This window comes from Anguilla rostrata, chromosome 14, assembly GCF_018555375.3.
Source record: "Anguilla rostrata isolate EN2019 chromosome 14, ASM1855537v3, whole genome shotgun sequence".
Classification (NCBI taxonomy): domain Eukaryota; kingdom Metazoa; phylum Chordata; class Actinopteri; order Anguilliformes; family Anguillidae; genus Anguilla; species Anguilla rostrata.
In genome coordinates, this window is record NC_057946.1 from 36,679,393 (window position 1) to 36,742,112 (window position 62,720).

At 46.3% G+C, this 62,720-nt stretch overlaps 4 protein-coding genes across 4 annotated transcripts; 2 read left to right on the forward strand and 2 right to left on the reverse strand.

Annotated features, from left to right (window-relative positions):
- Positions 1–8,083: 8,083 nt before the first annotated feature.
- Positions 8,084–14,800, forward strand: nefma (neurofilament medium chain a). The gene is made up of 3 exons (XM_064308318.1): positions 8,084–9,380; positions 10,976–11,100; positions 12,345–14,800. Exons 1-3 carry the CDS (start codon positions 8,331–8,333, stop codon positions 13,768–13,770), a joined length of 2,601 nt encoding a protein of 866 aa, XP_064164388.1. The 5' UTR covers positions 8,084–8,330; the 3' UTR covers positions 13,771–14,800.
- A 6,850-nt stretch (positions 14,801–21,650) lies between these two features.
- LOC135239776 (neurofilament light polypeptide-like) lies at positions 21,651–25,404 on the reverse strand. Its single transcript, XM_064308727.1, has 4 exons — positions 24,246–25,404; positions 23,306–23,430; positions 22,761–23,077; positions 21,651–22,514 (listed from the first exon to the last, which is right to left on the reverse strand). The coding sequence occupies exons 1-4, from the start codon at positions 25,245–25,247 to the stop codon at positions 22,042–22,044; spliced, it is 1,917 nt and encodes a 638-aa protein (XP_064164797.1). The 5' UTR covers positions 25,248–25,404; the 3' UTR covers positions 21,651–22,041.
- A 6,008-nt stretch (positions 25,405–31,412) lies between these two features.
- pgam2 (phosphoglycerate mutase 2 (muscle)) lies at positions 31,413–35,661 on the forward strand. Its single transcript, XM_064308570.1, has 3 exons — positions 31,413–31,960; positions 32,507–32,687; positions 35,315–35,661. The coding sequence occupies exons 1-3, from the start codon at positions 31,544–31,546 to the stop codon at positions 35,482–35,484; spliced, it is 768 nt and encodes a 255-aa protein (XP_064164640.1). The 5' UTR covers positions 31,413–31,543; the 3' UTR covers positions 35,485–35,661.
- A 10,124-nt stretch (positions 35,662–45,785) lies between these two features.
- LOC135238968 (crk-like protein) lies at positions 45,786–59,990 on the reverse strand. Its single transcript, XM_064307216.1, has 3 exons — positions 58,186–59,990; positions 56,523–56,994; positions 45,786–47,941 (listed from the first exon to the last, which is right to left on the reverse strand). The coding sequence occupies exons 1-3, from the start codon at positions 58,494–58,496 to the stop codon at positions 47,807–47,809; spliced, it is 918 nt and encodes a 305-aa protein (XP_064163286.1). The 5' UTR covers positions 58,497–59,990; the 3' UTR covers positions 45,786–47,806.
- Between the last annotated feature and the right edge of the window lie 2,730 nt (positions 59,991–62,720).

Genomic DNA, 62,720 nt, shown 5'->3' on the forward strand with positions numbered 1-62,720 from the left:
GTCAAGGGATCAGCCCCAGCATACCTCCACAAGATCTTCAAACCCTACATGCCAGCCAGACCCCTCCGTTCCGCTACCTCAGGACGCCTAGAACCTCCCCCTCTTCGCACTTACGCTTCCCGGTCACGTCTCCTGTCTGTTCTGGCTCCACGATGGTAGAATGACCTTCCCGTGGAAGTCAGAACAGCTGAGACCTTGACCACCTTCAAACGATGACTGAAGACTCATCTCTTCAGGCTGCACCTCTCCCCATCCCTCCCCACCTCCCTGTAATCTCTAAATTGACTGTAAGCTTAGGGTTGTAACTAGGTAGCTGTTTCTTAGTTGACTTAGTTATTGCACTTGTGCCTACTTAATTATTGCTTGTTTTATTTGCATAGACTGATTTGTTGCTGTTTTTGTTGTATTAATCAGTTTAACCTACAGGGTCCAAGTTGAACTATGCGGTCGTTCCCTGCACTTGGACCAGTACTTCTCTCTAGGGTTTTCAACACACTTGTTCCTGGTTTTGGTTATACATTTTGTTGTACGCTGCTCTGGATAAGAGCGTCTGCCAAATGTCTGTAATGTAATGTAATGTAATGCATTATGTACACACACACACACGGACACTAGCATTAATGCTACACATGCTGTAGCCCTGTGGTCCGTGGCTGTGTGTCCCCGGGTGACCAGTCCCCGCATGTCACACACAGCTACTCCATTACTGCTGTGTGCAGGAGCTGCTCCCTGCATGCATGAGTGAGGCCTGACAGCTGAGAGCCTTTAGGGTGAGTTGCAGCAGGGAGACCGGACACAGAGTGTGCCAGACGTCTGCATGTGCAGCCTCCAAACAGCAAGACCTCAGGAAACCCCATGACCCCATAAAACACATTCATCTGTACCAGTAACACACACACACACACACACACGTACGCATGCATGTACACACACACACACACACACGTACGCATGCATGTACACACGCACACGCACACACACACGCAGGCACACACACATAAACACATACACACATACGCATACACACACATTCATGTACGCACATATACACACATATACACACACATGCACATATGCATGCATGCACACACACATACACACGTAAGTACTCACACGCATGCACGCACACATACACACGCACATACACATGCATGCACACACACGCACACACTAACACACATGCATGCACGCATGTACACACACAGGTACGTATACACACATGCATGTACACACACACATACTTGCACACACACACACGCATGCACACGTGCACGCACACAAATAAACACATACACACAAACATCTCACTTACGGAAACGCACACACACTGCATTATTCCAGAAAAGTATCACAATACTTCAGCCATAGTATTTTATAGTATAGTATATGAAAAGCATTTTGAAAAACTGATAGGATTTAAGAAAAAGTGTGAAAATAATATACTTCAAATTAACTTAAAATACAAGCATTTGGTTTCTCAAGAAAGCATTTAAATGCCTCAGTTATAAAGCATTTTTGGGTCAGTGTTTTTGGAAAAGCGGCAAATGCTCCCACTGGCCCTTCCACCAGATAGGCCTTCTTATTTCATTGATTCAAAAATACCTGTTATATATTTAATTACACTAACTGAATTAACTACAGTCATCCACTTTGCACCCACTCTGACAGTTAAAGTAAACAAAATAAAGGTTTCTTTCAATTCTGACAGTATACCAGTAACAAATAAAAGCAGTTTTTCTTTGTTGAAGGCGTGGTACTTTACAAAAGCCTCCCGTTCTTTAATCATGACTGAGCTCACTCTCTGCAGGAGTAATGGCGTGTGAGATTGAGAAAGGCCCACAGGTGTCCCCTGTGTCCACGGCAACACCCCACTACATTAAACACAGGTCCTGTGTCCACGGCAACACCCCACTACATTAAACACAGGTCCTGTGTCCACGGCAACACCCCACTACATTAAACACAGGTCCTGTGTCCACGGCAACACCCCACTACATTAAACACAGGTCCTGTGTCCACGGCAACACCCCACTACATTAAACATGGGTCCTGTGTCCACGGCAACACCCTGCTACATTAAACACAGGTCCTGTGTCCACGGCAACACCCCACTACATTAAACATGGGCCCTGTGTCCACGGCAACACCCCACTACATTAAAAACTGGCCTGGCAGCGGTTCTCCAGGTGCTTAATGCCATCCATTCATACAGACATTTTACCCTTCACATTCAACAAATCACAGCATGGTATAACGTTGCTCTCTCTCTTTTTGTATTTAATGTTGGTCTTTTGCAAAACAGTGTCTTCATTTCAGCTTGAAAAAACAAACAGACATTTTAACAGCCTCTCTGCAAAAAATATCACTACTTTGAAATGTGTCGGTGCCACTGTGTGGCTAGATTGAGTCATCCCCTTAAAATCCTTTTTTTTTTTTACACTTCACGCATTCTGAGAGCTGTTGCAAATGGTATTCTAGGAATCGTACCCTCAAAAACCCCATCAAAAAAATCTATCCCCCCCCCCGCCCGCCCCGCCCCCCCCCCCCCCCCCCGGAGCAGAGCGCAGTGTGTCTGCAGGCAGGAGGGGTCTGTGGCGTTTGCTGCAGCAGCAGTTGAAACGCATCCAGCAGTGCAGCAGTTAGAGCTCGTCACAGCCCAGCTGAGAGGGCTGAAGGCCCTCAGTGACAGAGCACCCCAGGCAACCCGTCTGTCAGCTTCATTATCTCACCCTTTCAGAACTCCAACTCCCATCAAGCAAAGGAAGCCTGAAAAAGTCGTAAATTATGCATCTGTATGTGTGTGTGTGTGTGTGTGTGTGTGTGTGTGTGTGTGTATGTGTGTGATTACATAATAATGGTGAATTCAAATATTGTGTAAAATATGTGAAATTTTTTAATTGAAATGTATCAATGTTAAATTATATAAAAAATAAAATATATAATACATGAAATTATGCATTACATAAAAATTATTTTCATAATTATATTACATATGACCAGCTTTCCTTCCTGTTGTCTTTACCTTCTCTCCTCTCTTTCTTTCTACAGTCTGTATTGTTTTCCTTGCCATGAAGGATTTATGAGATTTGTGATTTTTTAATCCCTTGGTAAATTAATTTAGTGATTGAAGGGAAACCGTAGACAGTCGCTCTTTCCCGGTGAGTGCTGTTGCCGGTAATGCCACTGCATTAGGACAGTCAGCCCCTTCAAGGTCATTAGCACGGCCGAACGCGGCCGTGGCCAGCTCCTCTCCGGAAGAGGCAGCTGACATTGTGGAGGACAACCTGGCAAAGCACAGATGCCTTTGCTCTAGCTTGTCTGTTGTGCACACGTCATCTTGTATATGAATCACCTCTGAAGTTTTCAGTGCTGATGTACAGCTGGGCAGGATTTCCACAGGTCACCGTTTATTTAAATTTATATAGCAGGATATTTATAGAATGACTGAATTGAGGTTTAGTACCTTTACCTGTGCTTGCCTGAAATACCTTTCTTTTGTTCAAGTCCATCTCCTACTATGCCTCCCTACCCTAATTTTGTTTAAGAAAAAAAGTCTCCCAAAAATATCTGGGTTTGGGTGTCCTGCCAGGGAAATCCATTTGGGAATCCCAAATTTAGATCCACCATAGGTACAGCACCCATCTGGGCTGAAGCCCCACCCCACTGACCCTCTTTGCCCACTACCTCACTCTCTGTCTCCCCTTGAATTAACTCTTTAATCAAGCTGACAGAACAGTCTGAAAATGAAAATGGTCTCTCACCAAACATTTATCTAGGAAACACAAGCCCATACTGTTTAAGATGCTATGTCAACATCTTAAACAGGATGTTGTGCTCAATTTTGTGTCAGAACTTGTGTCAGATCTTTGTGTGAGATATTGCATTAAATATTTATGTTAAATGTTGTGTTAGATATTTTGTTTGGTACTGTGTTACTGTTAGATATTGTGTTAAATGTTGCATTAGATATTTGTGTAAAGTGCTGTGCTATAGACGTATGATAGATATTGTGTAAAATATTGTTAAATGTTGCGTCAGATATTGTGCTCAATACTGGGCCAGAACTTCAGTGAGATGTTGTGTTAGATATTGTGTTAAATGTTGTGTTAAATATTGTATTAGATATTGTGTTAAATATTATGTTAAATGCTGTGTTAGATATTGTGTTAGGTGCTCTGCTAGATATTGTTAGATATTGTGTTTTTCCTCTACTTCTAGCAATTAGCTGAAACATACACATATATTACACCATTATTTCCATTTTCTTTTTTTTTTTGGTGTGTTGAAAGAGTGCAAAACTGCTGCTCTCCCCGGGTTTCTACTCTCCCATAGGATACACTGTGCTCTATGACTGAGCCTGAATTCATAGCGTCCCAGAATGACACACACAGCTGTCTGTGCCACCACGAGACCCCGAACACCACAGAGAGCCAAAAGACCGCTAGAACACATAACAGGTGAAAACTATCATTTAAAAACACGTCTTCACCGGTCCAGAAAAGCAGCTGAATGTGCCGGCAGTGTCTGTAGCTGCATTCAGACGGTGCGGCTCTGTGGAAAGGACTAGCATCGCCTGACTGCAAGGCTTTGCAGAAATTGCATAATCATCCATAATACATGAAGGCAGAGTCTTCGCATTCCACAGAAATATCCAGTATGAGGGCTGGCAATGAGAGAGAAACCGTAAGCAGGATTTTTCTAACCCCTGGAAAGCATGAAATGACTTAAAAGTGTTTCAGTAGTGTGAGGGAAATGTACATGGAATTTATCTGGAAATAACTCAAGAGAAAAAAAAACTTTATCAGCTGGACACATATATATATATTTGTGTGTGTGCTGATTTTACCTGAGAGATGTCATTGTTTTGTTGTTGTTGTTGTTGTTGTTGTTGTATTTGCATTATCAATTTTAACCCAGCTTGTATTAATGCTTAGGAGTGCAACTTCCACAGCTGGTTTGTTCATAGTTAGCAGCACTGTGAATCAGCAGTACTCTTTATAAGGGCCCCCTAAAAGGGTAAGGAATCCTGCAGAAATAGGCACCAATAAAAGGACCTGAGCTCAGCTGTATTCCTGTCCTGCCTTAATTTGCAAGGGTAAGAAATGGGCTTTGTTTCTTATTTTCTGTGGTCCTTTCGGTGTCTGATTACATATGACCTTACATGACTCATCGGAAAATAGAAGCCATGCTGCTCCGGCTCCACAGCGCCCCCTCATGGCCGCTTCTGTGCGGAGCTGGCCACAGGCATGGGAGGCACTGTCACGCAGCTAAACGGGCCTGTGGGCGCGTTCCCACGGCAAACACACCAGAAGCTCCGCCCCTAACAGAAATCCTAATCTCAGTTTCCGTATTCCAAAGAGGGTGCCGTTCCACAATGTATCCCCTAAAAAAACACGGCATCTCATTTTTAGACAGCGTTTTTCTTTTTTTAGAATTTCATCCGACGATACGCTGGCACCGGACCTGAAAATATTTGAATGACCTCCTCTCTGCGGACGAGCGAGGGCACCCAAACTTGGCCGTCGATCACAACCACTTTACCTGCAGTGGGCTGCAGTGACACACCTAACACGGCCGGTTTTTAAAAAAGAAGCATTCGTATGTAGCACCATTCCTGCCCCCTGCTAAGAGCAATTAAGTCTAACGAACTGATATGGAACGTTGACTTGAAAGAACTTAAATTAAAGACGCTCGCTGGTGAAACCCAGGCCTCTCTTCCCACCCAATTCCACATTAAGGAAAATTAGGTAACAAGCTGAGTCTGTGCACTTGTTTTATTCAGAAATTGCATTTACCTGATTGTTTTGATCTTGCTCTCTGGCATAATTACCACACCTTGGGTTTAAAGCATAGAGAAAAGACTGCCATCTGGCTTTGTTTTTTTTTTTTTTTGTTTTTTTTTTGAGAATAAACATCTTATTTACAGTGTGACATAAAGGTTAATGTAATGCAATTACAAAGAAGTTATGGGTTCAATTCACTGCTTTTGTATCTTTTTCCATGTCACGCAACCTGCGCTGCTTCAATAACAATATAGAAAGCACGTATAAGAGGGGGGGGAAGTCTAATCGCATCTCAATTAAACTGCGGTTAGGCCTATATCATAAACATGCAACGGTGTTAAAACCGCATAGCTGTATTTTATAAATAGCTGTACAACCCTTGCCTGACTCTACGTTCTGGCCCAAAGCATGGTCTTTCATCAACGATATCCCAACCATTCTCCTCTAAAGACAGAATCACTGAGAGAAGAGAACAAGATGACTGCAGAAAGTCCAGATTAAAATTAATTGTGGAGGACTAATTTAATGACATACTGTAGCAGTGCAACAGCACACCGAAAAGCGACGCGATTAAGGATGATGCAGCAAAAATGTAGTCGATATCAAGCACGCGACCCTGCCGCTCTCGCAAGCTTAACTCACAACATTTAATTTACGACTTGTAATAACAGAAACTATCATTCGGAAAATATGTGTTTGGTCAAAAGTAATATGAAAAAAAACTCTTTATTGCATAACACATTGCCGGACTGTAGTTCCAATCAGTAGACAAATTCGCTTCTTCCAACAAAGTTAACAGAGTTTCAGTTCATATTCTAATTTAGTTCTAGCACTCCGTCTACAATTTAACAACAATTAAGTAAAATGTGAAGTACCAAAATAAGTTTATACGAAAGGAACTCGCGCATTATTTTCTGTTGTTGTCAGAGAACATTTTAAATTATGTGCAGCGTGGGCCTCTTTAAATGGCTTATTGTCTTTCAAACTGCACATAAAACAGGCCACAGACCGTTACCACGCTCAGAGCACAGAGAAAAGAAAATGATCATTTGGGCCTTATTTTTAACTTCTGCCAAATGACTTTTTTTTAAAAACTGCACCATAACACAGAAACAATTGCTTGTTCTTTTGAACTACACTTCTCGCAGCCTTCGAAAACAAAAACGCTGAGAGGCGAAAAACGATCTATTTTCTATCAACAGCTACCTATATAAATAATAAATGCTACATAAAAATGTTATATACGTATTAGAATGGAAAACAAATGCATGCTATTCATTGCGTTGTGCACCGTAGCATGATGCAGTGTTCGGATAGAGAACTGTAACATTAGACCACTTTTAGTATTGTGGTAAGGGGTAATTACTGCTGATGGTCTCATACTCCTCTCCCGTTATTAGGCGTCATTTCAGTCGAGTCATTCAGAAAACTGTATTTATTTATTTGTTTGTTTATTTGTTTATTTATTTGGTTGTTTGCTCGCTTGTCCGTTTGTGGTCTTTTTCTTTACATTTTTTAAATTTATTTTCTCATGACTACGACAACAATAGCGCAGCAACCCTCTCCAAATCTGAACTCAGTCTCGACAAAACAAAAATCAACTTCTCTCGAAGATAACCTGGCTATCACATCTGAACTATAGACTTGTAGAGAGGTAGCCCGTGTTCCAGCGTACCCGCTGGTTCTAGTATATCGCTGTCCGTGGTACTGATATTGAAACGTCAGATTTCTGATCATTTCAAAGCGACATAAATGGCATATTTATGTATCTTTTCAGGACGCACGTACTTATACTGCAAATAAACCGACGTCAAAATGTGTTTATATATTACAACAATCAAAACGAAATAATATAAACAATAAAGCATACATTTATGCATTATTAGCCATTGTTTTTTCGACTGTAAACGTCCTTGAATAAGAACGTCCGGACGTACTGTCAACTGAATACCAATGCCATTTTTATTGCGCTTATAATCTACTGTCAAAATCAAACTTTTATTCTACAAATGCGACAATTCTAATTGTTGATCTGTATAATAAATTTCACTTATTAGTATATTAGTGAAGAGAATACGCATTCCAAGGTGGGCGAAGGGTGGATTTTTCTTAGTTTTCCTCAATAAAAATTTAACTTGGAGTGACTCAGCGAGTTCTCTGCATCGTGTGAATGAGCACGGGGTCCGCAGACATCCCAGTCTCTGTAAGATTTCCCCACCTGCTCAGTTACGCCTTTTAGTTTTTTTTTTTTTTTTTTTTTTGCGCACACGCGTTAATCCACGTGGCGTTGTCATCACAACCCCAGGGCCACTAAGGAAACTGTACGAAGAAACCGACCTGAAACCCCGCCACCTCACTGGATCAATCGCACGATAAGAGAAGTGAGTGTCATTCTTGCCCCGTTAGCGAATACGCCTCCGGTATATAAAGCTGGTCTGCAGAGTTGCCGGCGCTGTGACAGCCGCACACCAACACACGCGCGGTATACCAACACATCTCCACCACGCGCCGCTCCGACACCGAGAGACGCGTCTGAAGTCTCCCAGGATGAGTTATACGCTGGAAACTATAGGGAGCCCGTATAGGAGGGCGATGGATTCTCGGACCTCATACAGCCGCACCAGCGGAACCCCGTCAAGCGGATTCCGGTCCCAGTCGTGGTCGAGGTCTAGCCAAAACTCCGCTCTGTCATCCTCCTACAAGAGGACGGTGAATTTGCCCGTGTCCCGTGCCTACAGCGCTACCGTGCTTAGCTCCTGCGACAGCGCTGATTTCACCCAGTCCTCTATTTTCAATGGGGACTACAAGCGCTCAAACGAGAAGGAACAACTTCAGGGACTTAACGACCGCTTCGCAGGTTACATCGACAAGGTGCATTACCTGGAGCAGCAGAACAAGCAGCTGGAGACGGAAATCCAAGTGCTGCGACAGAAGCAGGTGTCGCAATCCCAGCTGGGTGATATGTACGACCAGGAGTTGGAGGAGCTGCGCTCTATGCTGCAGCAGATTAACCACGAAAAGGCGCAGATCCAACTCGACTCCGACCATGTCGAGGACGACATTCAGCGGCTGAAGGACCGCTTGGAGGAAGAGGCCCGCATCAGGGAGGAGACGGAAGCCATCATCCGCGCGCTGAAGAAAGACATGGGCGACTCTGTGCTGGCGAAGGACGAGTTGGACAAAAAAGTACAGTCCCTCCAGGACGAGATTGCCTTCATCCGCAACAACCACGAAGAAGAGGTGAGCGACTTGCTGGCTCAGGTGCAAGCGTCGCAAGTGACCGTGGAGATGAGGGATTTCCAAAAGACCGACCTCACCGAGGCGCTCCGAGAGATCCGCACGCAGCTCGAGGGCCACTCGTCCCAGAACCTGCAGCAGGTGGAGGACTGGTTCATGTGCCGCTTTGCCAAGCTGACGGAAGCCGCGGAGCAAAATAAGGACGCGATCAAGTCCGCCCGTGACGAGATCTCCGAGTACCGCCGCCAACTTCAGACCAAAACCATCGAGCTGGAGTCTGTCCGGGGTACCAAAGATTCTCTGGAGAGGCAACTAAACGAAATCGAGGACAGACACAACAATGACCTTGCCAGCTATCAGGTGAGAGGCGCCGGTTATGTTTCCCTCAATAAATAACATACTACTAATAATAATATGATTACGAATAATATGAATAATAAAATCAATTAAATAATTAAGTAGATAATAAAATTCACTCTATAAGAATATTTCAGCAAGGACATTCACCTTTTACTTCTGTTGATAAGTTTCCCTATTGCTTCTATGAGCGTATTTTATAATAACATATGTACTGAATAATTATGTATATAATATTTCATCCTTGGGGTTTAATATATGTATTACATGATTTCACTATGTTAAGCACTGTTAGATATTCCTCCGATTTTTAAAGTTCTTCCATGAGTGTCCTTTTTGTGCCGTGACGTTTTAGATTTAATTCAGATGGAATGTGGGTTGGTGGTGCTCGCATCTTTATTTTACTGCATGTTAGAATGCTGAACATATTGCTTTAAATAACCGAGGTAGCCTTTCATAAATACCCGGATAACCTTTTCCCCGCAGAGCCCGAATGCTGCGGAACTTCGCGCCCTCAGCATCAAATGTGTGAAATTAAGTGATCGTTTGTGGGCTCTGTATACTTTTTTATCGATGATTACAACTCATCTATCTGATTATGACATTTTAAATGGCTTTGTGCTTAGTTGCAAATAGCTGACGAACATACCGCAACAACAGAAACTTGCAGCCGACAATCACTTTTTTGAACGCCGGTTGCTAAATTTTACGGCGTAGTTTGTTGCCGCAGTCATGTCGGTTACTTCCAGGTCTTTCTATCCCCCTCCCCCCCTACCCCCCTCCCAAGGAAATCAAAACAATCCACTTCTCCATGTCTCTCTTTTCGTGCTGCGCAAATGCGGACAGTGCGTAATTTCTTCCGCAGTTCTATGGCGCAGGACGGTTCTGAACTATTCCTGCGCTTAAGGGGGGGCCATTACCCTCTCCGATGATGCAAGTTAGGTCATTAGGGGTTAAGGGGAGAAAGAAGAGCGTGGAATGGTCTCCCTTCATTTGTGCTGAGTCACTGAAGCAGGTCTTTCTTTGCCGTTATTTTTTGTCCTCGGAGAGAAACTTTTGGGAAACAAACCATAGTAAATGACATCTGAAACTCCCCACAAATTATAGCTGAAATCACATTGTGCACTCGTGTGCCGCAACGCTGGTCATCGTGTTGAGGCGTAACTTAATACAAGAGAAACATGCAATTCGCAAGTTATATTTGCGCAATATTTGGTGTCTGGAAGAGGAAAGTGCGGGATAATATGTCAGATGGTGTAACCGAAGGACGGCCGTGAAAGAAGGAACTATCTAATTGGCTTAATAGTTCAAACAGGATTCCCATGTCTTTGCATACCTAGCAGAGGTATTCTTCTGTGTGTGTCACTCAAGTACAAACGTCACCGTCCTCAGTCTAGTCAGCGGTGATGCATTGTTTTCCGAAGTACGTTCTTAACTACCGAAAACAACTCACGCACTACAATATTACGAAATATTACCAATTAATCGAATTACTAGAACAGCGGAGACATTGCTGATTACTCAGCCTACAATATTTGACGGCGCTTGTGTTTCTATAACCAGTATGCATTTTAACTTCTCCTCTATACTCTGAGCAGGAGACAATTCGCCAACTGGATAATGAGCTGAAGAGTACGAAGTGGGAAATGGCCCGTCATCTGCGCGAATACCAGGACCTGCTGAACGTTAAAATGGCCCTGGATATTGAAATCGCAGCTTACAGGTACTCCATATGCCGCAAGGTGCAGTGACGATTAGCGGTGGGTGGGGAGGGGGGGGGGGGGGCGGGGGGGCTCACCTGACGACAGGTTTATCCGTTTCCGTGTGGATTTATTTCCCATAAATGTTGTATAGACATGTTCATGATTAAACAGTAGCTGTTAGCACGGTAAATAGTACAACTTCGTAATGCATTAGGAGTAGAAACATGTAATATTCATTTTATAATCCTCAATACATGTAGGTTGACATTCAAACACCTGTTCTGCAGGTTTTAGTGTTTAAGCAATTTAAGCACAATTACAGTAACCTTGAAATGTACAGAATCAATTTCGCCCCTGTTGCCAGCAGCCATACCACCATGTGCCTTGCTCCTGCAGAATGGCTGAAGCTAAGCTAAGCAGAAGAAGGGGAGGCCTGGTTAGTACTTGTATGGGTAAAGCAGGGTAAAATTAAGTTGTTGCTGGAAGTGGTGTTAGTGGGCCAGTAGGGGGGTAATTTCCCCCCTGATCAAATAATGTGATGGGGACACTGTCCTTTAGGAGATGCTGTGTTTCTGATGCAGCATTAAAGTGAGCTCCTGCTTCACTCTGGTCATTAATGATCGTGTTGCAAAGAGCAGGCAGTTCCCTGGTAAAAGACCTAAACTGGCTCTCTCAAACTACCACCGAATCACCCCCAGTTTAATTTGGCAATAAAACTCGCTCTCTCCCTCTCCATCTCAGCTGATGTGCGATGAGTGTTCTGGCACAAAATGGCTGCCGTGCATCACCCAGGTTTGTGCTACATATTAGTGGCGGTTGAGATGAGATTTCCCCCTCATCACTGTAAAAAAGCGCTTCGAGTTTTGAGAAAAGCACTATTATTATTACTTTGCCATCTACACAAACTGTTAGTCTGAGAAACACAAAACATTATTGCAATTTTATTATTTTATATTGGTTAATTAATTTATTCACTCAACATATTTAACCTAATACACAAAAATGCACTCGTGAACTGACCCAGTCTCCTTATCTCTATCTAAGGTCATCTTTATTATCCTCGAGGGGCAATTTGTTGCACAGCCAGCAGTAAATACAAACATCATCAACAATCAACACACACCAATCAACACACACTGATTGGGGCCGTGTGTGCATACGGTGCAGTGGGAATGTCACTGTTGCATCCGTTGGAACACTGCAAACTCTAGAAAGGGGTCAGCTCTCCGTATTTGCTACTTCCTGTTTTGCTTTGTCCCTGCAGGAAGCTTCTGGAAGGAGAGGAGACCCACTTCAGCTCGTTCTCCGGCCCCACTTCCTACGCTTACCGCCAGCCCGTCAAAGTCAAGGAGACCACCAAGCTGAAGGTCCAGCACAAGTTTGTGGAGGAGATCATCGAGGAGACGAAAGTGGAGAACGAGAAGGCCGAGATGGAGGAAGCCCTGGCGGAGATGGCGGAAGAGCTGTCTGCAGTGCTGGCCAAGGGAGAGGAGGACGGAGAAGAAGAAGGAGAAGAGGAGGGAGAGGGAGAGGAAGCAGAAGGAGGGGAGGGGGAAGCTGAAGGAGGAGAAGAAGAAAAAGAAGAGGCAGAGGCAGAAGGAGAAGGAGAAAAGGAAGAGGGGGAGGGGGAGGTGGTGCCTTCCAAAGTAACCGCCAGCCCTCCCGGAGAAGAGGAGGAGGCTGGAGAGAAGGAAGGAGAAGCAGAGGGGGAGGGAGAAGGGGATGAAGGAGAGAAGGAGGGAGAAGGCGAAGCCGGAGAGGGGGAGGAGAAAGGAGACGAGGCTGAGGAAAAGGGTGAGGGGGCAGAGGATGAAGGGAAAGATGAGGAAGAGGAGAAGGCTGAAGCCACAGCGGAGGAGGCTGCCCAGAGCCCCAAGGCCTCTCCAGAGAAGGAGAAGAAGGGAGAGAAAGAGGAGGAGCCAGGAAAGGACGATAAGGGAGCAGGCAAAGCAGAAGAACCCAGCGACAAAGTGCCTAAAGAGGAAAAGAAGGACGAAAGTGCTAAGGCTGTGAAAGAGAAACAGGAGGAAGAGAAAGAACCAGAAAAACAGAAAGAGCCAGAGAAAGAGAAGGAGACAGTGAAAGAGAAAGAACCAGAAAAACAGAAAGAGCCGGAGAAAGAGAAGAAGACGGTGAAAGACAGAGCACCAGAGAGACCAAAAGAACAAGAGAAACCAAAAGAAGCAGAGAAAGAGAAAGAGCCAGAAAAACAGAAAGCAGAGAAGGAGGAGAAGAAAAAGGAGGAGAAAGCAGGAGGTGTTGCTCCCGCCAAAGAAGCCAAAGCAAAGGAGGAGCCGCCTAAACCCGCCGCCGCCAAAGAGGAGAAGAAGAGCGCTCCGGAACCGGCCGCAGAGAAGGAGGACGAGAAGAAGGACGAGAAGAAGGACGAGAAGAAGGACGGAGACGCGGATAAGGGAGGACCGGACGAGGAGGACAAGAAGCAGCAGGTGATCACCAACGGCGTGGACGAGAGCCCCACCAAGGATGAGCCCGCCCAGAAGGTGGTCATCACCAAGACCGTGGAGACCATCACCACCGGCGAGGACGGCGCCAAGCACGTCACCAAGCACGTGACCGTCACCCAGACCGTGGAGGAGACGGGCGCCACCGTGCAGGAGAAGGTGGTCTCCTCCAAAAAGGTGGAGAAGCAGGCCACCCAGGTGGTGAAGCAAATCACAGAAACCGAGTGAGCGAGCAGAGAGACGGAGAGAGCGAGGAAGGGAGGGCGGAGGAGTCTGAGGAACGCGACAAATTAATCAAATCAAGAAATAGCATAACAAAGAAACTCACCGAATAACTTCATCGAAATTAGAAAGATTTACTCAAGATATTCACTCAGAAACAAAACAAAACAAAACAAAAAAAAAACAACAAAAAAAAAAAACAAAGATTCAAGAAGCATAAAGGAAGCCATAAAGATGCGTCAAGCTAAAAATCAAAACTGCATGCCGAGCGACAGCTTTAAACGGGCTTTACTGCAGATGCGAAGAGTAGACGCGGAGTCAGACATTTATTTCCCTTCTTTTTGTTTCGTTTGTTTGTTTGTTTGTTTGTTTGTTTTGTGCAATACGTAGGAAGGGAGTTTGAGTCAAGGGCGTCTGCATGCGAGCTCAAAGAAGGAGACCCTCCGTAGAGCTGGGGAGAAGGAAACGTGTTGTGCGTCGGCACGAACCGTGGAGCGTGCTGAGAGAACACCGGGGAACAGTGGGAGAATGAGAGACGTGAGATTGTAATGAGATTATATTTGATATGGGGGGGGGGGGGGGGAGGGTTAAGGGTGATATGGGCTTGGGTGGGAGAGTCCAAAAACATGTTTGTAGAGAAATGTTATTTAAAAGAAGTTGCCTTATGAAAAGAACCCAACTGAGCCATATATATATATATATATACATATATATATATATATATATATATATATATACAATACATTACAAGAAGGGTGAGGTAAGATGATAAGTTGAGTACACAAACCTGAAGCAAATAACCATGGAAACCGGAAAAAAAAAACTCCTAGCCTTAAAATGCTGTCTGTCCTTGTTTATGTTTATCATATGAGTGCAATTAAAAGATTAACAGGAAAACACGCAAAAACACGTTCATGTATGCATAGAATGAACCGATCCACATAAATGAGGTGCTACTGTTTGCAACCCTTGTCTTTACTCGCCATGAACATTTCTCAGCTGCACCAACTCAATAAAGCGTGATACTGGAATCCTGGGATTGGCTGGCGTCTCTTTATTAACTTGTGTTTGATCGTCTTTTTTCTTCTCTCCGTTTCCACTGCATGGACGCTCGACTTCAACACTCTGCTTCAGCAGGATACCCCGGAAATATATTCGCAATGTATCCAGGTTCTAAAACCCGGCTCTATATGGTGAATTCTGTGAACAGGTGTTTTACTAATTTAGCACACACAGTGCACGGGCATCATAAAAGCCGCTTAACTTCACTCTCGGCGGCCTCACTATTTCCAAACAGGCAGGTGTCACGTATGCTCAAACACCCAATGGATGTCGGTATTTTTCGCGCACATGCAGATAAAATGCATGTTTCCTCCCTTAATTCCATAGGCGATATAATAATCAATTTATTAATCAATTACTGTTCGGCTAATTATTTTTGTAAACTCTGGGCACAAAAGAACCCATTTCAACACAATTTTAGAAGGCTGTTAATCGTATGTAATAGTTAGCTTTTGTAAATATTACTTGCTGCGTTTGTTCCAAGATTTCCCCTAGTTCACTTCGAAGCACTGTCTTCAGTCAATTCTGTGTAACTTGTCCTGTTCGTAAAAGCGCTTTGTTTTAATTTAAAAGCTCGTCCAGTGATGTTCGGGTCAGTGGCCCGATCGATAGTGAGCTGTGATCCTCACTTCACACCAGAAGCTGTCCTTCCGCGACCGGCGAAGATCCAGCGAGCCAAAACAATACGCAGCAGCTACTCGCTTACGTCACGTGCACAACAGGATTTAACATACAATAAAACACGAATCGGTTTTGTTTAAATTGTCAGGGTTTTAAAGGTATAATCTCTCTGTGTGTTTTACTATGTAGTCTAGCGTCACAAGATTGTTTTTCTTCGCCGTTTAGAGCTATGTAATTGCGTTGGTAATACAAATCGTACAAAAAAGGGTTACATTTTAACATACGACCGTTTCTTACAGGAGATCTAGAAAACTCACAAAAAGAAATTCCGGAGATGAAAAGAAGATTGTAGGCCTCTGTCTTAACGAATATAATCACAACAACTATAATCAGCTGTCAACAGCGACAAACAGGCACGACTTAATGTAATGTAATACACGCATACTATGTTTCTAACCCAGGGAATCCAGATCGTTCGTTAAATCGGTGGTACAATTCTAAAGCCGGAAAATGTCTGTCTATTTCTGATACTATTTCTGCTACTATCCTAAAAAACGCGGCCGATGCCCGTATGTTACTGTAACTCCAGTGCGCAATGCGCATAAAATAAAGTAGCTAATAATCAAAATAAAACAAGGAGTAGCATTAAAATTATTTAAATGCAGAAACGCACAGAAATATCCAGTAGCCTAAATTTTCTTATTTGGGAGGATTACCTCACCGTATCGCAGAACAGGACCGGTATTGATAAAGTCGTTGCGCTAAAGTTTGCAGTCTGATCGATGCAACCAAAATGTTATGACGTAGACGTATTCCTGAGAAGCCTAGCAACCGCTAACGTTTGAGAATACGGACGTAGGTAACAGTAGCGGTAGGACGTTGTCCTTGCCCAATCACAGTCATTCATTGGTCGGGCAGAAAGTTTGGGGTATCGCTCGAAGTCCCGAGGCAATGCGTACCTTCCCCCCTTCTACACTGCAATGCGGGGTTATTTTAGGTAATGCTGGGAAACCGCGCGGGACAGTTAGCCAGGAATCTGTCGGAATTCGAATGTCGGTTAGAGAGGTTTAAATGCAGATAGTCATACCAGAACAATCCATAACAGAAATTCAACACACACACGCGCGCGCGCGCGTATAGTGTCATTATATAACTATATGTTAAAAAAACGAGATCCAAAATGTGTAATTATAAATTCCAAGATGACTTGCATAAAGAAATAATTCGGCTTCATTGCAAGTATACACATGCATGCGCACTAAAATGCATGCAAAGCATTTTCACAGTGTTTATAAATGCACATATAGCTCAAATAAAAGCACGAGCAACTGCAAGGCTTTTTCCCCTCCAATCAGACTCGCGCAGATATTTTAGATATTTTATTACCTCTGTAAGCTCAGCGAGTATCCTGTCAGCTGCTTTTATTCGCTGCATCAGACCATTAACTGATTTAACTCAATAGAAAATATCGCTTCCCAAGCATTAGCTATTAAGAATGAAGGCAAAATTAAGAAATCATGTTCTTCTAATACACGCAGAAAAAAAAAATTAAGTAGCCTATTTTCATTATTTTTTACATAATACACGGATCTCGGATGGCAAAAATATGTTGCAGTGAAAATATTTTCAAAAATATTATTTCTATTATTTTTATTGAATGTCCCGTGTAGCATAATAAAATATGTGCTTCTTGGGTAAAACCAGGAACGAATGTCCTCTACAGGGGACAACAATTAATTGCTGGGTCTTAGGAGGTGATGGAGCCAGGGACTGGTGCTTTTCTGGTGGCTTTGTGGACCCCAGAGGGCGTGTGTGGCGTTGTTGAGGGACACGGCAGTGTAGATCCTGTGCAGTCTATACATTTCCTCCAGACTAAAGGTCCAGACTGTCCAGTGTCGTATAAGCTCAATGGACCCTCTATGACTTCAATCCCAAGCAGGCCAACGGCCAATGCCGTTCCCTCTTCGAGTCACATGACCCTCTCTCCTCCTCCAGCTGCCTGGCATGGTGACAGCTGGCCGGGAGATGGAGGGAGAAGGAGGGAGAGTAGCTGCTCTTAAATGACCCATCTGCATACACCGAGAGCATCCAATACAATCGCTGATTGGAAGGGAAGCCTGTTACATAACCACATACTGATTTACACTGAGGCTTTGTGCCAAGTACTTGAGTGCTTAATTCACTGGTGTGGTGGCTGAGTCTGACCGGCTTTGCACTGAATGGACCCCATTCATGAAACATGCGTATGATCGTAAACTGTGAGTAAGAACGTTTCCAAGAACATTTCGGCATTCGTCTTTTTTTTTCTTATCTGTTTTTGTTCATGGTTGTTTCCTTATGCTAATCACGAGTCAGCGTTCATCATCTCATACACCTGAGATACAGTCCCCTCCAAAAGTATTGGAACAGCAAGGTCAATTCCTTTGTTTTTGCTATACACTGAAGACAATTGAGTTTGAGGTCAAAAGATGTACATGAGATGACAGATCCGAATTTCAGCTTTTATTTCCTGGTATTTTTATCCAGATTTGTTAAACAACTTAGAACATATCACCTTTTGTATCAGACAACCCAATTTTTAGGTGAGCAAAAGTATTGGAATGTGACTGACAGGTGTTTCTTGTTGCCCAGATGTGTCCTGTTAGATTGATTGGTTAAACAATAAATAGTTCTGAATGTCTACTCTTGGTTTTAGCCTTGGGTTTTGCCTGTGAAAACTGCATTTGTGTTATAAAAGATAAACTAACATGAAGACCAGAGAGCTGTCTTTGGGAGAAAAGCAAGCTTAGAAAAGAGGGGAAATCGATCGGAGCCATTGCACAAGCATTGGGGATAGCTTGTACGACAACCTGGAATGTCCTGAAAAAGAAAGAAACCGCTGGCGTACTGAGCAACAGATATCAAACAGGTCAACCAAGGAAAACAACAGCAGTTGATGACAGAAACATTGTGAAAGCTGTGAAGAGAAACCTGAAAACATCAGTCAGTCACAAACAATCTCCACAGGACAGGGGTGAAGATATCTCAATCAACTGTTCGAAGAAGACTTAGAGAGCAGCAATACAGAGGCTATACCACAAGATGCAAACCACTCATCAGTAGTAAGAATCGGAAGACGAGATTACAATTTGCAAAGAAGTACAGAGATGAGCCACAAAAGTTCTGGAACAAAGTTTTATGGACTGATGAGACCAAGATTAACCTCTACCAAAGTGATGGAAAGGCCAAAGTGTGGAGAAAGAAGGGATCTGTTCATGATCCAAAACATATAAGCTCATCTGTGAAGCACGGTGGAGGAAGTGTCATTAAGTGTCACTAATCTTTACTGATGATGTAACTCATGATGGTAGCAGCAGAATGAATTCAGAAGTCTACAAAAACATTCTGTCTGCCAACTTACGGAGAAATGCGTCCAAACTAATTGGGAGGAACTTCATCATGCAGCAAGACAATGACCCAAAACACACTGCCAACACAACAAAGGATTTCATTAGGGAGAAAAAGTGGAAGGTTTTAGACTGGTCAAGTCAATCACCAGACCTTAACCCAATTGAGCATGCATTTCACCTCCTGAAGAGGAGATTGAAGGGGAAAAACCCCCCGAAACAAACAACTGAAAGAGGCTGCAGTAAAAGCCTGGAAAAGCATCACAAAAGAAGAATGCAACAGTTTGGTGATGTCAATGGGTCGCAGGCTTCATTATTATTTATTGCAAGCAAGAGATATGCTACCAAATATTAAGTGTTATTTGGTTTCATTTACTTAATAACTCTCGGTTCCAATACTTTTGCTCACCTAAAAATTGGGTGGTCTGATACCAAAGGTGCTATGTTCTAAGTAGTTTAACACATCTAGGTGTAAATACCAGGAAATAAAAGCTGAAATTCTGAACTCTTGTCTCATGTTCATCTTTTTATCTCAACCCCAAATGTATTCAGTGTATTGCAAAAACAAAGGAATTGGCCTTGCTGTTCCAATACTTTTGGAGGGGACTGTATGTACAAAAACAAGGGTCTGCACACGTGTCATAAATCCCATATTGGTTTTTCATTGGAACATTTTTAAGAACAAAAATAAGCATCATTTTAGAAAATTTTGTGAATGAGGCCCAATATCTGCAGCAGTGCTCTCAGTTACTGGAGGGCCCAAGTGTCTGCTAGCTTTGTAGCTGGGTCTGAGGAGGATGTGAGTCCAATAGGGACAGTACAGACTCCAGTACAGTTCAAACGTAAAGGGGTTGACTTCCCATTGAGAACTTTGCTGTGGAGTGACATTGTGTTGTGTGATCCGGTGTTACTGTTTGCCTGGTTAATGGAACTTTGTTTTGCCTGCCGTAATGGTCTTGTCCATTAATACTTTGAACAAAAGCCTCTGCTAAACAAATATATGTAAGTGTAACTGAATGTGACTTTACCTGTTGCTATGTTTCTTATCTGCTTGTGACAGGGCAGTAGCAGGGCAGTGCACAGTGAATGCATCATTCATTTAGCAGATGCTCTTATTCCGTGAGGCTTATGCAACTTTTTTCCATTTTGACGCAATAATACTTCACTGAAGGAATGCAGATTAAGTACCTCTCTCTGAAATGGGAATTGAACCTGAATCCTTCACCCGGCAAGCCCAGTTCCCTATTATACTACACTGCCACCTATGCAGTCTGTGTCTGAATCAACACACATGCCTACTATTGAGTATACAAGTGTTTCTATACAAATTGTATACTTAATAGCAGGCAAGCATGTTGATCTGGACACAGCCAGTGTGGTAAATGGTAAATGGACTGCATTTATATAGCGCTTTTATCCAAAGCGCTTTACAATTGATGCCTCTCATTCGCCAGAGCAGTTAGGGGTTAGGCGTCTTGCTCAAGGACATTTCGACACGCCCAGGGCGGGGTTTGAACCGGCAACCCTCCGACTGCCAGACAATCGGTCTTACCTCCTGAGCTATGTCGCAGTGTGCCACCACAGATTTTAACCTGTACTCTCCTACATGTTTGATGACAGATTTTAACCTGTTCTCTCCTACATGTTTGATGACAGATTTGAACCTGTTCTCTCCTCTATGTTTTATGACAGATTTTAACCTGTTCTCTCCTCCATGTTTGATGACAGATTTTAACCTGTTCTCTTCTCCATGTTTGATGACAGATTTTAACCTGTACTCTCCTACATGATTGATGACAGGTGTGTTTAGAGCAGTGGTTTCCAACCCTGGTCCTGGAGAGCTACAGGGTCTGCTGGTTTTCATAGTGACTCTGCACTTCATGAATCAATTATAGCAGTTGATTACAGTTAACTCAACTCACCTGGTGTCTTGGGTCTCAATTGGGTGCTGATTTTAAGGAGAAAACAAAAACCAGCAGACCCTGTAGCTCTCCGGGACCAATGTTAGAGACCACTGCTTTAGAGTAAATGAGGCTCAGTGATGTGGCCTGCCTTAGTCCAGCAGGTAGGAGCTCTTGTGAGGTGCAGAACTGTTACTAGTCGCCCTCTTGCCTTCTTGACCCCGATGCTCTATGATCATCCAGCTCCTTTTCTCCATTATCTCTTTGCCCCATTATCACCCCACTTTTTGGTCCTATGCCAGTGGTAACCAACCCTGTTCCTGGAGATCTAACGTCCTGTAGGTTTTTACTCCAGCCCTAACAAAGCACACCTCATTACATTACATTTAGCAGACGATTTTATCCAAAGCGATGTACAAAGTGCATATCATGGTCATTGGAGCAACTACAAAACACAGGTTTGATAAGGTACAATACTCATTATGTACAGCTATTTATAGCCAAGAACAATTATTGAACATTACTGAACATTATTCTGACCTAACTTATGCCAAGCCAAACTAGGGAGAAGAACAAGCTACAATAATGGGACAAATACAAATTACAAAACGTGCTGGAATTGGGGTACATGTAACCTTATCTAACAGATAGAGATCATGTTGAGCTGCTAATTAGAGTCTGGCGTGCCAAATTAGAAATGAAAACCGACAGGATGGTAGACCTCCAGGAGCAAGGTGGATCACCACTGCCTTATGTGATAACTGTTTACCTCTCACCAGTCTCTCTTGTGACAGTGAAGTAATGTGAGCTTTTGCAGGGCCATATATGCTCATATGAACATTATCGGCCAGTACTTTCCCCATAATAGTCTCATTGATTATTTTTTTCAAAGAAGAAAAACAATGAATCATGGAAATTTTGGGTGAGCATGTATATATTTTAATCTGAAAGAGTGGAGCAGCGTTGAGCTTTGAGCAGGAATCACAGCTTGTGTTTCAGACACAATCTTTTCTGAACATATGCAAAAATAATGATAAACTTTTTGCCGCTCCGACAGCTAACTGATGTGAAGTTCGATCGTGTGCAAGCGCTCATGCTCTCACACGCACACGTGCACACAGACCATGTGGCAATGCACACATCCCCCCTCTAGATCTTTGCGGCAGTTGAGGATCTTTGCAAGCGGTTACATTTTGCAGGTGTTTTGATATATAACGGTTTGTTACGTTTGGTTTTTGTTTTGCTCATTTAGCCTTGTTGGGGAGATGCTATGCTGGTCTGTGAGCTCACGCAGGGGAGATTTCAGTCTATTCCTTCTTCTTCTCCTTTGGTTTTTCTTTCTTGTCTTCTTTCTTCTTTTCCTCCTCCTCCTTTCCCTTTGGTGGCTCCACCTCTGTTTCCTTTCCCTTCTCCTCTCCTCCTTTAGTGTCTGCCTCACTGCTTTCCCCCTCCTTCTCCTCTTCCCCCTTTCCTTCCTCCTCTTCAACTTCTCCCTTCTTCACTTTCTCCTCCTCTCCTGCTTCTTCCTCCCCCACTTCTTCAGCTGCCTCTTCTCCTCCCTCATCTTTAGCGCCCTCTTCTTCCTCTCCTTCCTCTTTTCCCTCATCCTGTGCTTCTCCTTCTTTATCTCCCTCTTCCGCCACCTCCACTTCTCCTTCTTTCTCCCCTTCTTCCTCCCTTTCTCCTTCTTTCTCTCCCTCTGCCTCCTCTTCTCCTTTTTTATCCCCCTCTTCCTCTGCCTCAGCCTCCTTTTCTACTTCTTCTCCTTCTTCATCACCTCCTGTTAAATAAATGGAAAGCCATGCCATGTCATAACGTCAGCCATTTTGGGTATTCTAAGCTCCAGAGAAATTAAAACAGTGTATGTGGTGGGAATGGCAACATTTCAAGTAAAAAAATTAAAGGAATATTATTACTGTATGCAGGGATGACTGCAGTCGTAAACCTTCAGATTTACGTCTGTGTCTACTGAGCCTTGAACTTTTAATGATTTGGTGACAATTATTAGGCAAATAACAGAACAGACCTTCCTCCCCTTCCTGTGCCTCCTCTTCCTCTTTCTCCTCCTTTTCCTCTTTCTCCTCCTCCTCCTCCTCTTTCTCCTCCTCCTCCTGGGCGGGGCTGGCCTCAGCCTGCTGGGCGTGGCTGGCCGAGATGACCTCTTCAGTGGAGAAGGAGGAGCTGAGCAGTCTGGAGCTCAGCAGGTAGGGGGTGCCAGAGCCCAGGCCGGTGAAAGTGGAGCGGCTGAAGGAGGGGGCCACTGACATGCTGTGAGAGTAGACGCTGGACACGCCCCCTGCCATGCCCACACTGAAGCGAGTCTCCTCCCCCTCCAGCAGCTTCCTGGAAGGGCAATTATTGATGATGTCATAATGGGAAAAAGACACAAACGGCCTTGGATTGGAGGAGACACTATTTTCAGGTTCACTATTTTGACATAAAGCAAATCTGTAATGATTACATCTTCAGGCTCATTCGAATAGTATCCACATAAATTGTTTTATGTTCCCTTAATATGGATAATTTATCTTTTTTTTTTTTTTGCTGAAAAAATGAGAGCACATCTGAAACCTGTAAGCAGCGATCTCGATGTCCAAGGCCATCTTGACGTTGAGGAGGTCCTGGTACTCTCTCAGGTAGCGTGCCATTTCAGACTTGGTGGCTCTCAGCTCACTCTCCATCTCGCCAATAGTGTCCTGCAAAGAGAGGAGAGATGAGGACAGCCTCGGGATCCCTGACCTTTGACCCTGTCTGACCTCACCTGACCTTTCTCCACCCACCCTACTGGGACCAAAGAGCATTTACTCTAAGAGGAGAACAGTTCTGCGTCAGAGCTCTCTCTCTCTATCTTTCTTTCTCTTTTTTTCTCTCTCTGAAATCTACTCAGTGGTGCATTATTGGCAGAAAAAACAAAGCAGTCATTCCAAACTGAAACTTACAACACGAAAAATGAAGTAAGAGACCAGAGTGTGCCTGTGTTGCCATGTTGGGCAGTGAAATTAACAGAGGGTCACAAACACTGACTCTCTCTTTCTCTACCTCCTTAAGCTCTCTCTAATCCACTGCTAGTGAGATGGATTTAGGAGGGCTACTGTACATATTCCAGCAGTATGAATCTACAGTCAGGCTGTACTGAAAACCAAACACATTTTTATATTAAATTCAAAGTCAGCATGACACGCAGCTTCTCGGTCAATGGAAGGTCTGACTGTATTACCGCTGTTCAGCTGAGGACATGCAGGTGACCTGTTTGAGATGACTCAAAGTGCTGAGTCACACAACACTGTCAGACTAGGAGATGCTAAAACCTGTAAAAGTATTCATTCTAATCTGTATTTCTACATTTCTTTGCAAAAATATATATTTAACTGATTTAGTACACATTCAGAATTATGCGTCATTATTTGTACCTAATTCCTGCAGTGATATATATTTAACTGAATTAGTACACATTCAGAATTATGTGTCATTATTTGTATCTGGGGGAATGGCGTGCAGTACGGGCACTGACCTGCAGGGCGGCGATCTCCGCGCTCTGCTTGTCCTCGGTCTCCTGCAGCTGCTTCTCCAGGGCCTGGTTGAGGCCCCTGCAGGCGTCGATCTCCAGCACGCAGGCCTGCAGGTGGCGCCGGTGCTCCCCGGCCTCGTCCCGCGAGCTCCTCGCCGCGTCGTCGCGGTGGGCCGCCGCCTCCGCCAGCGCGCCCGCCTTGCTGCGGAACCAGTCCTCGGCCGACTGCAGGTTGCGGGCGGCCAGCCGCTCGTACTGGGCGCGGATGTCGCGCAGCGCTCCGGACAGGTCGGGCCGGGCCGCCTCCGTCTCCACGGCGACCTGGGCGCCGTAGTGGGCCTGGGCCTGCAGCTCGGTCACCTCGCCCTCGTGGAGCCTCTTCAGGAAGGCCAGCTCCTCCAGGAGGGCGTCGGCCCGCCCCTGGGCCTGGGCTCGGCCCAGCGCCGCCTCGCCCGCCTCCCTCCGCGCCTCCGCCAGCCTCCCCTCGGCGCCCTCCCGCCCCAGCACCTCCTCCTCGCAGCGGGACTGCAGGGCCCGCAGCGCCTCCTCCAGGTGGTCCCGCCGGCCAAGCGCCGCCTGCCTCTGGCCCCGCGCCTCCTCCACGGCGGCCCGGAGCCGGCGCGCCTCCTGCTCGTAGAGCGCCCGGAGGCGGGAGGGCTCGCCGTGCCTCCTCCGCAGCACCAGGAGCTCCGCCTCCAGCGCGCGGTTCTGCTGCTCCAGCTGCCGCACGCGGTCGATGAAGCAGGCGAAGCGGTCGTTCAGCTCCTGCAGCTGGGCCTTCTCCTGCGTCCGCACCGCCCGGAACTCCGAGCTGACCTGCGCCGCCTGGCTCAGCTCCAGCTCCACCGAGCCCGGGCGGGACGCCCCGAGGGGGGCGGCCGAGAAGAGGGCGGAGGAGCGGACCCCGTACGCGGACCGCGGGGCTGCCCGGGGGCCGGCATCCGCGTAGCGGCGCTTGTAGGAGGAGGAGGAGGAGAAGTAGGAGTCGCGGTGGAGGGAACTCATGGCTCCGGCTGCCCGCTGTTACCCGCGCGCTGCTGCCACTGCGGCTGCCGCCGCCGCTTTTATACGGGCCGAGGAGGGCTGTGACGCAGCGGAGGGGGCTGCGTCTGCGCTGGCAGAGCGGGGATCGATAGCCTGGCGAAGCTCTGGGGCTCCGCTCGCAACAGAGCACTGGCAGAAGGAGGGAGGGAGGGAGGGAGGGAGAGGAGGAGGAGTCCAGGAGAGAAAGGGGAGGAGACAGAGACGGAGGGGCGGGGGGTAAGCGGTGGAGAGATGGGCCGGTGGGCGGAGAGGACGGGGATGTGTTGGGTGAGGGGGGGGGAGAGTGGAACTTCAGCACTCTCCAGCTGAAGATGCTTTTTCTTGTCTTTGCCTTTCCTCACAGTTTTATCAGAGCAGGATAACATGCTGATTAAAGCCATTTAGTTTGTGACGAAGCTGCTTTTATGATTACAGCCCAACATGTATACATGTCCTGCAGGAGTACATATCAGTATTTCAGGAAAGAAAGGGGAATACCACTGTTACAGTTGCTTAGCACTGATGCTCATTAGCTGTGGTCCATAAGTGCAACTGTCGGATTTAGTTCCTCGCTTTTGTCCAAAAAACGCGGCATTAACAGTTTGGTAAAAGGCAGTCCCTGTCTTGGCAAGCAGGCGGTTTAATGGGACTTCGCATTGCGCACTGCAGAAACAAAATATAGAACCTGCAGCACAAACCCTGGAATTCAGTCTGAGAGTGACACACTACTGCCCCCGCTGGCCACTGACAGTTACTGCACCCGTCGCCCTTGGGGAAACTATAAAATATAGGACACTGGGTCAGACCATGACAAGCTTTAACCCTGCCTCAAGTAATTGGCCTATTAGTCTCAGTGTTATAATTTGCTATTAAAAATAAACAACTTGATCTTTGGGGAAAAAAGTGTATTCATGTTTTTTTTCGGGACTTTTGGGTATTTTGGGTTTTTTCTCATTTACTTCTTGTTAATATTGAAGAATAAGGGAAAGAAAGTTAACATGGCAAGAATGAGAGAGCAAGAGAGACAGAGAAGGGGAGAGAGAAATACAGAAACAGTGAGATGGAGAGAGACAGAGACAGTCAGAGAGAGGGAAATAGAAAGAGGGACAGAAAGACAAACAGCGAGAGGGGGGGCGGAGAGAGAGAGAAATAGAGTGAGAGAGACAGAGAGAGAGACAGGCAGATAGAGAAAGATAAATAGAAAAAGAGAGAGACAGAGAGAGAGACGGGTGGATGGAGAGAAATAGAGAGAGAGAGAGTGTGAGAGAGAGGGCGGCAGATAGAGAGAGAGATACAGAGAGAATGACACTGGCTGAGCAGTGTTTAACAGAAGCTCTCGCTGAGTCAGAGCTCAGCTTTGCTGCACACATGAGCACGGATTCAGCTCCCCTCCTCCCTGTAGGGTTAAAGGAGGTCTGGACACACACACACCTCCTCCCTGCAGGGTTAAAGGAGGTCTCAACACACACACACCTCCTCCCTGCAGGGTTAAAGGAGGTCTGGACACACACACACCTCCTCCCTGCAGGGTTAAAGGAGGCCTGGACACACACACACCTCCTCCCTGCAGGGTTAAAGGAGGTCTAGACACACACACCTCCTCCCTGCAGGGTTAAAGGAGGCCTGGACACACACACACCTCCTCCCTGCAGGGTTAAAGGAGGTCTGGACACACACACACACCTCCTCCCTGCAGGGTTAATGGAGGTCTGGACACACACACCTCCTCCCTGCAGGGTTAAAGGAGGTCTGGACACACACACCTCCTCCCTGCAGGGTTAAAGGAGGTCTCGACACACACACACCTCCTCCCTGCAGGGTTAAAGGAGGTCTGGACACACACACACCTCCTCCCTGCACGGTTAAAGGAGGTCTGGACACACACACACACCTCCTCCCTGCAGGGTTAAAGGAGGTCTGGACACACACACACACCTCCTCCCTGCAGGGTTAAAGGAGGTCTGGACACACACACACCTCCTCCCTGCAGGGTTAAAGGAGGTCTGGACACACACACACCTCCTCCCTGCAGGGTTAAAGGAGGTCTGGACACACACACACCTCCTCCCTGCAGGGTTAAAGGAGGTCTCAACACACACACCTCCTCCCTGCAGGGTTAAAGGAGGTCTCAACACACACACATCCTCCCTGCAGGGTTAAAGGAGGTCTGGACACACACCTCCTCCCTGCAGGGTTAAAGGAGGTCTGGACACACACACACCTCCTCCCTGCAGGGTTAAAGGAGGCCTGGACACACACACACCTCCTCCCTGCTGGGTTGAAGGAGGCCTGGACACACACACACCTCCTCCCTGCAGGGTTAAAGGAGGCCTGGACACACACACACCTCCTCCCTGCTGGGTTGAAGGAGGCCTGGACACACACACACCTCCTCCCTGCAGGGTTAAAGGAGGTCTGGACACACACACTCCTCTCCCTGCAGGGTTAAAGGAGGTCTGGACACACACACACCTCCCCTGCAGGGTTAAAGGAGGTCTGGACACACACACCTCCTCCCTGCAGGGTTAAAGGAGGTCTGGACACACACACACCTCCTCCCTGCAGGTTAAAGGAGGTCTGGACACACACACCTCCTCCCTGCAGGTTAAAGGAGGTCTGGACACACACACCTCCCTGCAGGGTTAAAGGAGGTCTGGACACACACACACTCCCCCTGCAGGGTTAAAGGAGGTCTGACACACACACCTCCTCCCTGCAGGGTTAAAGGAGGCTGGACACACACACACCTCCTCCCTGCAGGGTTAAAGGAGGTCTGGACACACACACCCCTCCTGCGGTTAAGGAGGCCTGGACCACACACACCCTCCTGCAGGGTTAAGGAGCCTGGACACACACACACCCCTCCTGCAGGGTTAAAGGAGGTCTGGACACACACACACCTCCTCCCTGCAGGGTTAAAGGAGGTCTGGACACACACACACACCTCCTCCCTGCAGGGTTAAAGGAGGTCTGGACACACAACACCTCCTCCTGCAGGTTAAGGAGGCTGACACACAACACACCTCCTCCCTGCAGGGTTAAAGGAGGCCTGGACACACACACACCTCCTCCCTGCAGGGTTACAGGAGGCCTGGACACACACACCTCCTCCCTGCAGGGTTAAAGGAGGTCTGAACACACACACACCTCCTCCCTGCAGGGTTAAAGGAGGCCTGGACACACACACACCTCCTCCCTGCAGGGTTAAAGGAGGTCTGGACACACACACACCTCCTCCCTGCAGGGTTACAGGAGGCCTGGACACACACACCTCCTCCCTGCAGGGTTAAAGGAGGTCTGAACACACACACACCTCCTCCCTGCAGGGTTAAAGGAGGCCTGGACACACACACACCTCCTCCCTGCAGGGTTAAAGGAGGTCTGGACACACACACACCTCCTCCCTGCAGGGTTACAGGAGGTCTGGACCACACACACCTCCTCCCTGCAGGGTTAAAGAGGTCTGGACACACACACACCTCCTCCCTGCAGGGTTAAAGGAGGTCTGGACACACACACCTCCTCCCTGCAGGGTTAAAGGAGGTCTGGACACACACACACCTCCTCCCTGCAGGGTTAAAGGAGGTCTGGACACACACACACCTCCTCCCTGCAGGGTTAAAGGAGGTCTGGACACACACACACCTCCTCCCTGCAGGGTTAAAGGAGGTCTGGACACACACACCTCCTCCCTGCAGGGTTAAAGGAGGTCTGGACACACACACACCTCCTCCCTGCAGGGTTAAAGGAGGCCTGGACACACACACACCGCCTCCCTGCAGGGTTAAAGGAGGTCTGGACACACACACCTCCTCCCTGCAGGGTTAAAGGAGGTCTGGACACACACACACCTCCTCCCTGCAGGGTTAAAGGAGGTCTGGACACACACACACCTCCTCCCTGCAGGGTTACAGGAGGTCTCGACACACACACCTCCTCCCTGCATGGTTAAAGGAGGTCTGGACACACACACACCTCCTCCCTGCAGGGTTACAGGAGGCCTGCTGGTGTCCCTCACCCCAAATGACCCCTTCCCAACGGTCCTACTTTAAGCCCTTATTTCACCTTTTTCCCCGGACGGTTACCGATTTCTTTTTCCTTTTTTTTTTTAGTGGATGGAACCAGGAGAGGTTTATTTGATTTGATTTGATTTAATTAAACTTCTCTGAAACTCATTTGCATCAATTCATTTTTATTAATGTCCTCTGTTTGCAGCCCTATATCTAAACACATAAGGACATAAATAGATTGATTTATGATATGTAATATAATTTATAAGCAAATTAATACACGATAACAGGTTGTGTGCATGCATACGTGTGTGTGTGCGTCTGCGCGTGTCTGTGTGTGTGTGTGTGTGTGTGTGTGTGTGTATGTGTAGATGGGGGTTATGAGTAAGCATGATTGTTGTGATGACTCAGGCTGCAGCAGTAACACTCCCCCCATCTGAAGTGCTGATAACAATCTGCCTCTCTCTACTGCTGCATGGATACACCAAACAGCAGCATAACCATACACACACATGCACACACACACACACACACACAGACTGACACACATACACACACACACACACACACACACACACAGACTCACACACCTACACACACACACACGCACACACACACATACACACATAGACTGACACCCACACACACACACACACACACATACACACATACATGCAGACAGACACCCACACACGCACATACACACACACACACATACACACTCACACATGCACACTCACACACACATACACACATACATGCAGACAGACACCCACACACACACACACACACACACACACACACATGCACACACACGCACACACGCACACACACTCTGTCCTCAGCCATTCCTTTACTGTACTCCGTGATGTCACTCTGCCTCTCTGGATGATATTCTGCTTCTGCAGGCATCTCCCCCATTGGCTGCAGCTCTCTCTCCCTGGCTTTCCCTTATTCCCTTATACCATCCATCCCTCTGGTTATCCACCAGCCTCTGCACCCCCTCAGTCAGTATAAACTATCACATATATCACATTACGTAATCTGAAGCAACATTAAACAGTATACAACGTAACATACATAACTGAACATCTGTGCTAAAATTAGTCCACTTCCTCACTCCTTCCTCCTGCAATCTCCTCCTCCTCTCTCTCTCTCTCTCTCTCTCTCTCTCTTTCTCTCATATTTCTCCTGGCCAAGGAGGGACTCAATCAGGGCCACTGTTCCATCCTTTGCCAGTTTGGACATGGCCCCATCCTCCCATTAAAGCAATCTCTGTCGTTCAATACCTTTGTAGCGGAACATATCCCATAATTCCTGACCTTCCTCTGTGAGCCGTCATTTTATGCTGCCTGTCAATCTATGCTTCCAAATTTGTTGCAACTTGCACAAGCTTCCACACGTTCTGATTCAGCTTGACGTTGTATGAGTGATATTTTAAGTGTTTGCCAATTGTAAAATATTTCTCTTGCTTTTACGTGTGTACATGCATTGGCAAAACATGATACTTTAGCAAAATTAAGTTTTCCAGTCATTGGAGGGAGGCAGGAGGCGTGATTTAAGCGAATCTTGACAACAGCAAATTATTGATTATTTCAAATAAATATTTAATAATAATAATAATAATAATCTCACTGTTTTATATGTATACAGTATATATGTCCATATAATACATGGAATTCACAGATTATCAGTAATACCGCATAGGCACGTGTTTCTTGCACATGTGAAAAGCACTAATGTAAATCATTCTTTTGAATGGGAATGATTTAGCGATACTTCAGTGGTTTTGCCATCACTCTTAGCACATGCATACAGGGTGAGTGCAGAGTGTGTTTCTCAGCCTGTCAGTGACACACACTCTCTCGGTCCTCCCTGTGACTCCCTGGAACACTCGAGCTGCCCACTCTGATCTTTACACCGTTACTCCACTGCTCTCAGTTTAAAAGTCATGTTGCTATTTTAGATCGGCCCGTGACCTCTGCCCTTCCATGCCAGGATCCGGCTCAGGCTACACGGAGGAGGAGACAGCCCGCCATTGGCCGACCTCCGCTGTCCGTCAACGCCCGGACTGCCGGGATTGGTCGGGCCAGCGAAGCAGGCGGGGCGTGCGGCCGGGCGGTATAAAAACAGCTCGCCTCCGTCCGCTCGGCGCTCACTGGCATTCGGGGAGTGTGTGAGAGAAGGGAGGCCGCGTGACGAGTCCGGACGGGCGAAACCGAAGACTTTAATTTCCGTTTCGTTTTTTTTTCGTGAGGAGAAGGCAACATGACGACCGCTCACCGCCTGGTGATCGTGCGGCACGGGGAGAGCTCCTGGAACCAGGAGAACCGCTTCTGCGGCTGGTTCGACGCCGACCTGAGCGAGAAGGGGCTGGAGGAGGCGCGGCGCGGCGCCCTGGCCATCAAGGAGGCGGGCATGAAGTTCGACGTCTGCTACACCTCCGTCCTCAAGCGCGCCATCAAGACGCTGTGGACCATCATGGAGGGCACGGACCAGATGTGGCTGCCCGTGGTGCGCAGCTGGCGGCTGAACGAGCGGCACTACGGCGGCCTGACGGGCCTCAACAAGGCCGAGACGGCCGCCAAGCACGGCGAGGAGCAGGTCAAGGTCTGGCGCCGCTCCTTCGACATCCCGCCGCCGCCCATGGAGCACGACCACCCCTACCACAAGATCATCAGCGAGGTAAGGGGGGGGGCGGGGGGCCGGGCTGGCGGGTGGGCGGGGCGGGGGGGCGGGGCGCGGGGGGGCTGGGGGGGGGGTGAACCGGGGGGGGCTTGGGTTTTCTGCACCCGGCAGCCTAACCTTCCCCACTGCGGGAGTTTCACCGCGCTGGTTTAGTGCGGTAGTTTTGCAGGGAAGCAGAGAGATGACATCATGCCATGCTGTGCAGTGTGTGTGTGTGTGTGGGGCGGTACAGCCGGGCATTTTTATTGCACACGGCGTGCCCTGACGCGAGCGATTCACATTTAAACGCGGAGTGCTCTTAAAAGAGCCTTAAGCCTTAATGCACCCTCAGAACTGAGTTTAGCTCCCTTTCTAAGCCTGAGTACCATCCCAGGGGGCTTGAGGCTCCTCAGAAAGGGCTTTGAAGTTCTGAGAAAGACGTGACTGCACTACGTGAGCTCAAATCCTCAGACAGAGAGGAAGCTTTGGCTGTGGGGCCTGCTTTTTACAGTCAGAGCAGGGACTCGCGCGGTGACTGAGGTTGCAATTCTGTCCTCCCGCCAGTCGAGGCGCTATAAGGGCCTGAAGCCCGGGGAGCTGCCCACCTGCGAGAGCCTGAAGGACACCATCGCCCGCGCCCTGCCCTTCTGGAACGACGTCGTCGTCCCCGAGATCAAGGCCGGCAAGAACGTCATCATCGCCGCCCACGGCAACAGCCTCCGCGGCATCGTCAAGCACTTAGAAAGTGGGTATTATGGGCTGTGGGAACGGTGTGTGGGTGGGGGGCTCTAGGGAAACGGCAGACTGTACAGTGGGGGGGGGGGGGGGCAGAGGACTGCAGAGGAAAAGCTGGGTGGGGGTTTGGATATCAGGGTGTTCTGGTTTAGGCAAACAACTTCACGCTGATATTCATGGATTTGAATGGTGGGTTGGGGCAGCACTGTTGCACCCCAGGCTGAGGCACTTGGAGTAATCTGCTTCCGTGAATACCCACCTGTATAAATAATCGACACATTAAAACATCCGCCCTGTCACCATAGACAAGGGCAGCTGTTAAGGAAGCAAATAATCGTTTGGGGACACTGAAGAGCAGGCAGGACATGGTGACCTGGGAGTGCTGGGGGTTACATTTTGGGGTTACAGCACAGTAATTTTGGGAGCAGGGAAGTGGCAGAGGAGAAGGTCAGAGGTCATGTTTTGTTGGCCATGCGCGCTTTTAGAATTAGAGCGCTGCACAGAACCCGAGCGAGACACCGGGCGCACGGAGATCGAGTTTTGGGCTGGCGGCTTTTGAGGTACACTGGAGGTGTGAAGCAAAGGGAGGTCAAAGTTCAGGTGGGGATGTCTGCGTCCGGGGGAGGGGGGTTGGCTAAGTCAAGTTCCGCAGCGTTTACTTTTCTATCAGAGGCTAATTTATACCCACCACACCCAGCAAGCAAGTACAGATACAAAAGAAGGAGAAAGAGATGTAGTCAAATCTAACTGCAGCAGACTTTAGACTCCTCGTCGCTCTAACTGCGACTTAGACTGTCTATAATATCTAACGCAGCAGACTTTAGACCTGTCTTATATCGCATATCTAACTGCAGCAGACTTAGACCTCTTAATGCATATCTAACTGCAGATTTACTGTCTTACATTAGCAATGATCTAACTGCAGCAGACTTTAGACCTCCCTTACGTCGCATATCTAACTGCAGCAGACTTTAGACCTGTCTTATATCGCATATCTAACTGCAGCAGACTTTAGACCTGTCTTACATCGCATATCTAACTGCAGCAGACTTTAGACCTCTCTTACATCGCATATCTAACTGCAGCAGACTTTAGACCTCTCTTACATCGCATATCTAACTGCAGCAGACTTTAGACCTCTCTTACATCGCATATCTAACTGCAGCAGACTTTAGACCTCTCTCCCACACATCGCATATCTAACTGCAGCAGACTTTATACCTGTCTTACATCGCATATCTAACTGCAGCAGACTTTAGACCTCTCTCCCACACATCGCATATCTAACTGCAGCAGACTTTAGACCTCTCTCCCACACATCGCATATCTAACTGCAGCAGACTTTAGACCTCTCTCCCACACATCGCATATCTAACTGCAGCAGACTTTAGACCTCTCTTACATCGCATATCTAACTGCAGCAGACTTTAGACCTCTCTTACATCGCATATCTAACTGCAGCAGACTTTAGACCTCGCTTCTCAGCATATCTAACTGCAGCAGACTTTGAGAGCTCTCACAGACTAACTGGCACAGACTTTCCAGATTATCGCGGCCCTATTAATAAACCCCGGGAGGGGGCGGGGGAGGCTCCAGTTGCGGGCGCGACCTTTTTCGTGGAAAGGTCCCGCATTCTGCCGGAGCGGCCGGAGGGGGGTGTGGGCGGGGGGGCTACGTGGGGCTCCGTATCAGTCGAGTGGAGTTTATAAAGCAGAAGGAAAAGGTCACCCCGGGCTGGGGAACCTGAACATGACTCCCCTTCTCCTCTGAAAAACTGCATCCAGGACCCGGTGCAGCTCTAAGTGAGATGCCACACTGAGCGAGCTCAACGAAGGAAAGGCTTTATTCCTTTATTTGGCCTTTAACCTGTTGATATTGAATGGCCTTGCCAAAATAACAGCAGCGCATACAGACAAGTTTTCAGAGCAAAACACAAGAATGAATGAAAAAAGGAATGTGTTCTGAGACATTAATACTGCAATGTGAAAGCTACAGTAACCCTTTGGCATTCTTTGTCCAAGGCATGGTCTCTCATAACTCACTTAGTATTTTTTTTATAATAAGATTTTGTTTGCCTCTAATTTTGACTGAAAAATGTGAGCGCTAGGCCAAAAAATCTACCTTTTCAAAATCTTATTTTACTTTACATTAGCAACACTTCACCGAAATCCATAGACACACTGTCGTTTCAAATTAGGGATTAGGGATACAATGTACTTATGTTTAGTTTTATAATTCACAAGCTGCACATTTTGTTTTTTATGGTACGTGCATGATTGGCTAGCACGCTGTGAGATTCCAACTGGACGGTGGACGACAGTGAAGTTGCAGATTGTGATTGAATGACCAAATGATTGACTGGCTGACTGACTTGCTAATTGATAACTGATAAATGAATGAATTGGCAGGTTGACTGACTGATTGATTAACCGATCGATACGTAGGGATGAAGAATAGATTTAATTGTTCAGTCGATTGATTGGTTGACCAGTCGGTTGACTGACCGATTGATTAACTGATCGATTTATTGGCTAGATGAAGAATAGATTGAATTGTTCAGTCGATTGATTGGTCGACCAGTAAGTTGAATGCTGTGCGCCTCCACCTCTCCCCCCCCCCCCTCCCCCCCCTCCCCAGGCATGTCGGACGCCGCCATCATGGAGCTGAACCTGCCGACGGGCATCCCCATCGTGTACGAGCTGGACAAGGACCTGAAGCCGGTGAAGCCCATGCAGTTCCTGGGCGACGAGGAGACGGTGCGGAAGGCCATGGAGGCGGTGGCCGCCCAGGGCAAGGTGAAGAAGTGAGCAGCGCCCCCTGCTGGAGCAGGAGAGACTGTACCCCCCTTCCACGCAGTTCTACCTGTTCTACTGTACCACCTGCCCCCAGCCCACTTCCACACACCTCCACCCTCACCTGTCTGCCCAGCATACTGCCAACAATATACATACACACATACGCACACACACACACACACACACACATGCATACACGCGTTTATAATTCCTTCAATTTAAACGTGCTGGTGATGTAGAAACTATATATTTTATATATATCTTTTTCCTTTGACCAAACTGCCAGTCTTTCCCATCACCAAGCATGCAAGCACACACACACACACACACAGATACAAAGACACACTCTCACACACACATGAACACACAGACACAGACACACACAGACACTCAAACACACATGCACACACATAATCAAACCAATAACCCAATCATGATTCATGAAACTTGTGTTGGGAGCACCACACTCCAGCTCAATGAATAAATGATCAGTATTTTCAGTACACAAGTTTCTGCGTCTTCCTCCTCCTCCTCCTCCTCCTCCTCTCCCCTCTACAGTACCTCTGGGTGTCAGTGATTCAGCGGTTCGTGGGTCAGATCAGCGAGTTTTTCTGGCAGTAGTCCCACATTGCAGTCAGCCTGTCTGCATCTCAGCATCCTTCCTTCCTCCCTCCCTCGCTCCTTCCCTCCGTCTCTCTAATTCCCCCCTCCCTCTGTTTCACCTCCAGACCACAATGAAGGACTGCTACGAAGACACAGTCAGTCGGGTAATATCAGGGTAAGAGATTGGCACAGTCAGACGGGTAGTATCAGGGTAAGAGAGTGGCACAGTCAGACGGGTAGTATCAGGGTAAGAGAGTGGCACAGTCAGATGGGTAGTATCAGGGTAAGAGAGTGGCACAGTCAGATGGGTAGTATCAGGGCTAAGAGAGTGGCACAGTCAGACGGGTAGTATCAGGGTAAGAGAGTTCACAGTCAGACGGGTAGTATCAGGGTAAGAGAGTTGCACAATCATATGGGTAGTATCAGGGTAAGAGAGTGGCACAGTCATACGGGTAGTATCAGGGCTGAGAGAGTGGCACAGTCAGACGTGTAGTTTCAGGGTAAGAGAGTGGCACAGTCAGATGGGTAGTATCAGGGTAAGAGAGTGACACAGTCAGATGGGTAGTATCAGGGTAAGAGAGTGACACAGTCAGATGGGTAGTATCAGGGTAAGAGAGTGGCACAGTCAGACGTGTAGTTTCAGGGTAAGAGAGTGGCACAGTCAGATGGGTAGTATCAGGGTAAGAGAGTGACACAGTCAGATGGGTAGTATCAGGGTAAGAGAGTGACACAGTCAGATGGGTAGTATCAGGGTAAGAGAGTGGCACAGTCATACGGGTAGTATCAGGGTAAGAGAGTGGCACAGTCAGACGGGTAGTATCAGGGTAAGAGAGTGGCACAGTCAGATGGGTAGTATCAGGGTAAGAGAGTGGCACAGTCAGACGTGTAGTATCAGGGTAAGAGAGTGGCACAGTCAGATGGGTAGTATCAGGGTAAGAGAGTGGCACAGTCATACGGGTAGTATCAGGGTAAGAGAGTGGCACAGTCAGACGGGTAATATCAGGGTAAGGGAGTGGCACAGTTAGATGGGTAGTATCAGGGTAAGAGAGTGGCACAGTCAGACGGGTAGTATCAGGGTAAGAGAGTGGCACAGTCAGACGGGTAGTATCAGGGTAAGAGAGTGGCACAGTCAGACGGGTAGTATCAGGGTAAGGGAGTGGCACAGTCACAGGGTCTGTCATGAGTTTCTTGTTACGCCTCCTTGTAAAGAGTTATTTTGGTTACATGTGTGGGCGTGTGTGTGTGTGTGTGTGTGTGAGAGAGAGAGAGACTGTATTCTATATATAAAGTGTTGTATGAAGAGATATTCTGGCAGAGAGCTCTTGAGGGACATTATATTTAGTTTGACTGAGCATTATATAGCATTAAATCTAATATCTCTATCACAAAGGTCACTGCAGAAGACAAAAAACAGACTGTCAAAAGGGAACAGAATCAAATTAAATCACCATTCCTGTGATATTCATAACTGAATGCTTTCATATATCATGCGTTATGCATGAAGAAATGGCTAAAACAATATGCAACTGCTGGTTGGGATACATCACAACACCCAGATATACGAGCTGTCGCCGTTGTTATGGCAGCAAAGCACTTGGACTCCCCCTTTTGACCAATATCTGTATGACATCCTACCGAGGGTTGCGCACAAGGCTGGTATAGTCTTTCCATTGCAGCTTCCATATTCCATATTTCCAACACATTTCTCTTTATATTAAATCACATTTTCACAGAGACACACTGACACACTGTCCTCAACAATATAAATGTATATGCACTCACTGGCCACCCGGTGTGGTCTTCTGCTGCTGTAGCCCATCTGCTTTAAGGTTTGACGTGGTGGGCATTCAGAGATGCTCTTCTGCATACGTCGGTTGTAACAAGTGGTTATTTGAGTTACTGTTGCCTTTTTATCAGCTCGAACCAGTCTGGGCATTCTCCTCTGACCTCTGCCATCAACAAGGCATTTTCACCCAGAGAACTGCCCTTCACTGGATATTTTCTCTTTTTTGGACCGTTCTCTGTAAACCCTAGAGATGGTTATGCATGAAAATCCCAGTAGATCATCAGTTTTTTAAAATATTCAAACCAGCCGGTTTGGCACCAACAACCATGCCATGTTCAAAGTCACTTAAATCACCTTTCTTTCCCATTCTGATGTTTGGTTTGAACTTCAGCAGATCGTCTTGACCATGTCTACATGCCTAAATGCATCGAGTTGCTGCCACGTGATTGGCTGATTAGATATTTGCGTTAACGGGTGTAGTTTGCAGTTGAACAGGCGTACCTAATAAAGTGGCCGGTGAGTGTATACTTGGTCAGGTGCTTGGTATTCGAGCCAGTGGGTCAAATTAATGCAAGTTATCAATACCAGAAAATGGACGCAGGTACATACAGACCTGATGGCCTACAGCGTCTAGTGAGCTCAAAACAACGAACCAGAAGTACATATTGTTTCACAAGAAGAAACTGAGAGAAAAGAATTGGCTTATTTTCCATGACCGTTTGGTGATGTTGCGATACTGGGTGTTAGTGATTTGTCCAAAACACAGGTCACCTGACCTCTCCGGCAGCCATATTAATCACGGGGATGGGTGAACACCTGGATGTCCTCTGTTCTTCTCTCTGACAGCCTTCGATCCCAAACGCCTAGCATTCAACCATGGCAACAGCCGCCAAAATGTGAGTCAGGGCCAGCTGATGGCCATCCAGAGGGGTTTGGGTGGATTACAGGACACAGGAAAATAAAGCAAAAAAAAAAATTCACAAAAAATGTTTCTTCGGATTCATGTTAGAGAGGCCTCGGGGTCTCCTGGACGTACGTAGTGATGCCCAGCAGGGGGCGCCCAAGCACTGCAGAACCTTCTAAGAATTTGCGACGTTTGAGTTCATCTGGCCATTAGGTGACACAACAGAATTTCCTAAATTATATATAAATATATAAACATTCCACGTTCACAGCCAAGGACATTTAATCAGTCAGAGGGGCTAATGCGTTCAACCTCTCTAACGTGCTGCATGAAAGAGGCTGCATTTTAAATGAATTCCCTTATGGGCTGACAGGTGAACTCACTGGAGACCGCACTGCTGAAAGTGGGGTCACCTGGTCACGCGAAACTAAGCTACCGGAGGAAAAGGAAGCACTCAGTGACAGAGCGAACGATAATGACACAGGCCTGCGTGTCACTGGATTAAGTCAGTGGTTCTCAGACGCAGTCTTGGGTCTCCACCCTGCATGCTGGTTTTTGGCACAGCTGATATCTTGGTCATTTAAGATTGTTGAAAACAATGTGGAATAATTTTGCACTTTGACTTATTCCAACATGTAGCAGATCTGAGTCATTGTTATCACTGGGGGCAGACACACTACATGGCCAAAAGTATGTGGACACCTGACATTCAACATCTCAGCCAAAATTATTATGGACATTAACATGGAGTTGGTCCACCCTTTGCTGCTATAACAACCTCCACTCTTCTGGGAAGGCTTTAGACCAGATGTTGGAGCTTTGCTGCAGGAATTTGCTTCCATTCAGCGAGAAAAGCATTAGTGAGGTTGGGCACTGATAGGGCGATAAGGCCTGGCTCACAGTTGGCTCTCCAATTGATCCCAAAGGTGTTGGAGGTGGTTGAGGTCTCATTTTTGCAGAAGTCAGACAGAATGCACAGTCTGCTGTAATGGCTCTTCAGTGTAAATGTTTTACTGAGCGTGGCAGGGTGGGGGCCAGGGTGGAGGCAGGGTGGGGGTCAGGGTGGAGGCCAGGCAGAACGTTGATCTGGTTTACATCGCATGTGAGGAAATTAGAATGGCTATGGGAAATGTAACCTCATATTTGACAGAACATTGATGGTTTGTCCTTCTGGCTATGATTATAATTATTACCATTATCATTAGCAGTAGTAGTAGTAATAATAATAATAATAATAATAATAATAATAATAATAATAATAATAATAATAATAATAATAATAGTTCCTCATCTGTAGAGATCAAGTTTCGCAAATGCATACTCAACCCATGACTGGAAGGATGTTCACTTATTTCTTGTGCATTTATCAAGACCTGACCTATTCATCAACAACTAACTCAATCAGTGCATGAAAATAATTGACAATAACTCTTCCCTTAGTGAAATATTCAATTTAATTCTAACATCTAATCTAACATCTAACTCCAACAAATTTAACATCCTCTCTAAGCAGTGTCATCAGCAAAGCTTTCTGGTACTATTCCAATGCTGAAATTAAATATAATTTAATTTTCTGATTGATTGGATGATGTCATTTGATCTGTATTTAGCAAAAGTACGTCGTTTGTCATCGTAAGATGATTGGCAATACATCTGCTGAGATCGCTAAGGACAGATTTCAAAATATTGTCATGATAGCTTGCCACTGGGTTGGCCGAAAAAATTTGTTCGGCAACCATAAATTACAATACTCTGAAAAACAGCGCCCTCTTGCAATATAATTTACACTCTTGATATCTTTCATATTTTTTTATTTATTAGTGGGTTTGGTTCGGCAAGCCCACTTTTGATATCTTTCATATTTTTTTGTCTGCACTTTCCGCCCAATTTTTCTAGCCTACAGTTTTTGTACAACATTCAACTTTTACACCAAAATTACCGGCTAGTTCCAGACATTGTTGCTTATATTCAGATTTTTTGAAATATTCAAAACTTTTTGAAATATTCAACTTTTTGTGAGCAATTTCTCCCCATAGGAAAGCATTGTACAATGTTCATTTAGGCGTCCTCGAGAGTCCACAAAACATAGTGCTCATACCCATCGGTAAGCAAGCCCACACAATTCCTTCAGGAATTGTAACCTTTCTAGTATGCAAACTAATACTCTGCAGGCATGAACTAAATATGGGGGGTGTCATTCGAACATTAACTGCACTTATTTTAAAGCTTAACAAAATGTTGACCGCAGTGAAATGAAAGCAGAATTTACCTCCAGAAAAAAATAATTGGTAATGACGAGAACTGGAAACAAGGTGTATATTTGTCATGAAAATTTTCGTTAGTTTGTCACTGCGCGGAAAATTCATGTTTAATGGCACTCAGAGTTTATGGGTGAGTGGAAGAGCTGAAGTATCTTTTTAAAGACGCGGTTTGCAAATAACATGCAAATAACTTCAAACTTCATGTTTCTTTTGATGTTTCCCCTCTTCATTTGATTACTTTGCAAATACATTACCCCATACATCGGTCTATATTGGTTTATTTTATTATTTAATTTAAAAACATACACAGATCTTGTGATCGGTGGATCATGCCCCGGCATTTTTATCACGGCGGCCAACCCGCCTGCGAGGCACCGGCAGCAGTCTCCGTGTCATGGGCTACACCGTCATGATCTGCTGCACCTGTTCACGCGCATCACCGCTTCAGCACCGTCTACGATCCGTGACCGTCCAGGGGCGACTGCTCGACTTCTCACGGGTTTGCCGGGGTTCGTGGGTTCCGGTACGCTCCAACGGGTCCCTAGCCAACAGCATTTACTTACTTGCACTGACAATTACGCATAAACAATAGTATGGAATTCTCGTCTGCGGTCCCGCTGTCCTCCCCCTTGTCTCTTTTCAGTGGGTGAGTAGGGTACTACACAATTCCAGCCAACGTTTATGCTCAAACTTGGCACTTTCTGGGGCGGCAGTACCCTACTTTGTTTACAAGGTCATGCTCTTCTGTCTTCTGTTTTACGCGAGAACGTTTAACAAAATGTCAGAGGCTACTTAAAGTAACACCAGGGTTCTACCGTAAACTCTATATTTAAACCGTAGGCTAATGAGGGTGACGGTTCATGCATTTGTGTAAACAAAGAAATCGCACCTGCAAGTATGTCATTATAAAATGGTGAGAAGCTTCGTCAGACTGTGCAGCCAGGCGTTTTCTGGAGTTTAATTTCCTGTATTCGTTAGCCTTGTGTTTCCCGTCGGTAGCCTATAGGCTACAACTAGTCTAGGTCTTTTTTTTTTTTTACATTTTTGTTTTTATTGGCAAACTCAAGCTTTGCATTTTATTCAAAGCTACATAATTCCACATTGAGAAAAGTATAGAGAAGAGAAAAACCAAATCCCGCAATTTCAATACAAGATGAAGATATGTAACATTCTTTTTATTTCCGCCCACCTGTCGCTGATTTCCATTGACTGACCGCCGACCTCAATCCCGCCACACCAAAAGTCCTCGAAACGGGGACTATAGCGCTGTTCAAACTATTTCCCCCACCTTTTTCCTTAAAAGAAAAAGAAGAACACAGAAAAGAATAAAACTATTTACAGAAAAGCCTGGGGGTGGTAACAGTGCACACGCACAGGATTCGTTTCTGTAATATAAAATCTCATTAAAAACACGTTTTCAACGTACAAAAATGGCAAGTTACTCACACATACAAGACATATACCGTCTATAACTCATTCATTCAGACTGCCAAAATCCAGGCCTGCCATTAAAAGTATTGATATCAAAATGACGCCAAGTTACGGTACTACAAACAATATAGGCTATCTTGCCTCACCGAAATTAACTAAGATGTATTCCAAAGCAATGCTACCCAATATTTCCTAAATTCTTTCAAGTCACTTGGCCCTGTGTTTTGTAATCTTACCATTTTACAATGTCATGCAAACTTTGTGTCAGATCAAAGTGTCAAATATTTTGAATTGCCTCATGGAACACATTGAAATTCATGTAGAAAACTGCTGGTGAGTAACTACAGGAAGCATTTTTCTCCAGAAAACATAAGTTTATACTTGCTTCCGAACTGAATTTGAGTAAATGTACAAGTTATTGTATATTTGCTACGTACAATAAATACTGCATGTAAAATACATATTGTACATACATACATAGAGAACTTCTTTATCCCCATGGGGACATTTCCCTCGCAGCATGTTACATTCACATTTACGAACAGACATTTATACCAAGAAACAAACAATCATTCACGCAACAAAAAGGCTAGGCAGCGAAATACATACATACCAATACAAATTGGACATATAGACGCCTATTCAATAAATCTTGACTGTGAGAAAGCCATCCACACATATGTTTGGCCTGTCCATGTACTGCATGCTTATACACACAGGGCCAAGTGACTTGAAAGAATTGAGGAAATATTGGGTAGCATTGCTTTGGAATACATCTTATTTAATTTCAGTGAGGCAAGACTTGGCGTCATTTTGATATCAATACTTTTAATGGCAGGTCTGGATTTTGGCAGTCTGAATAAATGAGTTATAGACGGTGTATGTCTTGTATGTGTGAGTAACTTGGCATTTTTGTACGTTGAAAACGTGTTTTTTATGAGATATCATTTCTTTTTGCAAAGCATTTTATTATGAGTGACAAATGCGAAATGACCCTGTAAGAAACGGTTGTGGATTATGGCTATCCTTGTGTGAATTTGTACAGTCTGATGAGCGTGTACCGTTTAGCAGTTTCGGTTTGCTATATATGTAAAAGAGTGGCTGTGACAAAGGGTGCAGTGGTGTAAGTGTAAACGCATCAGAAACGCAGGTGAAATATGGCCAGTGTATGTACTCACGGATTTGACGGCCATCTAACGAGCCTTAATTGACAAAAGAATCAGCAAGCCCGTAGAATTAGAGCTCCCTAGGTCGCAACTTGTGTACCCTTCTGTCCTGCCCCGTTGTCTGTTATTTCGTGGAGATGCACTTTGTGTTTGTAAGGTTTATAAGGCATTTTGATAGGCTTATCTGCAGGTAGGAATCCTCTTCGTTGTTTTGCTAAGCTAGAACTGGAAAACTTGATAGTGGAGAATAGGAGCAGACGCATATGTCCCAGCAGGCTTGGCATATGAGAAAATAACAGTGTGAGAGAAATTAGGAGAAATTATGAAATTGCATAGTTGAAACAATATGTTTTTAGCAGAATGGGCATGTACGTGAAGGTTGACATGATCACAGACTATAGTGCGAAGTAAATGAAGTGACCATGAGCGAGCTTAGTTTCCTTATCGAATGGTATATATAAGTCTGTATAAAGCATTAGTTGTTAAAGTGGAGGGTTAAGTAACATGTGAAATATATTGTACTGATGTGCTTTTGTCATGTTCAGTTATTATGAGTGAATCATGATTTTAAATGTAATGTTTTAATGGGGAGTTTCAGGACGTACATACGTAGTAATTGTTTGTATGTGGCTAGATAGAGAACAGGGCGAGGAAACATGAATGTAGAAACGTGGCGTTTGCTGATAAGGTTTTGTACGGTAGCCAAGTGAAGAAATATAGTTAGTAGAAATGGCACAGTGGTGAACTGGTGTAACTTTTTAATAAAAGGAATACATTTGCCGTCATGAAATGCATATGGGTGGCCGTGAGTGAGTTTTGGTGAAGCAAATATAAGCGTAATAAAACGTTAGTGTAAAAGAGGCAATTATCTGCCTGAGGGCGAGGCGGGATTCAATCCTTCAACCGGAGGTTTACCAGTCTGTGACTTTGTTAGTGCAGCACCATGTCATAGCTATGCAATGCGTGAAATATCATTAGCAAACCTGTCCGTGGTTTTAAAGAACACAGGCCAGTAAGCACAGAAGAGCTCCCGTTGAATCCATATGGCTTTGCAATATTGTAGCCGGTTAATAACTGAACGTGCAGACGGTACGTCATAATGCAGTATATACGTTCGGTGAACGGCGGGTAGATATGGTGCAAAAGCAATAATTGAGAAGTAGTGGACAATTATTAGTGAGGGTAAAAGCAGGTTAAAGAAACGTGTTCCTAGCTGGGCTTGAACCCAAGACCCTATATTCCCAAGACTGTAACCTTGCCCACTAGGCCACAGGCAGATTAACTGTTTAAACTGGAAATGTTTCAGAGTAAAAAGGTATGGGTATTTTGCGTGTGTATGCGAGTTTTTGATTGGGTCGTGTTGGTGAAGATTTGGCTGGTGTCGGTAAAATGTCCAATGGGGAGACATTTTGTTTGTGGGATAGGCGGCAGGAAAAATAAGAATGAGAAGGAGAAATTTTATTTTATTTATTGTGTGGACATGTGAAGTTGTTTATGAAATCTGTCTGTTGAAATGGGGTCAGGATGTACAGAATTGAATGTTTGTAAGGGCTGAGTGTCTGTGGCTGTTGTGGTTATTTCTGTGGGGAACCCTGAAAAGTGCCAAACTCTCTGTGCTGTATAGGTATGGGGCATGCCCCTGCCAAGGTGTAACTTGGCGGGATGGCATACCTGCCATCCCAATCTAGTCTCTTGGGTGTTATAAACTCGATCCATTTCCTCCAATTGCCCATTAATTTATCATGTTGGATCCTGTGGGTATATGTAAATGTATACATAACAAAAATGGGTTAATGGGTAGCCTAGGTCTATTCAATTAAATTTTATTTGAAAACACGCAGAGTAGCTTCGTGTCTTTCCGTGTCAGGTCTAATCTCCACATTCTAGAATTAGCTCATACTGCTCACGTGCAGTGAAACGTCATAAAGCCCTAACCTTGTTCTTCGTTAGTCTACTTATGGCATTTCATTAATCGCGGCTAATTGCGCCCTTCTCCCGGGGAAAGGGAAAAAGTGGCACAGCGGTAAAGTAGTATTATAACATTTTCCATGCTCCAGAATGTGCAGTCGCTGCTTTTCTCTATGATGGTAAGTAAACAGATAAAAATACAATTTAGCGCAATTATATGCTGTCTGGCTGAAAAAGAAGCAAGGATAAGCACGTACAAGAAATCGGACGTAAATTTTATTTACTCACACTGTACAGGTGTCCAACAGGAGTGTTACCCATGTGACGTATGAACACATTTAAATGGTGTAGGAAAATAAAAGGCACAATTTCCGTTTTATAAAGACAAATAGACATTCCATTTGCTTCCCTAAAGAAGAAAATAAGCACTGGTAATACTGTTAATGCCGTTTATTAAAAGGGATATAGTTCCGGGATGTTTTTTTTAACTGAATGATTAGCGTACTTTACTTTTTAAACCACAAAGACTGGGAACTGCTCTATTACTTTATGTAGATGTTAGAATGAAGTCTGTGTATGTCTCAGAATCCCGCTGGCATTGCGAGATTCTACAAATGAATGCTAGTTAACATGCCGGTGATGGGAAATGAAACTAGATCAACAAACTGCTATTAGCAGACCTGAAATGACTAACCAGAATTTTGACCTTGCGCTACAGCAAAAGGTCAGGACGTCGTGTAGGGAGACCACCGTATGCTCGAGGGTTCCCTTTTTTGAGTAGCCTCTCTTCATCGTGACATTCAGACGTCACAATATCACCACTGGGCAAACTAACGATTGAACTGACGACCGACTACAAGAAGGGGTAAAAAACGATCACACCAGGCGACAGATCGGTCGTACGCCGTTTGCCGCTTCACCTCATGAGGAGAAGTGAGGCAGGAGCCAGCTCTGGGAAAAGCAACAGCACGAACGCTCCTTCTCAAAACGCACATCACTCCGCGTGGACACTCCTTTTCTAAACGCACACCACTCCGCGGCTGTTCCGCTACGTTTACAGACCGCAGCAGAGCAGCTATATAACGCAAGAACGGGGAAACGTGCCGAAAATCCGTCGTTTTTAAACCCGTTTATTTCATACTGGGCATGAACACACAATGAAATGCTTTCACCCGCCAGCCTTTCCAACAATCTTAACAGCTGAACACTTGAAAAAGTGGGGGGGAAAAAGGGCTATCATATTGAGACGTTGACTTATGCAAATGTTCCTCTCCGTATAAAAAGGCATCGATGGAGACATTCGGCTCGCCAATACGCCCGCCGACCACGTCCCCGGCGGCTGCTAGCCATGCAAACACCCAAGTGCAGCTACAGTTTCAGCTCAAATGACTTTTATGGCACACAAGGCTACAATCGTCGACCGTTATTACATACAACTTCTTCAAATAAAAACAAACAGGCCTAACACACATAAATAATCGGCGAACGTCGCAGTCTGCTCTCCTGTCTCGCCGGTCTCATCGCAAGCGTAGGTCGGAAGAGTGCTGGAGCTGGCAGTGACGTTAGACGGGGTTGGCCATTCCACACCCATCACAGTTTGTGGCACTTCCGAGAATCAATTTCTTGAAGCCCGTCATTTGCGACCGACAGATCTTCAGAAGTCCACTCACTCCAGTCTATGTGGAGGCCAGGGCCATTCACTGTGTTTCCGTGTTTAAGGTAGAAAAGCGAATGATTCGTTTGGGAATTCGCAGACTGGTTCCCGTCTTCCCGAGTCTGTTCTCTCGGTCTGCGTTCCTCCCCGACTTTCCCCCCCTCTTCATGAACCCCTTCCGCTCCATGGCAAACAGCCTGGTTCGCACATTTGGCTCGCGAACAATTAAAGCGTCTTCAAAAGGCCAACGGCAAACGGGGGAAAAAAGGAATTGAAAGCACGGGACATCACATGGGAATAGCAACGCGCATTTCCCCTCGGCACAGTGACAGACGAGCAACGGCAAGCCACAAAGAAAAGAAAAAAAGGTGGCTGGGCAGAAACAGACAAAAAAAAAACGAAACACGGACACTCCTGTTAACAAGCGAGGCGTCGACAATCCGTTTGAATGTGGAGCTGGATCTTTGGCAGGCCAGGCACGCGTGAGCGAGCGCCGCGGGTGGAGAGGCTAGCGCGCGGCTCAGCTGGGCCAGCTAGCCGAAGCGGGTGCGGGCGTGAGCAAGTCGTTGCCAATGGCGACCGAGCCTGGGGGCGGGGCGGGGCGGAGGCTTGCCGTCGGCCTCATTCGCTCTCGTCCGGGTTCAGGGGGTCTATTATTTTGACGTGGGTGAAGGGGAAGAGCCCTCTCCGCCCGTTCACCTCCCCCTCCCACTGACCACTGATGTTCATTCTGGTCACTTTCACCATGTCGCCCACCTGAGAGAGAGAGAGAGAGAGAGAGAGGAGGCAGAGAGACAGGCAGAGAGAGAGAGAGAGAGAGACAAAGAATGAGTCATAAAATTAGGCACAACCTGTGAGGCACCATCTCCATTATTTAATCTGTATTGTTAGTAGTTTATGTTCATATGACTTTCCTTATTAGTGTTTGGATTTCAACTTGTATGTTGTCCATAGTTTTGGGTTTTTAAAATGATAAATTTATTCATTCTATTCTACTGTACTAATTACGTGTCTTGTGAGTCACTGTTAATTGTTCCATTGTGAATTCCTTTAGCAATATTGCCACAGCCATACCAATAAAGCATTACTGAATTTAACTGAAATGGGGGGGGGGGGGGTTAGTATGACCCCTACTTTCAGGCCTTCAGTCACGTCCACTTCCAGTCACTCAAAGCACATACCGTCTGACTTACATACTCTAAATAAATGCTAATGCTAACTGTAGAGTCAGATCATATACTCTATACACAACTACTCTATAAGTATCATCAGACAGACTCAGCCCTGCTCAGCTATGTCTTGATGAAAAACGGTCAATGAGGAAGTTACCCAGCTGAAACTCAGGGATACGCTATAGCTCCCATACACAGATCTCCCAAATCTGCCGACATTTTCATGCAATGTTTGTTCACGACCCAAGTCCTGACTTGTGTGAACACAGCTACTGGCAGTCAGCAAGCCGCGTTTCACCTTCACATTCTGACTCACACTATGCGTTCGCTTCATATACGAAGAAGCGTGCAATTAGTCATGTTTCCGCTAAGAGTACTATGTTAAGAATTGGCCTTGCACTGTGGTGTACCTGTGGTGTACCTATGGTTGCTTCATTTCTGAATTAGTTGCATGCCACAGTGTTTATGTGGCACATATAACCAGTGTTCATTATTATCCACAGCACCATGCAAGCACCTGCATTTCATATGGATTTAACTCAACTACCATTTTAAATGGAAAAGACTTCCAAAATTCACCCGTTTAAACATCTTCATTCTGTACAATTTTAACTTCCAAATAGTTAGGCCTATGATAAAAATGTGTAGCACGATCTAAACCAGTGGTAACCAGCCATGTTGCTGGAGATCTACCGTCCTGTAGGTTTTCATTTCCACCCTAAAGAGGCACACCAGACTCTACTAATTTGCGGCTCAATACAGATCTTTAGCTGTTGAATGAGGTGCGCTTTGTTAGGGTTGGAGTGAAAACCTACAGGACAGTAGATCTCTAGCTGTTGAATGAGGTGTGCCTTGTTAGGGTTGGAGTGAAAACATACAGGATGGTAGATCTCCAGGAACAGGGTTGGTTACCACTGATCTAGACGTTTTGTTGCCCTACTTGTTGAGCGAACCAGAACTATGTACAGCAGGAGCCAGCCTTGGTTGTAAACGGAGTACCAGTCTCTGTAGGATCACTCCTGGGTATGACACAGACCCATTCAGCTGGTAAAATCCACACCGTAGCTTTAGCTAACTCTTCTAGGGAAGTGCAGTTCAGTCTCTCAGCAGGAAACAGGAACAGGAAACTCAGCAGGACAGGAAAGAGCAGGCTCTCCACGAATACAGCTCATCCTCCGGAAGCGCCGCTGAGGTTATGCGACCCCGGCGGGGGTTTGCGCCTGCGTCGCGCTAACAGCGCTGGTGCGCGTCCCACCGTTCTCGCCGGCCTGGCGCGTCGCTGCCTAATCCTCCCCACTCCGTTCTCACCGGCCTGGCGCGTCGCTGCCTAATCCTCCCCACTCCGTTCTCACCGGCCTGGCGCGTCGCTGCCTAATCCTCCCCACGCCGTTCTCAATTAAACCAGTTATCCAATTGGCAAATGAGTCAACCCGATTGTTCAAATCCGACCGGCGTTCGCGAGCAAAAACTATTCCTTTTACAAGGCGTGCTACAACGGCTGGGTCAGCACCTTCTGGGGACTGAACAGTTATAGCGTGCACATGAGCATGCCGGAATGTAGAAGACGATGACGGACTTTACCGTGGTCAGTACCGACCGTACTGCCGGACCCATGTAGTGGTCATCTACCAGGCCGAAAGACAGATTACGGTCATATTGAATGTAGGACATTGCTCTATAGGAGTGACCTGATATAAAGTTCAATGCACTATATCATAATTCATGAATCCTATGAAAGGTTTTATTCACAAACTAACATTCTGCTTACTTTCTTGCGATCGTGCCTTCTAAAGCTGTGGAGATACTTGCTGCGGGAACTACCTTCGGCTACTTCTGTGTGCAAGTTCGTACGAACTAAAAGACGTAAAAAGACGCGTTTGTGGAGAAAACCCTGCGTTGACAGTCTGCCCATCCCTCCTGGCTGAACTAGCCGAGATGTTCACACGCTGCAGAGATTGCCTGCGATTGGTCTAAAGTATCACATGGGTGGCTGCGTCCCATCCGATTGGGTGGACAATCGTACCGCCTTCTCTTTCTCTGCAGCGATAAGAAAGCGGCCACCTGTCCGAGCTTCCGCTCCTTTACCGCAGCTGCTGTTGTTTTCAGCGTCAAACTTCGCCGCTTCCTCATTTCCCGTGGTTATCACGACCGCAGGATCTGAATCGGCGCCACCCACTGGCCGAGAACGATCACTGAACTGACACTTCAGCCAGGTTTCCCTTCTCATCAGGTACACTCCCCTCCCACCATAAGCAGACCGGCTGTGCATTCATTCACACATTCTGGAGTAGAACAGGAGACACTCCCAAACTCCTGGCTCGTGAGTCACTCTTCTCTGGTACATACTGCAATACGCTGAAACAAGTCATTGACAGCCACGTCTATGTCCTAATAAAGATTACGAATCCATGAGATCTTCGCTCGTCTAGCCAATGGTGTTGCCGATGCGTCTCTGAACATTTCTTGAATCATACGCTCGGGGGAGGGGAAAAAAAAAGAAAAGAAAAAAAGAGAACAACAATTTTCACAACCGCCGTACCGTTTCACCATCTTACGCCAGAGGCCCGGCCGCGGCGCCATGACGACACAGTCCATGCCCATTTAGCAACACAGAGTCTGGCCCTAGTCTCAGGGCTGGATACTGTATGCCCCTGTAACAGGTCTGTGGATTTACACACTGTATGTACATGTAGCATGTGTGTGAACTGAAATACTGTATGTGTGTGTAACAGGTCTGTGGATTTAAATACTGTATGTCTGTGTAACAGGTCTGTGGATTTACACACTGTATGTGTGTGTAACAGGTCTGTGGATTTAAACACTGTATGTGTGTGTAACAGGTGTGTGGATTTACACACTATGTCTGTAACCCCCCCATGCACAGCCCCACACGGACAGCATGCATTTTAAAAGAAGGAGAGCACACTGGATTGAGAGTTTAGAACTCTAATCTCAAATCCAAATGGAGTTGCACATGCTGAATTCGGAGTTCCCAGTTCCCTGGTGATGCGGCACCTTTCAAAACTCAGACTGCCCACACTAAACTCTGTAAAATCGCGGTTTCTGGGGTCTGAGTAAAAAGGAGATCAAAGGGACCGTGTGAATGATATCCAGTCAGGAATCAAAGGGCCAAAGGCCTTAAACCGCCCCCCTGTCTCCACCCCTGTATCAGGCTGACTGGAACATAAAACTCAGAGCACCCAGCTTCCCTTAAAACACCCGATCTGCCCTCCGTATGCGGTGCAGCCACCAAACTGAGAAATGAAATATTGAGCGTAGGGCGCTGCAGTTTGCGGCCCAGGCCAGGTTTCTCGCTCAGCGAGCTGCTTTGTTTGAATTTGTTTCCAAGGAGGGCGGCGTTCCCGTTTCGGGCGCTGGATTAAAAGCGAAGCGAAGATCACAGGAGTTTCAGAAGCAAATGAACGCGGCGAGGGGGGGGAAACATTCAAATGCTCTGCCTCCCGGCCTGTTCGGCAGAACGCGCCGTGCCGCTGGAAATTAGCATCCGCTACTCAGAGGCGTGCCCACAGAATCAGCCAGAGAGCATTCACAGCCACGGCTTCTGGATTCTAACGGTCCGAACCCATCGCACGCTTCTTGAAAACGTCCCCCGGTTTCTTCGAGAGAAACTCCCTCTTAAAACCTCCGGTTCTGTCATGTTGCCTCTCCCCTGTCGTTGGCAGGTCGAACGGAAAGCGGCGTGTTCAGACCCGCCGTTACCCATAATGCCCGTGGTGCTCAGCAAGGCAAATGGGCGAAAACAGGTTGCGCTAAATTAGAACCGGAGGCTACAGAATGCAAACTACGCTGGGAAAAAAAGTCACTTTAAACCATGGGGTAGAGGGGGAAGGGAAGAGCTGGCATGTTCCTGCAGAGCTGAACAGAGGCACCGAATGACAGGAACATCATGGCATGCTGCAGTCCGGTCAGAATGATCAGAATCACTCAGAGTGCCTTTACTGCACCACCTGACCAGCGTCATAAGGCGCGATGCTTAGCCTGAGGACGAGCCCACAGAACTGCGGTTAGGAGCAGCGGCTTCCACACCTGCACCGACCGGCTTGCACACCAACCAGCGATTCACACGGGGCTATGAAAGTATTCACAATAACAAAAAAAACAGCAACAGACCCGAACGTTCATTCTTCCACCTCTCCTCCCCTACACCTGCTCTCCACCCCTCCTCTGCTACACCTCCCCTCCACCTGCTCTCTACCTCTCCTCCCCTTCCACCTCTCCTCCCCTACACCTGCTCTCCACCCCTCCTCTGCTACACCTCCCCTCCACCTGCTCTCCGCCTCTCCTCCCCTACACCTGCCCTCCACCTGCACTCCACCTCTCCTCCCCAAGAACTCCCCTCCACCTGCACTCCACCCCTCCTGCCCTACACCTGCCCGCCACCTGCAGTCCACCACTGCTCCACCTACACCCCGCCCACACCCCTGTATGTATTACTCAGACCAACATTCCCCCACCCACAGCCCTGTATGTAAAAGTCAGTCTAGCATGTCCCCACCCACACCCCTGTTTGTAAAAATCAGACCAGCATGACCCCACCCACACCCCCGTTTGTAAAAGTCAGTCTAGCATGTCCCCACCCACACCCCTGTTTGTAAAAATCAGACCAGCATGACCCCACCCACACCCCCGTTTGTAAAAGTCAGTCTAGCATGTCCCCACCCACACCCCTGTTTGTAAATGCAAGATCAGAAAACCTCCTGTGGGTGAAATTGTGCAGATGAACCCATCCGCTACAGAAGCGGGCCAGTTTGGTTCTGCCATTTCTGGCCCATTGATTTCCAGGCCTTTTTCCTACGCCACTAAATCCTGTCCACTTTGAAGTTTCTCTGCAGAAAATCGACACCAGACTGAGTCTATACTACTTGCGAAACACACACACTCATTCCAAACCCACAGTGTTGATGCTGCATGCTACTTTCTCTTGATGGTAAATTCACAGTTCCAATGCACCACTTACACCGCTGAGAAGTGTGCAGCTGCTGACTCAAATTTGAAAGCAGGTGAACAGTTTGTTGATTGATTTATGAATAGTGGTTTGAACCAGTCCAGTTCTGACCAAAAACAGGTTAGAAACAGGAGAGTGCTAGTCTTATGATACACTCCTGGACTGGCTCAAAACGCCAAGCCCAGCACTAGAAATGAAAACGTTCTGTTGTGAGAGGATGTTTCCAGTTACTGTGTGAGGCAATGCCTAAAGAGGACCCTCCTCAATTCAGAGCCTCTCTCTCCCAGAGCATTCTGGGCATTCAGACTGGAGCTTAGGACAGCACGGTAACCCACTACCACTGCCATCAGTGCAGTATTCACACTACAACTCCCATCAGTGCAGTATTCACACTACAACTCCCATCAGTGCAGTATTCACACTACAACTCCCATCAGTGCAGTATTCAGTCTTGACCTCACTACAGCACAGTAACCCACTACAACACCCATCAGTGCTGTATTCACACTACAGCTGCCATCAGTGCAGTATTCAGACTTGATCTCAGTATAGCACAGTAACCCACTACAGCTCCCATCAGTGCAGTATTCAGACTTGAGCTCAGTATAGCACAGTAACCCATTACAGCTCCCATCACTGCAGTATTCAGACTGGAGCTCAGTATAGCACAGTAACCCACTACAACTCCCATCAGTGCAGTATTCACACTACATCTCCTATCAGTGCAGTATTCAGACTGGAGCTCAGTATAGCACAGTGACCCACTACAACTCCCATCAGTGCAGTATTCACAATACAACTCCCATCAGTGCAGTATTCAGACTGGAGCTCAGTATAGCACAGTAACCCACTACAGCTCCCATCAGTGCAGCATTCACACTACAACTCCCATCCAAGTGCAATATTCACACTATAACTCCCATCAGTGCAGTATTCACACTACAACTCCCATCAGTGTAGTATTCAGACTGGAGCTCAGTATAGCACAGTAACCCATTACAACTCCCCTCAGTGCAGTATCCACACTACAACTCCCATCAGTGCAGAATTCAGACTGGAGCTCAGTACAGCACAGTAACCCATTACAACTCCCCTCAGTGCAGTATTCACACTACAACTCCCATCAGTGCAGAATTCAGACTGGAGCTCAGTACAGCACAGTAACCCAATACAACTCCCATCAGTGCAGTATTCAGACTGGAGCTCATTATAGCACAGTAACCCACTACAGCTCCCATCAGTGCAGCATTCACACTACAACTCCCATCCAAGTGCAGTATTCACACTACAACTCCCATCAGTGAAGTATTCAGACTGGAGCTCAGTACAGCACAGTAACCCACTACAACTCCCATCAGTGCAGAATTCACACTGGAGCTCAGTATAGCACAGTAACCCACTACAGCTCCCATCAGTGCAGTATTCAGACTTGAGCTCAGTATAGCACAGTAACCCACTACAACTCCCATCAGTGCAGTATTCACACTGGAGCTCAGTACAGCACAGTAACCCACTACAGCTCCCATCAGTGCAGTATTCACACTACAACTCCCATCAGTGCAGTATTCACACTACAACTCCCATCAGTGCAGTATTCAGACTGAAGCTCAGTATAGCACAGTAACCCACTACAGCTCCCATCAGTGCAGTATTCAGACTGGAGCTCAGTATAGCACAGTAACCCATTACAACTCCCCTCAGTGCAGTATTCACACTACAACTCCCATCAGTGCAGAATTCAGACTGGAGCTCAGTACAGCACAGTAACCCAATACAACTCCCATCAGTGCAGTATTCAGACTGGAGCTCATTATAGCACAGTAACCCACTACAGCTCCCATCAGTGCAGCATTCACACTACAACTCCCATCCAAGTGCAGTATTCACACTACAACTCCCATCAGTGCAGAATTCACACTGGAGCTCAGTATAGCACAGTAACCCACTACAGCTCCCATCAGTGCAGTATTCAGACTTGAGCTCAGTATAGCACAGTAACCCACTACAACTCCCATCAGTGCAGTATTCACACTGGAGCTCAGTACAGCACAGTAACCCACTACAGCTCCCATCAGTGCAGTATTCACACTACAACTCCCATCAGTGCAGTATTCACACTACAACTCCCATCAGTGCAGTATTCAGACTGAAGCTCAGTATAGCACAGTAACCCACTACAGCTCCCATCAGTGCAGTATTCAGACTGGAGCTCAGTATAGCACAGTAACCCACTACAACTCCCATCAGTGCAGTATTCACACTACAACTCCCATCAGTGCAGTATTCAGATTGGAGCTCAGTATAGCACAGTAAGCCACTACAACTCCCATCAGTGCAGTATTCACACTACAACTCCCATCAGTGCAGTATTCAGACTGGAGCTCAGTATAGCACAGTAACCCACTACAGCTCCCATCAGTGCAGTATTCAGACTGGAGCTCAGTATAGCACAGGAACCCACTACAGCTCCCATCAGTGCAGTATTCACACTACAACTCCCATCAGTGAAGTATTCACACAACATCTCCGCTGCCTATGCCAACTATCTGGCTGGCCACTCATTTACCTAAAACAGACAACCTGACCTGAAAATAGATTAATTTTAAAAGGTTAAATGAATTTATCTACTGATTACATACGAGACTCCCATCCTGGAAAAACCCAACCCAAGTGAAGACACCACTTTGTTTTGTTTTTTGGTCACCAGGGCTGCTACACCCAATAAGTGTAGTACCGAAACACAGCTACATCAGTGGTGGGCCAGAGTCGTAGGCGCAGGACATGAAAAGTAAGACCTGCAGACAACCGCAGCTCAGTACAAGCACATTTTAAAAATCCTTCCAACAGTGGAGAGATGAATATAGTGATAGTGAATTAGGGCTTATAGTTTCCCTTTCATTTACTTCCTGTAGTCCACACAATCACCTGTCTTGTGGCAAGATAAGCCACCCTGAGACCCTGCGACTCTTCTGAATCACCCTGAGACCCTGCGACTCTTCTGAATCACCCTGAGACCCTGCGACTCTTCTGAATCACCCTGAGACCCTGCGACTCTTCTGAATCACCCTGAGACCCTGCGACCCTTCTGAATCGGTGTTGGGGGAATCTGACCCACACAAGGGACTGGCGGAGTGTGGCGCTCACGTGGCGGTTGGCAGAGTTGGTGGGGGGGGGGGGGTGTGGGGGGAGGGGGTCGTACCTCGAGCGCCAGCGCGGTCTTGTCATAGGCGCAGGGCACGCGTCTCTGGACGGCCCGGGCCATGACGGGTCCGTTCTGCGTGGAGGGCAGGGTGTTGACCACGGCACCGGGCGGGGCGGGCGCGCCGGGGGGCAGCGGGGACGGGGTCTGGGGCTGGGCGTAGGCGTGGGCCGGCTCGGGGATGCCGTAGCTGTTGGAGTTGCGGCTCCCGGGGTACTGCTGCCCCGGGTGGGGCGAGGGTCGGGTCAGCTTCTCCACGTAGGGCACCGGGATCATGCCCACCCGGCCCTCCTTGTTCTTGGCGCTCCACCACTGCTCCTCCGGCTTCTCCAGGATGGCCAGGATCTCGCCCTTCTTGAAGGGCAGGTCCTCGGTGTCGCTGCCCGTGAAGTCGTACAGGGTCCGCACGTACTCCAGGTTGTCGTCCATGGGGCCCAGCATCTGGCTGGGGATGCTCCCTTGGCTGGGGTACCTGGAGGCCGGAGGAGACATTAGCAGGTGGGAGACTGGAGCTTGGTACAGCGCTTATCGTGTTATGTTAGGTTGTGTTATGTAATGCTATGCTACGTGTGCAGTGGGAGCCTTAAGAAGAAAGCGATTTGCCACGTTCCCAAACACCACACAACATGAGGCCAAAATGAGAGTGGAAAATAGCCAGAAGAGCTACTAACCCACCACCAACTCACAAAGAGCCTTGACTTTTTTTTTTTTTTTTTTTTTTAAGAGAACCATTAATGACGCTTAATTTGCACCAAAACAAAATCATTAACACGCCAGACTCCATTCATCAGTACAAGTCATTTCCCGAGTCTGCAAATTCCTGTAGTAATTAATCTTCGGTTGAGAGATCTTATATCTGCGTTATCACCACGTTCGCCGCTATAGCAGGCTGTGGACTAAAGTAATTATTGCGTGTGCTACCGTGAGCAATAAATACAATCCCCGTTAGTCCTTAGCCAAGGACGAGGAACGCGGACCAGAGAGAAGCGCGCCTGGCACGTCTAGATTTCATTACCGATAACAGCTTTTCATGTAAAGGAGCTCATGCCTTCCGTGTACATTTTTACATTCAAAAGTGCGAGTGGCATATGTTAATTGAATTTGATCACGTATGCTTTAGGGACAGTAAAGCCATCCCACGCTGAATCAATCTTTATTACGGATTAACGCGCTTCCACATTCAATGACCCCTTTATATTGTTGGCTGGACCGCAACAGCGGGGCCAGCCCTATAAACGCTAATGTCTGTGACTGAGTGACCGACTGATGAAGTTACACCATTGGTCGCCCGGTTCGGTCCAGCCATATACTAGGTTTTGACCTTGCCTTGTTAATCTAGTGGTCAGCACAACCGCTTTTAAAACAATATCTTAGCTTAACCTTTTAATTTTATGAAGTGACCACACGCAAAGTTTATATCAGTCTACTTGCATTTCTGAATGGAAAGGGGGAAGTCGGGGATTAGCCTACAATACAGGAACTAAAGCGAGTTGACGCATAAACGAATAAAGCAATAACACCACATTCACAGCCCAGAAGTGAACATTTTTCACAAGATGAGCAGCTCAGAGACAGAGTAAGCTACAACACGGAAATACCGTACGTGCAGTTGCTTAAAATGGGGAAAATTCCATGGAAAAGGGTGCTCGGTGTCGGTTCTTACCTGGGGGCTGGCTCAATAAGGGTGGTGGTGTCCAGGTAGTGGATTTTGTAGAATTCCAAAAGTGCTGGAAGATGCTCGAACTCTTGATCGCCAATTTTAAACTTCTTGCTGGGCAGGGAGTTGATGATATAATGGGACACTTTTGAATTTTCCGACACCGACAGCACATAGTCGCCGGGACAGGTCGAGGAATCCCGGACGAGAAACATGCCATGCCTTTGCCCCTGCAATCGGTTCTGTGCCTCTTGTCGCGAAACCGGACCGAAATACCAACAGGACCGGTCCGAAGAATCAAACCGCGCCGAACACATGGTGACGCCGAATAAATTAACTAACTACGCGCAACAACAAAATATTCGCAGATATATTTACAAATAATACATTAAGTAGCAACTCGAGGATGTAACAGGTATGTGTTTCGGTTAGGTTCTTTATTTAGTTTAAATGTCGAGCCAATCTAACCGACGGGGCCGAGTGGGCGCTCACCCCAAAACCCTTCAAACTGATTTATAACCAAAGGCGTCAAGTCAGTGTAATGTTAGCATTCGCTGTAACCTGACGTCTCAGGGGCAAGCTCCAGCTAGCTTCGGCCAACTTTCAAGCATTATGCAGCTTCATGTGCAAAGACAAAACGTTGCTTTTCAAAAAAAAAAAAAAAACTACAGTTAATCAGAAAGAAGCATCTGCGAGGCACACAATTGCTAATGCAGGTTCCCCTTTTAGTTCTCTCTTCCGAAAAAAAGTAACCGTGTCGGTTGCAAGCTCATGAAACATATCTCCAGACACTGTCAGTCCAAGACAGAAATAGGTTACTTCAATGAGCCGATTTCCATATCGCTACAATGCAGCATCCGTGGTCGCACGCAGTGCAGCCTTTCTTGGTGTTCCTCCGATTGTAACAATTAAAGATTAGGCAAACCGAAACGTATTTTCAAGCCAATCTTGACTCCCGAAAGACTTTAGTAGCACTAACAAAAATGGCGGCCTTCAACACGTCTCCACACACAAAAAAATGAATTCAGCAATAATTCGCCGTCACCTTTCGCGTAGATCTTAAAGCACCGAGCCCTTTTAACAACGTTGCAGCTCTGCGAGCGTATTACACGTAAGGTCCCGGGAAACCAGAACTGTTCTCTTTTTATTTCCGTTTGCGCCGTGTTGATATTCGGCTGCGCTGCCCTGACCCGCAGTCACAATCTGAGAAATGGCGGAGCGAGGGCGGGTCCGCGCGCTCCCAGCCTCGCAGCACGTCAATGACGCCTCGAGCGGCTGTTGCACAAACGGCGTGAATAGGCCACTTCTGAATTTGAGTTCAGCGTTCGAATGCGCCAAAAAATCCTCAGCGGAAAAGATCGCGCAAAGGATGTAAATTAAGCAATTTAACAGCGATGTGAACCAAATCTGAAAATTCGCATGTAGCCTAAGCAGTATTCGACATAGGCTATGTAATAATTTCCTATTGCAGTGAAGGCCTCTGCTTTTCGTAACAGGATGTGCTGAAAGTCTGTAAGATTCCCAGGCAAGTCATACTACGCTTTTAATTAATTGAAATTATTTTTTAAACTTGGTTTTGATATTTATGCTTGTTATTACCAGTTGCTTTCAAATACAGTGAATGGGACCGTCGGATATTTAATAAAATAGCCTGCGATTGTTCTCAGAACTCTAAACAAAATCATTTTCAGTTTTCACTTTCTGGGGGAAGAGCAGCCTAAACAGAAATGAATGGGAGAACGTCACACACCAAATAAACCGACGATAAATAGGCGGTCTTAAAATTCCTGATTCGTTTTACCATGTCCTTCCCCTGCGGGTTTAATTTTCTCACAGAACCACCCACAGTGTATTATAACTGCATACGATTTAATTCCCCGGAAGTGGTGACTGGCCAGTTGACACTCCTCTATGCTACTGAAGTTAAGCATCCGTCGCCCCCGTGTTGTTCCTCCTCTGGAGCCGCTTGACACTGCGAGCTCGGTCTCCTGAAATCGCTATACGCATTTTAATGGGTCGAATGTGGATGCGGGTGCATGCCGGAGGACACCACGAGACCGGCGCGCAAATGTCTTATGACGGTGAACGCCATAGGACGTTTCTGAAATTCAGCGATGGCCAAATGTCCAGAAGTAATGAAAATGAAATGAAACAATTAGGGGTGGGGGTGATCTTGCCTCCCCCCATCCCGCTGTGGTAAAAGATAGCTTTGCGTTGTCAGACCGGATGGAGCAGCCGGATGCCTGCTTGGTTGCAGCAAGCGCTGTTTGGGACAAACGTAAACGGATTTGCACCCGCTGATTTCTAAATAGCCAGCATCTGCCAATTCCCACACACTCGGCCCAGCGCACTGGCGCAGCAAATCAGTTGGAGACAGTAAACTGAAAAAAACTGCAGTTCTTTTATTACTTCAGCTTTTTGATTGCCAGAATATTTGTTATGAAATTACGCGCGTGCACGCGATAGCGCATACCCGCACACAAACTTACAACGTAACAGTTTTTCAGACAGCACAGCTTTTTAAATTAATATAGAAATTATTCATTTCTAGCAAAGGCAGCAGCAGAACAGGGTGTGATGATGACATGAGAATTTTGTTTTTGTTTTTTATACATATGATGAACAGACTTTTTGGTGGGTATGAAAACTTAGCATAACTTCAAGCAAGGACTTAAAATATCCGATTTACATTTTTCTTAAAATAATGACATGGATGAGTGACAGTGTGCAATAGTGAAGTAGGTCAGAACGACCTACATTAGACATCCCAGAGGTGAAGATGTTAACTCTGTAAAATTCTGGGTGGTTAGGGACTTCAGATTAAAGATGCCTGCAAGTCTCTCTCATCTACAGTAAAACTCTCAGCTTCTGCCTTCTGTGAACAGTAGGGATCCTGCATCTGTCACTAAGTAGCGTGTCAGTGCTTAACTTGGCTTTCTCAATAGCACTGTGAGTGTGTGTTTGCTATGGAATACCAAGGCAGCATCAAGAAAGGCCTTCCTATGAGACCTGTCAGGGTCAATTATGTATTATGCGAGCATCACCTCTGTCTATCTCATCTTTCTGTGTGTGTATGTGTGTGTGTGTCTGTGTGCGTGCGTGTCTGTGTCTGTGTCTGTGTTTGTGTGTGTACGTGTTTATGTGTGTGTGCATGTACGTGTGTGGAGGTATAAAGACCAGTTAAAGAGAGAGAGCGAGCAAGAGAGATGTTCATAAATATTTTCATAAATGTTGCGCTCCAAAGAAGCATAAAAGAAATATAAAATGTTATCGTTTTCATATATCAATTTATTTAATTTGCATAAATCACAAATGTGTAGCAAAATGTGGACAATTTATATAAAATTTGTGAGTCACCAAATGAAATATGAAAGGAGGAGAGGGGTTTAACAACAAATATAATACATTAGCATAAATAAAGATTTTTAAAGATGTCCACACATAACAACAAGAGCAGGTTACATCCATATTGGATAATCCACATATGAATACAGTCCTTTTTATACATAGTTTCCCATTTTAGGGGACCAAATATAATTGGAGAGTTGGCTGCTTGGCTGTTTCTTGGCCAGCTGTGTGTAGTTGCTTCATTAATTCATGCAAAAGGAAGCTAAAAAAAAGGGTTTAGAGTAAATTCTAGGTTTGCCATTTGCATTTGGCGTGTATTGCTGTTATCCCTCAACATGAGGACCAAATAAATGTAGATGCCAGTAAAGCAGGCCTTCATGAGGGTAAAAACTCTGAATAAATCAATCAGAGACATAACCAGACCATAAAGTGTGTCAAAATCAACTGTTTGGTACACTGCCAAGAAGCAAGAATGCACTGGTGAGCTCAGCAATAGCAAAAAACCTGGTAGACCACGGAAGACCACTGTAGTGTAAGACTGAAGAATACTTTTGTTTGTGAAGAAAAACCTCTTTTCAACTGCCAGTCAGATCAAGAATACTATCCAGCATGTAGGCTGAGATGTGTAAAAGACTACCGTAAAGAGAAGACTACACCAGCATAACTTCAGAGAGGTCAACGCAAGGTGCAAACCACTGATAAGCCTCAAGAATAGAATGTACAAGTTACAATTAGCTAAAAAGTGCATTAAACAACTTTTGAGTTCTGGAACTAAGTCTTGTGGGCAGATGAGACGACAATTAACCTGTACCAAAGGGATGGAAAGAGGAAAGTGTGGAGACAGAAAGGAACTGCTCATGATCCAAAGCACAAAGTCTTATCTGTGAAGCATGGTGGTGGGGGTGTTACGGCTTGGGCATGTATGGCTGCTACAGAAACGGGCTCACTTGTCTTCATTAATGATCTGACTGCTGACGGCAGCAACAGGATGAATTCTGAAGTGTGCAGAAACACCTTATCTGCTCAGATCAAACCAAATGCCTCAAAACTCATTGGATGGCACTGCAGCTTTCAACAGGACAAGGAGCCCAAATACACAGCTAAAGCAACCGCTGGCATTTTCAGGGCCAAAAAAATGGAATGTTCCTGATTGGCTAAGTCAATCACCTGACCTGAATCCAACTGAACACGTG

What these genes read in the sequence shown, in the direction of transcription:
- nefma (XM_064308318.1), top strand. Translation starts at nt 8,331, where the DNA reads ATGAGTTATACGCTGGAAACTATAGGGAGCCCGTATAGGAGGGCGATG. An exon ending in ATGACCTTGCCAGCTATCAG is followed by an intron (nt 9,381 to 10,975) that starts GTGAGAGGCGCC and finishes TACTCTGAGCAG; the next exon opens with GAGACAATTCGCCAACTGGA. An exon ending in ATTGAAATCGCAGCTTACAG is followed by an intron (nt 11,101 to 12,344) that starts GTACTCCATATG and finishes TTGTCCCTGCAG; the next exon opens with GAAGCTTCTGGAAGGAGAGG.
- LOC135239776 (XM_064308727.1), bottom strand. Translation starts at nt 25,247, where the DNA reads ATGAGTTCCCTCCACCGCGACTCCTACTTCTCCTCCTCCTCCTCCTAC. An exon ending in CGGAGATCGCCGCCCTGCAG is followed by an intron (nt 23,431 to 24,245) that starts GTCAGTGCCCGT and finishes CTCTCTTTGCAG; the next exon opens with GACACTATTGGCGAGATGGA. An exon ending in ATCGAGATCGCTGCTTACAG is followed by an intron (nt 23,078 to 23,305) that starts GTTTCAGATGTG and finishes TTGCCCTTCCAG; the next exon opens with GAAGCTGCTGGAGGGGGAGG.
- pgam2 (XM_064308570.1), top strand. Translation starts at nt 31,544, where the DNA reads ATGACGACCGCTCACCGCCTGGTGATCGTGCGGCACGGGGAGAGCTCC. An exon ending in ACCACAAGATCATCAGCGAG is followed by an intron (nt 31,961 to 32,506) that starts GTAAGGGGGGGG and finishes TCCTCCCGCCAG; the next exon opens with TCGAGGCGCTATAAGGGCCT. An exon ending in CATCGTCAAGCACTTAGAAA is followed by an intron (nt 32,688 to 35,314) that starts GTGGGTATTATG and finishes CCCCCTCCCCAG; the next exon opens with GCATGTCGGACGCCGCCATC.
- LOC135238968 (XM_064307216.1), bottom strand. Translation starts at nt 58,496, where the DNA reads ATGTGTTCGGCGCGGTTTGATTCTTCGGACCGGTCCTGTTGGTATTTC. An exon ending in CTTATTGAGCCAGCCCCCAG is followed by an intron (nt 56,995 to 58,185) that starts GTAAGAACCGAC and finishes TCCGGCCTCCAG; the next exon opens with GTACCCCAGCCAAGGGAGCA. An exon ending in AGACCGCGCTGGCGCTCGAG is followed by an intron (nt 47,942 to 56,522) that starts GTACGACCCCCT and finishes TCTCTCTCTCAG; the next exon opens with GTGGGCGACATGGTGAAAGT.